This window comes from Aedes albopictus, chromosome 2 (genome assembly GCF_035046485.1).
Source record: "Aedes albopictus strain Foshan chromosome 2, AalbF5, whole genome shotgun sequence".
In the NCBI taxonomy this organism is placed as follows: domain Eukaryota; kingdom Metazoa; phylum Arthropoda; class Insecta; order Diptera; family Culicidae; genus Aedes; species Aedes albopictus.
Genome location: NC_085137.1, coordinates 400,206,609 through 400,268,447, shown reverse-complemented (window position 1 = coordinate 400,268,447; position 61,839 = coordinate 400,206,609). Strand labels below are relative to the sequence as shown.

General features: G+C 43.3%; 6 protein-coding genes across 7 annotated transcripts; 4 read left to right on the top strand and 2 right to left on the bottom strand.

Annotated features, from left to right (window-relative positions):
* The first annotated feature begins 11,321 nt into the window (after positions 1 to 11,321).
* On the top strand, positions 11,322 to 12,921 carry LOC109405156 (SAGA-associated factor 29). Its single transcript, XM_019678176.3, has 2 exons — positions 11,322 to 11,479; positions 11,540 to 12,921. The coding sequence occupies exons 1-2, from the start codon at positions 11,441 to 11,443 to the stop codon at positions 12,371 to 12,373; spliced, it is 873 nt and encodes a 290-aa protein (XP_019533721.1). The 5' UTR covers positions 11,322 to 11,440; the 3' UTR covers positions 12,374 to 12,921.
* A 4,285-nt stretch (positions 12,922 to 17,206) lies between these two features.
* On the bottom strand, positions 17,207 to 30,790 carry LOC109405147 (polyadenylate-binding protein 2). 2 transcript variants are annotated; one of them, XR_009997951.1, is made up of 5 exons: positions 30,629 to 30,789; positions 30,267 to 30,353; positions 29,658 to 30,205; positions 29,299 to 29,486; positions 17,207 to 17,774 (listed from the first exon to the last, which is right to left on the bottom strand). XR_009997951.1 is itself a non-coding variant. In XM_062853291.1 (3 exons), exons 2-3 carry the CDS (start codon positions 30,345 to 30,347, stop codon positions 29,621 to 29,623), a joined length of 666 nt encoding a protein of 221 aa, XP_062709275.1. In that variant the 5' UTR covers positions 30,348 to 30,353; positions 30,629 to 30,790; the 3' UTR covers positions 29,538 to 29,620. The 2 variants fall into 2 exon arrangements, 1 of the variants encoding a protein (XP_062709275.1); XM_062853291.1 differs by lacking the exons at positions 17,207 to 17,774; positions 29,299 to 29,486 and having other exon boundaries at positions 29,538 to 30,205; positions 30,629 to 30,790.
* Positions 30,791 to 33,476: 2,686 nt separating this feature from the next.
* On the top strand, positions 33,477 to 48,934 carry LOC109405140 (RNA polymerase II subunit A C-terminal domain phosphatase). The gene is made up of 7 exons (XM_019678148.3): positions 33,477 to 33,782; positions 33,872 to 34,157; positions 46,334 to 46,578; positions 46,644 to 46,825; positions 46,890 to 47,293; positions 47,361 to 47,727; positions 48,170 to 48,934. The coding sequence occupies exons 1-7, from the start codon at positions 33,562 to 33,564 to the stop codon at positions 48,712 to 48,714; spliced, it is 2,250 nt and encodes a 749-aa protein (XP_019533693.3). The 5' UTR covers positions 33,477 to 33,561; the 3' UTR covers positions 48,715 to 48,934.
* LOC134288885 (uncharacterized) lies at positions 38,245 to 39,390 on the top strand. Its single transcript, XM_062854804.1, has 2 exons — positions 38,245 to 39,028; positions 39,113 to 39,390. Exons 1-2 carry the CDS (start codon positions 38,416 to 38,418, stop codon positions 39,388 to 39,390), a joined length of 891 nt encoding a protein of 296 aa, XP_062710788.1. The 5' UTR covers positions 38,245 to 38,415.
* LOC109405141 (small ribosomal subunit protein uS17m) lies at positions 48,863 to 49,627 on the bottom strand. The gene is made up of 2 exons (XM_019678149.3): positions 49,414 to 49,627; positions 48,863 to 49,335 (listed from the first exon to the last, which is right to left on the bottom strand). Exons 1-2 carry the CDS (start codon positions 49,519 to 49,521, stop codon positions 48,976 to 48,978), a joined length of 468 nt encoding a protein of 155 aa, XP_019533694.1. The 5' UTR covers positions 49,522 to 49,627; the 3' UTR covers positions 48,863 to 48,975.
* Positions 49,628 to 51,928: 2,301 nt separating this feature from the next.
* LOC109405167 (E3 ubiquitin-protein ligase TRAIP) lies at positions 51,929 to 53,533 on the top strand. The gene is made up of 2 exons (XM_019678187.3): positions 51,929 to 52,159; positions 52,275 to 53,533. The coding sequence occupies exons 1-2, from the start codon at positions 52,047 to 52,049 to the stop codon at positions 53,413 to 53,415; spliced, it is 1,254 nt and encodes a 417-aa protein (XP_019533732.3). The 5' UTR covers positions 51,929 to 52,046; the 3' UTR covers positions 53,416 to 53,533.
* The last annotated feature ends 8,306 nt before the right edge of the window (positions 53,534 to 61,839 follow it).

Sequence of the window (61,839 nt, the reverse complement as noted above, 5' to 3'; positions counted from 1 at the left end):
GTTTCGCATCTAGTGCGCTGTGTTGCTGACAACAATGTCGCGCTTATTTTAGATTCTCAGCAAACTGCGTTCGAAACGCGCAGCCTCAGACCGCGCCAGACCGCGCACGTATGATTTGTACACGGTGTGCACCTTGGCTAAAACTGTTTTGCAGCCGCCGGGTGGATCTGTCAGCCGCCGTGTACAAATCAAACGGGCGCAATCTTATGGCGGCTGACTCAGATCAGCAGGATCTGAGTGATTAAGCTAGGATGCACAATAGATAGTAGAGTAGAGTAGAGTTTACTCTACTATCTATAGGAAGGATGCGCACTACTTTTGACATGAGTCAAAAACGTCAAGAGTCGGTTGATTGTGCGACGTCCGGTTTGGTGGCGGCCCGACAATCCAGCTTTTTACGCTGGCTATAAAACTGCGAGGGGTGATTCGAATTTGACAATTCTTGCCGACAGATTTTATAGTTTGGTCTTAGTAGGCGGGAATTTTAGTTTGTTTATCAGACTGTCAAAAATTTTCACTGCGTTTGCTTGGGGGCTAATAATTCTTCGTTACTAAAATTTGCTTCATTTACTCATTCATTTTGTTTTATTAATTGTCCTTTCTATTATTGTAGAGAGTAGCTAAGACGTCTGTCTTCGGTAGTGGTTAAAAAGGAACTAATTTATTTAACAAATGTCATCTATATCTATAAATATCAAGGCTTGCTATGATTGACTTCAACACTCCTCCTCAAGCCGCAGAGATTCCCATCATCCTACGGCTATCCTCGAATTTCGTCCGCTGAAGTGGTTTGGTTAGGCCGTCGGCGATTTGATCCTCCGTTCCAACGTACGTCAGTTTCACAACGCCACGGCCGAGAGCGTCCTTGATGAAGTGATGGCGTATGTCGATGTGCTTGGTGCGCGGATTATATCCACCGTTCTTCGCAATTGCAATGCAGCTTTGGTTGTCGCACCGGATCTCGATCGCTTTGCCACCACCGTTGAATAGGGCCGATAGTCCACGCCACCATGATGCCTCTTGTACGGCAGCTGACACAGACATATACTCCGCCTCACACGTAGATAGTGCCACCGTGGGTTGCTTCTTGCACATCCACGAGATTGCACCGCCTTGTGCCATGAAGATGTTACCGCTGGTTGACTTTCTCTCATCCGGGTCGGATCCCCAATCGGCGTCGCAGTAGCCGACAATGCTGGAGTCCGCATCTTTCCTATATTCCAGTTTGAAACCGGAAGTACCGCGTAGGTAACGCAGAACGTGTTTCACCGCGTTCCAGTGCTTGAGTCCAGGATTGTTGTTGAACCGGCTGAGAGTGTTAACCGCGAACAGAATATCCGGCCGAGTGCTCTGCGCCAAATACATGAGACACCCAACAGCTTCTTGATAGGGGACGCCACTCATCGCTGCCGATTCATCGTCGTCCTTCGGGCTCACATCTCTCGTCAGTTTCTCGCTGCAATTCATCGGCACCTTCACTGGTTTGCACCGATCCATGTTGAACCGCTTCAGTATCGACTCGACGTAGGCCTCCTGATCCAATGTGATGGAGTCCTTGCTTCGACCAATCCGGATCCCAAGGCAATGTTGCGCTTGTCCCAGATCTTTCATCCGAAAGCAACTAGATAATTGATGCTTCAATTTGTTCTTCCAGGCTTCGTCGTTGCTGAAGATCATCAGGTCGTCGACATATATCGCAACCAGGGTTGCCATTATGCCAGATTTATCTGGCACTGCCAGATTTTCAGGTGGCAAAAAGACAAAAAGAGAAACCATCGATTTTGCCAGATTTTTTATTTCAAGCCGGATCATTGATCAATGAAATTCCTCCTTGATGTTTTGAAAATGTATCTTTTTGATCTAGCAATTTTTAGACAACTGAAAATTCTGCGTCTTTCATCCAAATATGTTCGTTGAAAACTCGTTAACTTTCTTACACATTCAAATCGATTTCCTTACTGGTTTTTCTGATGAATGAGATTTAGTAATTATGTTAGTCCAAATTACATTTGCATTTTCGATACATTTATGGAAAGATGTGTTACACAGCTTGTATACCATTTGATTAGTGTATAGTTGTTTTGATGGAAATTGTGAATAATTCTTGATTGACTTCGTTGAGTCGGTGAAGAGGGGAAAAGACTATGAATTTTTGTTTTGCGAATTGAACTCAGAAATAGCCCAGTTAGCAAAGTTCTTTCTCAATGACTGCACATTGAACACAACACTAACATTGAAGATAATTTTAATAAACTACTGATAATGATTTTTATCATACTTTATATGAAATTGTTTTTAAAAGGCATTCAAATCTAATAAAACAAATACTATTGAAAAACGAAACTGTTTTGTTATTCAAATTATGAAAATTCAGTTAAAAATTGATCAGAGTTGAGGATTTTCAAAGCTATGTGTAGTGCCAGATTTTGCCAGATTTTAAACTACGGACTTGCCAGATAAGTTCAAAAATATAGTGGCAACCCTGATCGCAACGAACATCATTTTGCCTCCTCTGATGCCGACGTACACGCACGGGTCGAATTGTGATGGTACCAGGCCGAAACGTCGCAGAGCCGCATCCAGTTTGTGGTTCCAAACTCGGCTCGACTGCTTCAAGCCGTACAATGCCTTGTTTAGCTTGCACACCATCGTCTTCCGTTTTCCGTCTACGAAGCAGGGGGGCTGCTCCATGTAAATCTCTTCGTCGAGATCCCCTTGCAGAAAGGCCGTTACTGCATCCATCTGGTCTATCGCGAGGTCGTGCTTCACAGCGAGGGCGAAAAGGTATCGCAGCGAACTGTATCGCACAACGGGAGCGTACGTTTCATCGTAATCTACCCCCTTTCGCTGGGAATAGCCTTTTATGACCAAACGTGCCTTGTGTCGTTGAGGGTTTCCGGCCGCATCACACTTCGTCTTGTACACCCATTTGCACTTGATCGCTTTCCGGCCCTTCGGGAGCGGGGTGAGGGTCCAGGTGTTGTTGTCCACCAGCGCGTCGAACTCCTCCTGCATGGCACGTTTCCATGCGTCGCTATCGTCCCGGGCCAGCGCTTCTTGGTGCGAAGCGGGGTCGTCTCCTGATCCGCCATCCATGCCAGATGCCATCGCCACAAGACCATCATCATCGTTTGGTCTGCCGGTGCTGTCGTCATCGGGGAACCCATGAAAGTCGCTCGAATCATCGTCGGAGGTTGGCTGTGGAAGTGTTAAACCGGGTAGGCCAGTGGTATCAACAAGAAAATGTTTGTACTTGCCTGGCAGGACGTGCTCCCGTTCGCTGCGCCTCAACACCTTTGACCGAGGTGGTTCTGAAGATTGTCGCGAAGGGAGCACAAGGTCAGTTAGCGTTGAGGTGCTTGTATCACATTCTTGGCTTGAAACGCATTCGTCGTAGTCGTCATCTGATTCCGCTTCATCTTCAATTACTGGATGTTCTGGTCGCGCCACAGGTTCCTCCGGAACGGGGGTCACAAACGGCTCACCGAAATCCTCTTGGGGAGTTGAAATGAAAGAACAACCGTCTCGGTTGATGGTCTAACAATAACTGATAATTTATTTCTAAATGATTACATACTGATGTCATGGCATGCTTAGCATCGCACTTGCTTATGTGCCTACTTCAACACTCCTCCTCAAGGACGATGTTCTGCAGGCCAACTTCTTCTCTTATCTTCCGCAGTTTGAGCCGAGCTAGAGGCTTCGTCAGCACGTCAGCTAACATATCCTCCGTCGGACAATACTTCACTCTGACGATTCCAGATGCGGCCAAATCCCGAACGAAATTGTATCTGGTGTCGATGTGCTTCGTCCGTCTCGTCCCTCCTTCAGCGTTCAGCATAGAGATACAACTCTGGTTGTCCTCCTGAATCGTCACTGGGTGCCGGATGTCCTCGCCAAGTCCTCGCATCAGCTTCAGCAGCCAGAGTAGCTCCTTGCTTGCTTCGGCGAGTGCGACATACTCCGCTTCGGTGGACGACAAAGTTACGCACTCCTGCTTTCGAGCTGTCCAGCTAATTGTTCCATTGCCGAGTTTGAACAAGAAACCGGAATTCGACTTCCGGTCGATGCGATCACCAGCCCAATCGGCGTCAGCGTAGCCCTCAAGATGACCAGCTCCTCCTAGCTGCAGCTTCAGTCCAGCGGTTCCCTTCAAGTACCGCAACGCTCGCTTCGCTTCCGTCCAGTCGCTCTCCGTTGGCTTGCTGACCTTACGCCCGAGGATGGACGCCGTGATAGCCAGATCCGGCCGTGTGCATACGGCGACGTAGAGTAAAGCGCCCACTAGACTCTGGTATTTGTCGGTGGTGGCCATTACCTTCTCCTCCTTTTGCTCTGCGGTGACGTAGCCAGGATCCATCGGAATCTGTGACGGTTTTGCTTGCTCCATCTCGAATCTAGCCAAAACCTTCGCTATGTAGCTTTCTTGACTAAGCAGGAATCCTCCGTCCTCTTGTCGCTCGACATGGATACCGAGGTACTGCTTCACATTACCCAGACAAGTAATCTTGAATCTTCTTTCCAGGTGCTTCCGTACTCGCTGGTACTCGGTGTCGTCTTCGGTGGCGATCAACATGTCATCTACGTACAGTAAGATGAACGACGACTTGTCGGCCTTCACGAAAAGGCAGCTGTCAGCTTCCGTAGCTTCGTACCCCAGCTCCTTCAAGACATCGGTGATGGTCCGGTTCCAGACCCTTCCGGCTTGCTTCAGGCCATACAAGCTCCTCCTCAAATGGCACACATCTTTTTGATTCCCGGATTCATATCCGGGCGGCTGCCGCATGTAGATGGTCTCCGAAAGCTTGCCGTGCAAATATGCCGTCTCGATATCGACATGCTTCACTTGCATCTTCCGACGAGCTGCAATCGACAAGAGTGCCCGGAAAGTGGTGTGCTTGGCAACCGGCGCGTAGACCTCGTCGTAGTCGGTACCAAATTTTTGGCTGCATCCCTTCGCGACGAGTCGAGCCTTGTGCCTCGCCACATTCCCATGCTCGTCGAACTTCTTCTGGAAAACCCACCGACAGCCTATCGGTTTCCGGTTCGGGGTTAAACGTACGATGTCCCAGGTGGAGTTTTCTTGCTGAGCTGCATACTCTTCATCCATCGCGGCCTTCCAGTGGTTCCACTCTGGGCTCGCCAGCGCTTCTGCTAGCGATTGTGGTTCCCACGTTTGCTGACTCACCAGGCTGCTGGTTTCACGGAATCGAAATGGTGGAACTCCCTTGTTCATTCGGCTTGACACACGTATCGGCGTGCTCGTTGACGATGGTCCTCTCGGTGCGTTGAGGGGACGTTCAACGGCATCGATATTCTCGGTGAGAGTAGTGTCTTCGTGCGACTCGACGGACGTGTCGTTCTCATCTTCCTCCTCTTCCGGATCTGACCGACCCGACGCAAATTCTTCTTCATCGTCCGCTGGCTCACCGAGAACGTCCCCTGCAACGATAGGAAATGAATTAGCTTTTACATTGTCGGTCGAAGGAAAGTGGTACTCGATGATACTTCCATTGCCTTCTTCTTGTTTTTGGGTACTGCTCGTTGGCATGAACCGAGCATCACGGCTACTAATGACGCACCCGGTACGCCTATCCAGGAATCGGTACGCCTTCTGCTGAGGCGAATACCCAACGAAAGTCATCTTCTGTGCTGCTGCATCCAGCTTCGTTCGGTTCTGCTTCGGAATCCACACGAACGCGTCAGCTCCAAATGGCTGCACGTGGCTCAGGTCCGGCTTTTCTCCCCACCACGCTTCGTATGGTGTGACCTCCAGTGACCTAGTCGGTAGTCGATTTTGGAGGTAACTCGCCGTGTTCACGGCCTCTGCCCAGTACTTCGTCGGTAGTCCTGCATCCTGAAGCATGCACCGCGCCATTTCGTTCAACGTGCGGTTTTTGCGTTCTGCTACTCCGTTCTGCTGCGGGGTGTGTGGTGCAGTGAACTGCTGCCTGATACCTTCTTGCTTGAAGAACTTCTCCAGGGACCTATTCTTGAACTCACCACCATTATCGGAGCGAATGATCTTCGGCGGTTTGCCGAACGTCGTCTTCACCTCCATTACGAAATCCCTCAGCTTCTCCTCAGCGTCAGATTTCTCTCGCAGAAAGTACACGGTTGTGTACCGGGAATAGTCGTCGATCACTGTGAGGTAGTACCGACATCCTCCTGGGGTAACGTTTTTCATCGGACCGCACACGTCTGCATGGATCAGGTCCAACGGCTGTTGTGACTGCTTCTTGGCCTTCTTCGGAAACGGGAGCCGAGCAAACTTCGCTTCTTGACAGCACTCGCACACGGATCGAATGCCGCAGTCCTCGAGGAGCACGCCGGTCGCTAGCTTCTTCTTGAAAAGCTCCTGAACGGCATCGTTGTCCCGGTGGCTGAGCTTCCTGTGCCACACGTGCTGGCAGTTTGGCGTGTGCGCTGTGTCGTTGACTTTCATGGCGTTGTGAGGGTTCTTGATGCAGTACAACCCACCGGTCGGAACCGCCACGGCTGCCACCTGCTCACCCTTCATAATGCGGCAATTGTCGGTGTCGAAAATCACTTTTCCGCCCTTCGCAACGAGTTTGCGCACGGAGATCAAATTCGATTCCAACTTTGGCACGAACAATGTGTCTGAAAGGGTGATGGAACGTTTGTTACCTTGCAGATCGCAGCAATCCAATTCGCACGTCCCTTTGCCATTCGCAGCTGTCATCGTCCCGTCAGCCAGAGTGACTTTTTCGTGGGTGGTTTCATCCAGGTCCAGAAACGAATCCCGCTCGGCGCACATGTGTGATGTCGCCCCCGAATCGACGATCCAGCTTCCGGTTTTTCCAGTCCCCTTCACGGTGAAAGCGCAGCTGCCATTCGTCTCACGAACCGCCTTCGCTTTGGATGGATTCTTCCGGTTTCTCTGGTCGCCCTTGGTGTCCGATTCTTGGTCACTGACTTGCTTCCGGCACTCCCTCTGCTTGTGTCCAGGCTTTTTGCAGTAGTGGCAAACGATGACCTTCTTTCCGGATCCAGCCTTCAGAACGGATTCGCCGAAACTTCCCTGCTTTGTCACTTCGTCGATCAGCTTGGTTTTTACGAGGTCCAGTGTCAGCTCGTCGTCCGCCCGACTCTCCAACGCGGTCGTCAGAGTGTTGAAAGTGTTCGGGAGACTACTCAGCACCAGCGCAACCTGCAGCTTTTCGTCCAGTTTCAGCCCTGCCACGGAGAGGCGCTCGAAAACTTCCTTCATTTCATGCACGTGCTTCTCCATGTCCTCGCCTTCGCAGTACCGTTTTGCGATCAAACTCCGGAGATACGATACCTTCGATGTTAGTGTCGGCTTCTCGAAATGGTCCTTCAGCCTGTCCCATGCTTCGCGTGCCGTTTTCGTCTGTTTGATGAGGCCATGCTGGTTGCTCTCCATCAAAAGACCGATTGTGGCTCGTGCACGCTGGTCTCCGGCATCCCAGGCTTCAACGGCAGCAGCATTCACCGGAACGTTTTCCGTCGCAGCTACTTCTTCCGGCCGTGGCTTGGTGACGAACTTCCAGAGGTCCTCCCGGATCAGCAGCAGCTCGGTGCTGAACTTCCAGCTGCTGTAATTCGATCCATTTAGCTTCGGAACTTGAACTTTCTCCATTTCGGCTTCGGCTTGAGAAAAATTTTCACTTGTTGATTGGTTGCTACGGCAACGGATGCCCAAGCGCAGGGCCCACAACCTCTTGGGGAGTTGAAATGAAAGAACAACCGTCTCGGTTGATGGTCTAACAATAACTGATAATTTATTTCTAAATGATTACATACTGATGTCATGGCATGCTTAGCATCGCACTTGCTTATGTGCCTACTTCAACAAATCCAGTTGCACGAACGTCGTAGGCCTCCTGCGTGGTTCCGCCGGAGATATCGCATCAGATGGAACGCCTTCATCCAGAAACACGACTTCTCGACTCACGATGGTTGACTTCCTCTTCGGATCGTATAACCGATATCCTTTGGTTTCTTCATCGAAGCCCGTCAATATGCATTCATGGGATTTGGGATCCCACTTGCGCCGCTTCTGTTTTGGAATTTGAACCATCGCTTTCGTTCCAAACACGCGCAGGTGTGAAAGGTGTGGTTTCCTTCCACTCCACGCTTCCTCTGGAGTCATATTATGCCCACGAGTAGGAGAACGGTTGATGAGATAAACCGCGGTGGATACGGCCTCTGCCCAGAAGCCTTTCGATAGGTTGCCTTCGAACAGCAAACATCGTGCCATCTCCACGATGGTCCGGTTGGCACGCTCCGCCAGACCGTTTTGCTGTGGCGTATATTCGTTGGTCGTTTCGTGTCGGATGCCTTCCTTCTGTAAGTAACCTTGAAAACTTTTGTTGAGGTATTCCTTACCGTTGTCAGTCCGGATCGCCTTGAGTTTCTTGCCGCTTTGACGCTCCGCCATCGCGTGGAATCTCTTGAACACTGCGAACACTTCATCTTCTGATTTCGTTTTCAGGAAGTACACGAACATGCGTCTGGTCTTGTCGTCGATGAACGTGATGTAGAACCGATTGCCCCCAATCGAGTTCGTCTCCATCGGACCGCTGATGTCGGAATGAACCAGCTGCAGGACGTCCGCCGCACGCGAACCGTTCTTCGGAAATGGTAATTTCGATTGCTTTCCCATCGGGCAGATTCGGCAATCCGCACCCGCTTGATTGATGAGTGTGATGCCGGTCGCCAGACCACCAGCAAGCTTCTTCAAATTTCCGGCCCCGAGATGCCCCATCCGTTTGTGCCAGAGCTCGAAACTTCCAGCGGCAGCGCTACATGACATGGCCTTTTGTCTGCTACTCACCGCCTGGTCCAGCTTGAATTGATTGTTGGAGTGGCTCGCAGTTGCCACCAACTCGCCGTTCGGATTATGCACTTCGCAGCCGTCGTTGTCAAACTTGACCGAGTACCCCTTCTGCACGATTCTACTCACCGAGAGAAGATTTGACGTCAATCCGGGAATCAGTTGCACGTCACTGACCGTAACGCCGTCTAGATCGCCTCTGCATTTCGGCTGGAGATTTGCCGAACCGCAGGCAACGATGTCCATCGTACCACCATTCGCTGCAACAACCTTACCGTTGGCGTTTTCGAGGTTCTCCAGGAGCTGCTCGTTGCTCGTCATGTGCGCATATGCCGCCGAGTCGAAAATCCAGTCGTTCGTGTCCCCCTTGCCAAACGTGGAAAGCACCGTGCAAAACGTCTCACCTTTCCTGGAATCCTTGCAGTCCCTTGCGATGTGTCCATGCTGACCACATTTTCTGCATTTCGGGCCCTTGGATGCAGTAGGCTGGTTTTTCGGTTTGAAATTTTCCTTCCGTTTGTTGGTAGCGAAGGCTTGGCTGTTTTTTCGGTTGCTTAGCAACGGTTGCTCTTGGAGCAGCTTGGTTTTCACGAAGTCTCCTGTTATGGCAACGCCGGAATTTTCCAACGCCATGATCATGGGTCGATATTCGTCCGGGAGACCAGCCAGGAGGATCATTCCGACCCACAGATCCGGTAACTTGAATCCGATGCCGTTCAGTTGATTCGCCGTCGAAATTACCTGGTTCACGTACTCGTCCATCGAGCCGCACGATTCCAGATCCGACTTGATGAGCTTGTGGAGCAAGCCGATTTGCCGGGACAGTCCTTTATCTTCAAACGCCGTTTCCAATTTATCCCACGCGGCGCGGGCCGATTCCGCGTCTTCGATGTGGACGTAGATTGACGGGTCCAGAAGCAGGATCAGCTTCAACCGGGCTTGCAGGTCCTTCCGCTCTTCTACCGCTTCGAATGTTCCGTCGTCGTTCTGCTTGGGCTTCACGGCATCCCAGAGTCCTTCCAGCTGAAGAAAAGTTTTCGCTGCGAACTTCCATGACGACCAGTTTTGGCGTCCTGCCAGTCGTTCGATGGGCGGGAGGCTTGAAGATCCGCCGAAGCTTGATTGACTTCGAGAACTTTCCATCTTCCAGAACTAAACTTTTTTCAGCGACAGGCCCATAACCTGTAGAGAGTAGCTAAGACGTCTGTCTTCGGTAGTGGTTAAAAAGGAACTAATTTATTTAACAAATGTCATCTATATCTATAAATATCAAGGCTTGCTATGATTGACTTCAACAATTATTTATTTTAGAATACCCGAGGACTGTAACTCCATGATACCCGTGAGATAATTACTGGCTCAAATTACAAAATTACATGCAATGCGTATCATGCTCCGTTTGAATGAGGTGCACTTACTTTCAAAACCTTTATGTGAAGAAAAAGTGCAGAACAAATTATTCGTTTTTAAATTCTTAATGTTTATAATCTATGTGCTAAAATATTGGCTAAAATCTTCAGTAAAGAAGGTATCGCAAATGTAATCATCATTCACAAATGCATACATTTGTTCTTAATTCGTATTTCCATCTTTGGGGGGCAGGAATATTATGCAATGACTCAACATACAGGAACACGAATTGAGTAATTTCTGGGCGAATTTTGACCACATTGTTTTAAGCTATTTGCATGTACGAGACCCGACCGGACTCAACGAACACCATGTTTCAATCATACAATCGATATCTGAAACCAAATCAGATTACCATGTAACAGGTAATAGAAAATCGCTCACATTTGGCCTCATCAAGGGTCTTAGATATGGTAGACCGTCATTATGTTTTCAGTTCATAAGGGGCAAGAAATCGTAAAAAGCGTAAACCAGGTGCAGCTTGGTGCAGTTACGAAATTCTTGACCTCAGGTCGCGCAGTGATTTGGGATGGTTATGCAATTTGGGGTAGAATTTCACACATTTGACATTTAATCCCTTAGTTTCCTACTTCCAGCTATCATTTTCTGTCCATTTTCGACCTAAAATAGTGAGAAAATTAGAATTTAAAAAATAAAACTGATTTGTGTTTTTCAAACGCAAGTGAAAATTGTTGACGTCTGTTTCGTACATGTTCTGAATCACTATAGGCTTGCTCTGATTGAACCATAATGCTATAGGGCACTGCATGAAATTATCTCCTTCTCTTTCACTCTTACAGAAATTTTGTAAACAACAAGGCCACGAAACGTCAAAATCCCATACAAAATCAAAACAGTGCAGTGCCCTATTTATAGTGTCGACAAGAAACGTCACAAGGGGGTGATTCAAAATTTATGGCAGGCTAGCGTAAAAAGCTGGATACCTTTTCAAAAATTATTCTCCAACAAACTTTTTGTTCCGTGTGGGCCGGCCGGCCGTGTGGCCAGCCGAGAAGCCACGACATCAATGTGTATAACAGTTACAATCTGACAGCAGCTGCTGATGCGATGCAAAAGTGCATCTCAAACGAATTTTGATTGGTAGATGCATTACTTTGTTTACCGACGCAGTTTGCTGCTCGATAGACCAGAAATTATTCTTGCAAACAATTTGTTATATTTTTAACCATAAACCGAATAAAATCGTTAAAGATGCCCTTAACTGCGGAGCAGGCAATGCTCCAAGTACAGGTAAGTGATCTACCCCAACCCGTTCAATTTCTCGTACGCTAATAATCATCTTAAACACAGGAGCGTCTCCGTTCCCTCAAATCTCTGATCGCCGAAGTCGAGGCGGAACGCAAGCGAAATGAGCCAAACATCGTCAACACAATTCGATTGGCCAAGATGTCCAACGATGAGAAATCTCCTGCGGTAAATCATAAACTGAAGGCATTGTACAAGACTGGTCTTCAGGATGCAATCCAAGAGGAAAATTTGATTCGCCAAGCGTTGGCTAAGATTCAGGATATCCGAAACATTCGGAACGAACGCCGGATCCAAGCGAGGAATGCTGGCAATAAGGAAACTATTCGCCGAGGTGCGCTGATGAAGATGTTACAAATATCGGCGCAAACCTTACCACTGTTTGTCAGTAAGCCTGGAGAAAAGATTCCTCCATTGTGTGGATGCATTCCAGCCGATAATAGTTACGTTGCTAAGCCAGGGGATATGGTGGCCGCCTTGGTGAAAGGGTTGGAAGACGAGGAGAACTGGATCTTGGCTGAGGTTGTTCAATACCTTTCCTCAGCGAACAAGTATGAGGTCGACGATATTGACGAGGAGCAGAAAGATCGACACATTCTGAGCAAGCGTCGGATAGTACCACTTCCGCTGATGAGGGCTAATCCGGAAACCGACGGTCAGGCACTGTTCTCCAAAGGTACCACCGTTATGGCGCTGTACCCGCAGACCACTTGCTTCTATAAGGCGGTCATAAATGCATTGCCTCAAACGGCCAACGAAGAGTACGAAGTGCTGTTCGAGGATCCGACCTACGCCGATGGGTATTCTCCACCGCTTTACGTTGCCCAACGGTACGTCATTGCGATCAAGCAGAACAAGAAGGTTGGTGCCAACTCCTGACAGTCGTCTCAACAGACGGCGGCGACCACAGCAGCGGCAACAAATTCTTCGGGATCATTGACCGGCACGGCTCTGGGAAGTGCCACTAGCAACAATGCCATTTCAACAACGTCGGGGGGAACCACCTTCTCACTAACATCTGGTAGTTTCATGCAATCGAAAGAAGACAACTTGATGGATGCATTCATGCTGGAGGATCAGTTTTAAATACGAACGACAGGTCGGAAACGTGATGCTCGGTTGCACCACTTTACAAATTTGTTTTAACATGGATTGGTTGAAAGTTGTTTAGCCCCATATCTTCACCTCCGCTTAGACATTGAACTAGGTTTAACTATCTGGGTAGAGCAGGTTTACGAGTTAGGTGAGAGTGAGGGAACCACTACCAGAATATGCTTCTTATATCTTATATACAATGATTCAATACAAGGCAATTGCCGATTATTATAGAGTTAGAATAATACGATTACATACATCATATCATTGTAACCCACGTCTTTCTTCATAACATAATTTTGAAAGGTTCAATAAAATATGTGCTATCAATAGCATGTGTACCTAGTGTGTACTTTGAAAAACAAATTCGCTGACTTTTCCCTGACTTTACCTTTCAAGCTAAATCCCTTGGGAATGCGGATGCCGTGGTCATATGAAGAAGGATTGTCGCCATCGGGAAGCAAATTGAGCGAATAAGGATAGAGAGCATGCATTAAGTAAGTCACGGGAAATTTATAATCCTCTCACCCTCGTACGGGTTTTTCTAATACCGTAAAATGGCGTATCTTTGATAATGCGGGTAACTTTGATAGTGCGACAGGCATGGTATAGTTTACCTTATAACTATGATTCCTTTAACCAGTTAAGAAAAAGACAAACGTAGATCAAAACTATACATGTGAAAGTGCATCCTAAGCGAATTTTCATTAAACCGAGTTTATATTTAACTTTTTGGGCTAAAAATAAAAATTGATGATGTTTCTGTCATTTGTCAAACAATTCAAAAAATCTGCTGTACAGCTCTGTTTCAACTATTTTTTCAATGAATGGCCTCTTATTCTCGGTAGATTCATCATAGTAGATTCCAAATCTGGCCATAAAACTCTTAACGAAGTGAGTTTTTACAAACTGGACTCAATTTTGTAAATTGGGACATAAATCTCCATATACCAATAAACGCCTAAAAGTATGCAATACCATTGTATTTACATGTAGATAAATCTGTGTTATTCAAAAATTGATAATAGAACATTGAAAAAATACCAAAAAAAAAGAAAACCCACCATGAATAGCATGCAATCATACAGGGGATGGCCAAAATGTTTGGTATAGGCAACTTTTTTTCTCTCGCAAAAAAGTTCAACATGCTATAACTTTTTATAGAGTGCATCAAAAAATCTCAAATTTTGACTGTTTGTCAACCTATTATATGTGCATCATTGGTGCAAATTTGGGCTCGATTGATAAATCTTTCGCAAAGTTAGAACTGTTCGAGTAAAACACTATTTTTCAGACAACTCATTTTTGAGCTGTCATATCTCGGAAACCAGTGAACCAGTGATTGACGGAACGCTGCGACGTCAAAGTGCAATCGCCTACACTGATTACCGCTTGCTGCTCCGACTTCCGGTTGTTCACACCCACCACGTCAGTCACCAAGTTCAATTTCCTGGACCTCCACAACCTTGATCGAGTGAGTAGTAGTCAACTCCACTTCTTCGATCGACTCACCGTAGACTTCGAGCGTAACGTCGTCAGCAAAGCCGACAATCTCCACTCCCACCGGGAACTCTAAACTCAACACCTTGTCGTATATGACATTCCATAACACGGGACCCAGAATGGAACCTTGCGGGACTCCCGAGGTTATGTGAAAGCACTTCCAACACACCTCTGTTTCGTAAACTAGTACTCGATTCTGGAAGTAACTACCGAAAATGTTGTACAGGTATCCGGATATCCCCAGACGCATGAGCACATCGGCAGCAATAGCCGACCAACTGGCGCTATTAAACGCATTCCATTCCTTTTCGAGCACCTTCCACGCCGTGTCGATCAAGCATATTGGTCTACGGGTCTCCGGGTGGTTTCCGCGCCTTTGGCAATAGAACCAGGCTCTGCCTCTTCCATATTTCTGGGAAAACTCCCTCGCTCAGGCATTTTTGCATAGCAGACCTGAACCTCTAGGGCAGGGATGGCAAAAATACTTTTTTCTCTTTTCCATTCATCGATACTGGCAGTAAAATAAAAACAAAACGGCAGCACCGATACCATCAGGGTGCGGCCAGAGTGGACGCGTCACGCGGTGCGACACGATTTTGGCGCGATTTCCAACGCGACTTGATAGCCACAATGAACGCGATGCAAGGCGTCTGTACGTGAAGCACATTGAAAAAAAAATCTATTTAGTCTTTTCATATGAATATTTTTATGTTCGTTTTCGTTGGATATCCTTAAAAATCACATACACTGAGAAAACTGATCTTCAGAAGGTCATAAGTTTCTCTTATGAAATTACGATAAGAGAAAGTTTTGATTTTTGAAACCATTTAATAAGACATCATCATTTCATAAGACATCTTATGAAATATTTTTGCGCAATTTAAAAAGCCTCGCAATCTGGAATCGAACCAGGGACGTCGAGATTGGAGAACGCGTGCTTTACTCACGCGCCCATCGACGTTTCGAAAGATGGGGTGGTTGGAACCAAATAAAGTTAGTTTTTTTGGGGAAGAACTTTTAATAAAATATTTTATGATTTTCAAAAGAGCCTTCTTATGAGATTTTTCATAAGAACGGTATAATGAATTTCTTAAGAAATTTTTACCTCAATATAGAGCTCAAATGGAATTTATGTGATTTATTTATTATTTTCATGTACTTGATTAAATTCATGCGATTTTCATAGAAAATGTTATTTGAAATCTCAGCTATCTGATCGATTTTCAAGAGATATGTGATTTATTTATAGAACTCTGAATTTCGATCAGATTTTTGAATTTATTCAAAACGCGTGCATTTGTTCTCACGAGCAGTGAAGAAAATTGTCAGACAAAAGAGGCACAAAACAAGCAACAAAGAAGACGCGGCGATTACTCTTTATCCCAACTGGTAACAGATAGTGACATGATCTCGAAAATTGTTGTTGCAGACAAAACGGAGCCTAAATTTGTTGAGTACTCTCAACTTGTGACTTACTCTAGTTACTCTATTTTCAGAAGGAAAAGAAAAATTCCTTTGCGAGCATAACACCGGCACTAGCTGACGACCTATCTTTCAACAACTGCATAGTTTCAAATGCGTTCCCCGGAAAAAAATATTACAAGTGAGCAAGAACAAGTTACGTTATCGTTAATAGTTGACTTCTTGAGACATGTTGCATTTGATGTTCTGGGTGCAATGTTAAACTGGGATTTCAAGACGTTTATCCTTTATGCAATGAGCATTATGGTTCAGCTGACCATGGATAATTGACAGAGGTGAAGAAAGCGTTTCGACTTTTTTGAAATAAGTACCGAGAAGTGAATCAAAATTCAACCATCGCGCAACAATAATGACAATGTCGCAACCTGTATTTGTTGCGACAATACACCCAATGCGACATAAGTTTGTCCCAACTTGAAAATAATAGGAATAACATCGTACACCACGAGTTTAGAGATTTTCAAGCCTTGCATTGTGATTTTCGAACGGTAACTTTGAGTCGGTAAACACTGCTACTCTGCTGAAGATCTATCATCAAACAGTTTAGACTTTGGGTTACGAATAATTGATTAATCACGAGTTGAAAAGTACACAACAAATTCAGCTCCCGTTTTGTCTGCAACAACATTTTTCGAGATCATGTCATTATCTGTTACCAGTAGGGATAAAGAGTAATCGTCACGCCTTGTTTGTTGCTTGTTTTGTGCCTCTTTTGTCTGACAATTGTCTTCACTGGGCCGTACCCTTATGGAAAATTGAGAAATTTATTTTTAATCGAAATCATTTTGATTAAAAATAAATTTCTCAATTTTCCATAAGGGTACGGCCAGAGTGGACGCGTCACGCGACGCGACGCGGTTTTCCAATACGATTTGACAGCTCCTCAAGGGGTTGGTCATTCAGCACACTTCATTTGTGCCGTGATTTTTGAGCGTGTGCCAATATGTGCCTAAACTGTGCCGGTTGTTTTTCAGTGTGTGCCGAACGTGCCGGAGGTGTGCCGAATGTGCCCAGTGGAATATTTTCTTAGAATGTTTTTGCGCTAATTATAATCCTGTCTATTTTTGGCGAATGTTATTGGTCTAGTCGGTGTTTACAGACAAAATTCCACCCAGAACACTTGTCTAGAATCTGTATGAAGGGATTTTTTGCAATCGTAAGTATAATGACAGTTTAATTCCATACCGCAAAGTTGGATTTCTATGTTGTGCCCATGTGTGCCGAGATGTGCCGGGCACAATGTGCCGAGTGACCAACCCCTTGCAGCTCCTAATTATTGATTGTTATTCCTTTGCGTGCAAATTTCCGCGTCGCGCTGCGTGACGCGTCCACTCTGGCCGGCACCTAAGGCAGCTTCCATTTATTACGTAACGCTATAATCGACCATTTTTTACCCCCCCCCCCCCCCCCTCCGCCCTCCGTAACGCTTTTTTGTATGAAAATCCCCAAAATGTTGGTATGAACCGTAACGCTCGGCCATACTCCCTCCTCCCCATAGAGCGTTACGTAATTTGCGAACGGCATCTAATGGTCAGTGATACATCTCTACGAGAGAACAGACTAACACTTTTATTTCCCTTACGATTTATACTTTAATACTTAAATCTTCTCGTGATTATTGTTTTTTTTATCTTTTCATATTCTGTTGTCATCTCGATTTTTTTTTTCTTTTGCTGTGTTGCTCCTTGATTTCATCAATTTCATTGTGTGGGCTCCAGGTCCTCTTTTCTCCGGTTGTATCTTTTCAAACATTTTTTTTTCGAAACTTTTGTCTTATTTTCTCATTGCCTTGGGTATTTTTTTGTTTGTTGGTGGCGGATTTCAACTCATCTTTTGCCATCTTTTTTGCGTCTTTTATTTTTGCCATCTTTTGGTGTTCTGCCATCTTTTTTATATTTTTTCATCATTCCGCATCTTTTTGTGTTGGCTTTTTTGAGTTACTCCAATGGATTTTTTTATGTGGCATCTCATTTCCTTTTCTTTTTATTGTTTTGAACGAATTCAAAAAACATTATTTCCGAGATTGGTCACACTGTGACAATGGCTTATGGTGGAAAAAATCCAGTCGTTCTGGCAAAGGAACGAAACTTTATAGCAGTGCAATGTGTCCTTATTTGAAGGTTTTTTATTGTTAGAGAAAATTCGAAGACAAATAATGTTTTTTGAAAAGATTTTCGTAACCAAATATAATAATAATAATCTGTAAAATATTAGACAACATTATGTTTTTATTGTGTTACAAAATTAATCTGGGAAACGTGAAAATAAAAGCCGGTAGATGAACAATGAATTTGTTAGTGATGTTATACACATGAGTGAAAGCTTGTTAGTAACAACAATGATAATGTCGTTTGCTCAATTGTGGCATCGATTGTACGACAATTATTCACGCAAAACCATTTACAGAAAACAATTCATGTTTCCAATGGTATCAAAATATCCGCATATTTTGAATCTAGGGTCTTGTACCATTTGGGCAGGTGTACCTAATTTGGGCACTTGCCGCTATAACTAAGTCAATTTCAAACGGATTGATATGAGTTTTTGTATATACACCGTGTCCAATAAGTTCTCATACAAAATATAAATTTAGAAAATATTATTTTATTTCACATCTGTGATTCATATTTTCAAAGCGAATGCATGTATTGGAGGGCTACATAATACTGATTAAATAAAGCATATGATTTATAATAACGTTATTTTCTATTTGTTTTATAAGCCTAGCAGTACACTTACGTTTTCTGAAATACGTTTGCTCCGGCACGCAAGAAAAATGTTCGAAAAGTTTTTCATTCTACGATAGCTCCATAGCGTCCATAGAGTTAAATTTTGAGTATTTGTCTCAAGTATTGTACCAAATGGATAAACAAAGGATAAAACAATACAATTTTAGTGATGAAATGATAAGAAAGTTGCAAGAAAGCTGATCTTGAGCTGATTTTCTTCAAAATGACCGTTATATTATAGATAAACATCATAAAGCGTAAATTTTGGTCAAAATTTACCACAATAGGGATACAAGTACGTTTTAGAAGTGAGAATGTTGTGACAGGGTGGCCACTCTGAGCGGCAAATAAAATTCCCGAGTTTTTCCCGGTTTTCCCGATAGCTTTTTGAAATTTTTCCCGATTCTAAAATAGAATGATTTACAGTGAAAATTAAACGTAACTTACTAAGAAAAATTTAAGAGAATTAATATTGAATATTTTCAAATCCTTGGGTTTTACATAGTATTCATATGAACTTGAAAATAAGTTTACAACTGATTTACTTAATATTTAGCTAAGTCATGTGTTGATTGTCTCGTATCCAATGATGGGCATTGAAGCTACGACATCTTCATTAAAGATTCTTAAATTTAAATTTTAAGATGACCAACTAGTACAAATTATGCAGTTGTTTAAGCAAATAAAAATAAAAAGGATAACCCTGAGGGAGGGGGGGGGGGTGGTGTCGCAATTCTCAGAGAATACACTATGATTATAGGATTTACGAATCTAATAATAAGTGGATTTCTTAGTAATAGTCCAAAAAAAATCTTGGTAAGTTCGTTTGGGAAACTAATAGGGAATAACAGAATGCCCAGAAAAAAAAATATTCTGGATGGACTTCTGGCGGAATATCTGGAAAGATTTATCGTGAAAGAATTTTGGAAACGATTTTTAGGGAAATCTTCCGTGTAGTATTTGTGATGGTCATTTTTAAGATAATTTGATAAAAAACCAGTGGCGAACTTTAAGGTAGCATAAATGGCTACTACAGAAAGTCAGGCAGGTTACTTAGGCTGAAATGGTTAATTCTAGGAGAAATTTGAGAGATCAAAGAAATCTTAGATTTTGTCCGATAAACGTCTAGCTTTCAGTTATTTCATCAGCGATTGCAATATGAAGTTCTCAGAGATTTAATTTTTGATCACATTTCCAGATATGTCAAGAATTTCTCTAGGAATTCCTGAAAGATTTGTTTTTGAGAAATTATTTCCCCCAAAATTTAGAGGCAGATTCATTATTTGGGATTTTTTATTTCCATAAATCATACAACTATATTGCTCCAGATGCTTTTGAATACTCACTGAAACTCCCGCGAGAATTTCAATTGGTAGTTGAACTAGAAACTACGAATATTCCAAATTCTGGAGAATTTGCTGAACCAAGAGTTTTAGCAGGCACTTATGCTAAAGCTTCGCCAAAAAGGGATTTTTCCGATAACTTACTCCGGCTTTCTCCGAACATTCAGTTCAACAGATGAGTACATCAAAGCACTTCATGGAAAACAACAGAAATCTTTCAAACAAAATATTAGAAATACTTTTATGAACTACACTAGGCGTGCTTTGAGGAATTCCATCAGATATTAAAAATCCCTTTAAATATTCTTTCAAATGTTTTTCACTAACTATTTTTAAATTGTAAGAATGTTTTCACCAGAATTACTCATCTAGGTCTTCATAATTTTCATTTGAATTTCTTCTTGCAATTCATTCATTCATTCAAAATTTTATCAGCATCCTATCCAAATTCTCTCGATGACTTTTCGCTCAAAGGACAAAGGCTATATCAAGTATTCTCCTAGAGATTGTACAAGCATATTTTTTTTTAGAAAGAAGTTATAATTTTTGTTTTGTTTTATAAAACTTTTATAGGACGCATGATGTTTTCTGGAACATGTACATCCTGAAATGCACAAGTGTCATATGAATCTATAAATTTTTGTATGTGTCTCAACCAGTATTTCCACCAGAATGTTCCTTAGACTATCTTTAAAATTGTTCAAATTGTGATGTTAGGTAACATCACTATGATTAACTTTACTTGTCATGAATCGACGATAAGATATTAATTTCCAAGAATGGTTTTTATGCCAGTTCACCCACTATGTTATTATAAGTTCAACAGTTGTTAACTGCATTTCCCACAAATTCCCGTACTTATGATTCTGAAGACTGTACAAAATTTAAAATTTTGGAAATTCCCGGTGACTAGCAACAATTCCCGAGGTTTTCCCGACTTTTTCCCGGTGGTTTCGAATTCCCGAGCTTTTCCCGGTTTTCCCGAAATTCCCGACTGGGTGGCCACCCTGTTGTGAATCAACAAGATAAGATACAGCCATGCTTCTTTAACACAACAAATCTCATTAAAACAGGTAAACGGACATTTTTGTTTGATCCCTGTTTTATTTTGTACAAAATAGAATGGCTTCGTACTCCACCAATACAGTCTTATATTTTTTTCTCTTCTGGCCATAGTTACTACTAGCAATGGTGAAGACAGGAACCTAATTTGTTTCAACTTTGAACCATTACTCGTTGAAATGTGACGCAATACCAAAGAAATGGCATGCGTGCCAGCTGAAATAGACTTACGACACACATAAGCGATCAGCAGAGAAGGATAAAGAACAGTTAATTCCAAAACATATGCTGCATTTGATTGTTAGTTGGCCTTTCAATAAATAAATTTACTTTGAAAATCCTAATTACAGATGTGAAATGAATTCAATTTGAATTTGTATGAGAACTTATTGGACTCGGTGTAGTTAGGTACGTACATTATCTAACTCTATACAAAAACTCAAATCAATCGGTTTGAAATTGACTTAGTTATAACGGCAAGTGCCCAAAATAGGTACACCTGCCCAAATGGTACAAAACCCTATATACAAAACTGAACATGTTTTTTTTTAACAATGAAAAGTTCGTATGGGAACGATTTGTTAAATCACCTTTCAGCGAATTTCTCACTGGGTGAGCTATTAAGCAGTCGGGCAGCCAGGGACAGCATGCTCCTCAGAGTATGTGCAAGAATGAGCGGTTTCAATATGAAAATGAGTTGCACTGTGCTCATTTTCTGTGCGAAATGCCATCCCTGCGAACAGCTTCGACAGCAAACAGAGGAATTGAAAAAAAAAACCTTTCAACTGATCGTAAATCAGAAAAAAGTTCTTTAAAAAAACATGCATCATTAACCACTAGGCTAGGTACGTAAACTCAATTTTGACAATAATAGAACCCCGCTCCCCCCTCGTAGACTTTTTCGAAATTTTAGACAAAGTTTTCAAAACTTATACTGCTCCTACTCGCATATCAGTCCCATTTGACCTTTCATCACTTTTGAGTTGACGTTATGAATAGCCATAATTTTCAATGTACTTCTAAGAACCATAATAAAAATTGTGGATTTTTACTGATACTGAATGTACCCGCATATCAGTCCCACCGTGAATGTGTGTACCCTGTAACACATAATGAAACAATTTTATAGTAATCAAAATTTTTTAAGTTATGTATTGAGATGCAAAGCAATCTGTGTAAGTTTCGAGATGATCGAAATATTTTTCGAATTTAGGCAATTTTTCAAAGTTTCATATGGAAACGGATTTTCAAACTTCAAATGCTGTTTTCTCAATTCCTACTTTTTACAAATGGGACTAATATGCGAGTGGGGGCAGTTGCATAATAAAGCCACATACTGCCATGCAGGGCTGATGCATAATGCAAACTTTTTTCCACGGAATACTAGCTAGTGATTGTGGGCATGTGAGGAAAAATGGCTCTAAAGGAGTGGTTATTATCCTAAATGACAATATTTGACCCTGCGCAAATTTTGGTGTTTACACAGTACTTCAATATCACCAAACCAGCTACACTCACACAAGGAAGCAATGGGATATCTGTCGGGGACTAACAGACATCTTCAGTGTATGAGTGTTAGTGATCTTCTATTTTTAGACGACAATGACGCCTGCTACGTCAGAATGCTGGTGAATGTGGGGAAGTCGAAGGAAGTGGTTTGTAACCACAGCAGAATAATTCATGCGGATGTCGGAGTGTTGGAAGGATATTGCTGGTAGAGGGTTCACACATCGGTACGTGGATGCTAGGCGTCAGGTGATAGAAATAGATAGACACTATAGATTCCATAGACTCGCGGAAGCGAAGACAACTGTAGTCAAACGAACTGTCAGTTCGTGTAGCCAAACGAGCATGACGTCACGATTTCAATAGCGACAACGGATTGCGTGGCGTCATATTCGGTCGGTACACTCTAAATTCACGATAAAACACACTAAAATCGTATTGCTCAACCATGTCTCCGCGAGTCTATGGAATAGGCCGTCCCTTATTTTGCGAAAATTGGAAATGTTATAAGTTCGTTAGTGGAAAATGATCGTTTTAGCTAAAAAATGATCGTATCAAAATTTGAAGTCCGTATCTCAAGGCTAAGTGGTCCCTCAAGGGGCCTAAAGTTGTCAAAAATGTATGGGGCCAAAAAAACATGAAATTTTTTTCGACAAAAAAATACGCTTATCTACTAAAACCGATGATTTTAGGATCCTAAAGGGCCAAAAATGTGCTTAGAATTGCAATATCTCTACTCGTTTTTGAGTTATTGAACACAATAAGATAGGTTTCCTTCGGAATCTAAAAAAAAATGGTCAAAAATCCTGATTTTTCGGTCGTTTTTTGTCAATATCTTGGAAACGAGTAGAGATATCGCAAATCTAAGCACATTTTTGGCCCTCTAGGGTCCTAAAATCACCGGTTTTAGTGGAATAGCGTATTTTTTTTTTGTCGAAAAAAAAAAATCATGTTTTTTTGGTCCCATACAATTTATTTTTGACAACTTTAGGCCCCTTGAGGGACCACTTAGCCTTGAGATACGGACTTCAAATTTTGACATGATATTTTTTTAGCTAAAACGATCATTTTCCACTAACGAAGTTATAACATTTCTAATTTTTGCAAAATAAGGGACGGCCTACTATGGAATCTATAGTGTCTATAATAGAAATGTGTGTTTATTACTCTGAAGAGAATTCACGGAACGGTTCGCTTGGTTGCATAACTCGTAGGCGTTATGTTATCTGATAGATCTAGGACAGAATAAGACAGCTAGTCTGCCAAAAAGAGACCAATTTGAATCTCAATAGTCTTGGCAACGCTGAAAAACACAGAGTGTCTACTCATTAAACAAAATAAAACTCCCACCAATTTTCCACGTTCTTCCAGCGGAAATTTGGAATGTTTATACCTAATTGAAAATTTGTCTTATATTTTATAATATTTATATACTTTTAAAAAAATATACAGAAATATCCTCAAAAGTTAGGTAATTTTTTTCAAGGGAAATTTTACGAGAAATTTTACCAAATTGTTGAAATCTTCCGAGAACTATTTGCGAAACTCCTTCGAAAATAGAACAACGGTTAAAGATATCTAGATTTTTCCTAGAGTTTTTTAGGTCAATTGGGTTGTTTAGTGAATAAAATATTGCTATTTTCTATAGCCTAATCGAAAGAGCTATTTTTTTTTAAATATAACGTGATTTAACTGGATTACAATATCTTTGTTTTGATGGTTAAATTAATAAAACAGTTTTAATTTTCGTGGATAGAATGACAGTTCAATCGATAAAATGACAGTTCGACCCGAACAAAAATTTTTCCCCATACAAACTTTAAATGGATTTTAAAAATAGTTCCCGAACTCCAAAAATTATGAAATTTTGGATTTCGACTATTTTTTGGGCGGAGAATCTGATTATGAAATAATCTCGATACCCCTAAAGAACCCAATTGCAAGACATTGGTTTAACTTTTCCGCCTATTTTTTTTTTATAAATGACATCCAAACACTAAAAAAAAGGAGAAAACATTCAATAGTCCAATCAATATCACAGACCATATGAGCATGAGCATAGATGACCGCACAATTCGTAGTTGCTACTCCGTGATTGACCAGAGCAATCGAAATTGCACAAGGAACCAATGAATAGGGCTTGGGACTAGCTTACTATTCTCAATGTACACAGTTCGAGAGCTCTCAACTTTAATAAGGTCAATAACGGCGCCGGCCACGTCCTTACGGTCATCGAGGATGGAAGGGAATGTTAGTAAGCCAAACGTTGTTAAAAAGACCGCGAATCGCTGCATCTCCACGTTTGTCTCAGGAAGGAATTTTTTGTTAGTAGGGTAAGGTACATTGTCAGTCCGGGAGTCACCTATGGTTGGTGATATTATTTGACAATGGATCAATATACACAAACCGCCGTTAACAACCGATCACTTTTCGACGCAAAAACTAACCAAAAAGAAAATTCTATCGCGCGTCTCCACTCCACTAGGGAGCAGAAACCTTTAGTCTATTCCACACAGAAATACACTGAACGCGACTCACTTGTCGGCGCCCGGATTTTTTCTCGACCGGCGAACCCGAAGTAACATTTTTCACTCTTTTGTGTAAATGCAAAAAATGAAAGAAAATATTTATTATCAACTAAAAGTGTATTGGAAACTAGCGCCGAAGGGAAGCGAAAAATTCGGAACCGACTCGAACCACGGCGCGCGCACACTCGTCCCGTCGTCGGAGCCCCGCAGAGAGAAGAGGAAAAAAAATCGCAAAAATCTAGCAAAGCGAGCGCGCGAAACTTTGCTGCTGCCGAACTACCGCACACTACTCAATATCACAGACCATATGACCGTTAAAGTTTTGAAACTGAAGTTGGATGTCTTGTTACAAAAATAAATGAAATTAATAGTTACGAAGGATTAACATATTACGAAACATAGATAAACCTTACAAACGCACAAATAAGATACATTTACTTCCAGAACTTCTTCCTGTTTACCGAGATGTCCTAATTTTTCTCAGGATTTCTTCCAAAGTTCTTCTCGAGATTTCTTCTACTCTACACTGAACGACGGCTTGCAATTACGTGAATGAAATACGACCCACAGCTCTGTGAGAAGGCATTGGTTGCAAAAGCAGTTACGCCCTTTTGAAATGTTGATGCCGAATTATGCGTAGAACGGCAGTGCTGCGGTCTGTGCGACCACAAGAGGTATTCCTGAATAGAACTCTGATCTGTTCAGATTCAAAATATCTTCGGATAAACCGATCTTTTGTATAGCTACAAATCTCTAGCTTCCGTCTCGACCCTATTCCGTCTAGACCCGATTTAGTAGGCACTAGCTCTGCTTACTTCAAATCTTCAGGAGCAAATGGGGTTTTGTCCTATGTTTCTCCAAAGGGATTTAAGTATTTCAAACATGTTTTGAACTCTTGTAGTTTTCTATTGAGTATTTTCATCGCGTGAAATTACTCCATAGTTTTATCCCGAAAGGGTGCCTGCGTTGTATACCTCGTTCTTTCCGAAATGATTGAAACGCATTGTCGATTATCACATCTGTGATGTTCGTCTGGCTAACATGCCTATTCATGTGAACTCACATGCCTCTCAATGTGGGATGTCCACAGTGGCTCTTTTTACACAAAGTTGTATAAGAAAACACTCGCTCAAACGTAGTTTTTGCTTGGGTGATTTCTAGAATATTTAGGATGCTTTCGATGACGTGCCTTTCAATGTCGAATTGAAAGTCGCATGACGTCACATGCTTCCTCCAATAAGCTATAGGCTCTCTTTACGCTTACCGTCGTGTGGGGCTTCTTTATACACTTTTTCATGGTTTTTCAACTTTATGACTTTAAAACTCCCAGAGTAATGAATGATTTTCCACATTTTTTACACACAATAATCGTGAATTCGTGAGTATGTATGTAGGATGTATGCAAAATTTGAACTAAATCCATCAATAAAGAAAAAAGTTGTTCATACACCAATCGGACACATCTCATATAGAACCGGATGGGGGCTACTTTGGACATTTTTAACTATAACACAACTGCATTAAAAATTTCAGGGTTATTTAGAAAACTTTACCTCGTTAATAAATAAATAATAATAATTTAGAAAACTACTTTGTACCATTACTGAAGTACCTATACTAAACATGATTTCAATAAATATATGCGTTTTTTAATAGTTCTGTGCTACCTTTGGTATTATCAGCAGCGTGATATTATGATATAGGCAGCCTTAAAAAGGGGCCATCAAACCATTACCTATTTAGGTGAAACATTCATTTATAATGTATAACAATACAAATAATCGATGTTATATCCTACGTTGATACATATTGAACGAATTGATCAACCATTTGAAATTTATAAACTGTAGAAACAATGCTTACAGAGCAAATCAGTAACTAATTTTGAAAACGACGTATAATCAGTGGTGTTGCATTGATTGTCGTTTTCAAAATTGGTTACTGAAATGTTGATATGTACGTTATTACGATTTTTGAGTTACCGCTCGTAACCGTCTGCTTGTTTGATTCGCTGAGTCTATTTGTGCTGAATATAGTGTTTATTCACTTCTAAAAATTGTTTCTGTACCGTTAAGTGATATAAACTGATCATTATTATCTTCGTGTTATATCGTCAAAAAGATCTAGTGCTCTAATTGAGTTAAAAAACGACAGCAAAATTAGAATCTTCAGAATCTGCAATCGCCATTCCACACTTTTGTGACTGTGAGTACTTGGATTCACCGTAATGCAGTGTAACAAATGCGCGCTCGCCATCGACCGTAAGATCGAACGATACACTGTCTGCGAGGAAAAATGTGCGAAACGATATCACGCTGAATGTGTTGGCTTGGCTGAGGAAACCGTTCGTGCTTTGTTCGCCAAAAACATTCTTTGGATGTGTGATGCGTCTTGGCAGACTATTGCAGTTCTCGTGATGCAACCACCGATTCCACCGCCGAGGATGTAGAAACCGTTGAATTGATTAACTGCTGCGCTCATAAATCAACATGTGAAGCCGAAATCGAGGAGCTGAAAACGAAAGTGAGCGATATTGTTGATGTTCTCACTACGATGATATCTCAACGCACAGAACAGGAAACGTATAGGCAGCAGCATTCTACGCCCGTTTCTCCTGCTGCATACAATAGCCAGCTACTCAATGGAACTCGATATACGAGCGAATGTGGATCTATTGGCAACACCACATCTTTAACGCAAACCGATATTGGCGATACGTTCTCTTTTTAACCAACGTTGATTGTAGAACTAGAAATGAAGATATTACTAGGCTTGTATGTGATAGCTTGAATATTGACGATTACTGTAAAGTTAAGGTGAGGAAGCTTGGTTCTAAGCAGATAGAATTTGAAAGAGATTATATTTCTTTTAACGACGCGTAGTGCGTCATCAGCATCATTGAAATCTCACTCGAAATTTCAAAGTGATAAAACTCAGTTACCAAAGCGCAAATTTGGATGAAAATGTATCATCCCATATGCTCACTCATGGTGAGTGTGATGATACTTTTTCTACTGCGTGACTGTAGAATTGCCCGTTTTTTATCACTTCAAAAACGCGAGGCAAACAATCATTGAAAATTAAAAAGTCAATGATTCCTATGAAAATTCTGTGATGCACCAAGTCACCTTAAAATTATGTTGGACAAAAAATGGAAATCGTTAGCATTGCAGCCTTCTACGTGGCCTTAAATTTAAAGAATTTGAAAATCGCCACGTTGTTTGGAAACCAAACCAATCGTGAAGAAATCGGTAATTTTGTGTTTGATTGTTGTTAGCTGTTTCATTACTTTTGTTGAAATCGGTATCTTTGTTGTGTTAGCTAATATATATAGTCAATTCTCGGATACTTTTTCAAAACGACGTATAATACATGCAAATCCTATGTTGATACGTCGTTTTAAATAAGTATCCGAGAATTGTTTTACTCAAACTTGTAAATATTATATGAAAGATTGATTGTCATAGCCTAATCTATCAATGTTTGTGTTAACGTAGTTGTATAGTATTAAGAACACATTTTAATAAGGCCAAGAATTGGTCAGTTAAAATTACAAATGAATAAATAAATAAATAAATAAATAAATAAATATACTTTTTTGGTTTATTCGATGTTTTTTCGCCTCCTGACAAGCAATAAAGGCCCTGTTTAAAGAACAATTTCAACTAAATGAAGGGGAAAATATTGCGTCATAATAGTCCCAAAGACATCAAACATATTTGAACCATATTTTGAATTCAAAAAATCCATATTCAAAAGTGTGCAAAGTAGCCCCGCATTTCTAAATTAGCCCCACACGACGGTATGCGTTTTACGGTGTCCTTTTCAGGGCACTGATTAAACTATTTGTTGTATGGGCTATGAGCTCTCGTTGCGCTTATGCGTTCATTCCCTCTTCTAGAGCACCCCTTCCTATTTCATCACCTTTCCCTTCCCTAATCCCATTCTCCCTCAGGTAAATGATGAAATAGGCTTATATGTATGGCGATGGCACCAATGTCCCAAATGGAGGATAACGTGCCTCTGGAGCCGGCCTTCTGATAAATAAATACCCAGCTTTGTTAATAATCCCAACTACCTATGTATCAAAAAATAAAGTTATTATCGAACAGAAGAAAAAAAAAACATTGTAGGTGGCGACATAGTTTCTTTTGCCTTTTTTTTAACCCTCCTAGGATGTTAGGATCGGCGCACCACGATGGCGTAGTGCACACTCGGCGTGCCTGTCTGGGTCACATCTTACTAGGGTTAACCCTTAATTTCTAGCTACATTACATCTACTACTTTTACGTGCAAACTGCACTAGTAAATATACTATCACTACTACTCAAATATAGAATATGTGAAAAATATAGATTTTCGATAAAATGGGCTTTGTGTAGAGATAAACAGATGATAGATTTGAAGAGGGTGCATTTCGACCTGCGCAAGTAACAGGAAATATTGCATTCCCGAAGGCGCGGCTCATCAGTTGCAGGTAGAAGACGATGAACTGTTTTGCACTTTGCAAGGAAAGCTACTTGGAGGAAAATGCCAAAGGAATACTGTGTACTTACCCTAGATGCCACTGGTGCTTTCCAGTGTCCTGTCTCGTTTCTCTTATCCTACGAGGGGATGCCTAAAAACTAAACGTGTTGTGAGTCGGATTTGCGTGTGTGTTACAGCGAATATCGGGGGCCGCATTGGGACTTAGCGTTTCCCCTAATACGGTGCGTAATAGGTGGCTCTTCCTCGATATCCACGACTGCGTCGTCGTTTGCGACGGTTGGTGGTGACGTGAAGCACATTTGAACAATTGAAATGGAAAACGAAAAACAGGAAAACAATTTATTTTTCCAACATGATATGGCTAGGTATTAAGTAATATTTTTTTTTCTACTATTCAGTGTATCTTGCGTTCTGATAAGGTACGTACGCAGGTCTTCGTGATCCTCGGTGTCCTCCGTAGCAGCATGCCCTCGAAATGCGCGCTCCCCGCCCACGGACGGAGGAGCCCCGAGGGAACCGATTGGTAGTGCACATTCCCGGCCGGTTCGTTCGTTTCGGATTGACTTTGATTTGCCGCCCTCGGAAGAGAGTTTCATTCATGGCCAGCGCCGTTTCGACAAATTCCTTCGAGCCAAACTCTATGTAGGCGAAACCCTTCGGATGTCCGTCCGCCTTATTGCACAGAATGGTTACCCTATTGATGGTGCCACAGCCATGGAAATGGGCTTCTAGCTCTTCCGCTGTCGCTCCGTAATCGACATTACCGACGTAAATGGAACGATTATCAATTTCGGCTTTTTCTTCTGCCGTCAGAATCGGGGTGACGCCGGTGGGCGACCCAAGCGTCATTTGTTTGGTAACTTCCGTTTGAAGTTGCTTCAACTTCTCCGCTTCTTCCTCCATTTCTTTCACACGAGCCTTGATTGCCTCCAGTTCCGGATCAATTTGCATATCAGCACCTTTCAGATAGTCCTCCTGTCAAAACCAAATTGAATTATTATTACCAATAACACTAATCTAAACCATTGTAACTCACCTCAAGAATCAGCTCGGAGTCATCATCATTCGATCCCAGCGCTCCCAGGTTGGAGTCGTTCAAGAGATTTTCATCGGCCATTGTTTCCTGTTCGCCGTGTAAGTTCAACCAAAACAAAATTCAAAACAACGTTCGTTAGCGCACGATTGATGATTGTTTTTCATTTCACCCGACCGGTGTCCATCATCGCCGTAATGATCATCAACACCTAGCGGCGCATCGCGTTCATGACGATGACGATTGCTGCCGCTTGCTCACGGACACCGAAAAAGCAATGGCGACGACCGGAGGAAAAATCGTCGAGCGTCGGGTGACGATTTTAAAATGCATTTTTACAGCGTAAAAACAAATCTTGCACTTACCTTTTAACAAATTACGAAATACTGAGCACAAAGCAGTTGTTTTACACTAAATTGCAGCCGAACCGGCAATAATTGACGGGAAATAATCCGAATTCAAAATTCACACCGACCACGAAAGCAGCTTCTCACTCGGCAGACTTTTTGCAAACTTCATCGGTTCGTTCGTCGACTTTCGCTCGTGAGTACCTGGGCGAAGTAACGGCCGTTCCCAGCGTAACGCATCCGGGGTTACGATAGGATCGGTGCTTCAACTTGAAAACTTTTTTAACAAAATTGTTACTATATATTTTCGTTACTATATTATCGTCGCACCACCAAATCGAAGTCGTCGCTAGAAGCACATGCGAAGTTGGAGCTGCGAAGTAAATTTGAATCTATTTTTTCTGTTGCGCATCATTAAGCTAATTAAGAGCAACAATATGCACTAATCCAAATTGAGTTGCGACATTTCTAAGTAGGTTAAAAATCAATTTTCGCACGTTCGGTCACTTTGTATTTTGACCAAAAGCATAATATTATGCTTTTGGTCAAAATACAAAGTGACCGAACGTGCGAAAATTGATTTTTAACCTACTTAGAAATGTCGCAACTCAATTTGGATTAGTGCATATTGTTGCTCTTAATTAGCTTAATGATGCGCAACAGAAAAAATAGATTCAAATTTACTTCGCAGCTCCAACTTCGCATGTGCTTCTAGCGACGACTTCGATTTGGTGGTGCGACGATAATATTTTTTAGCCTAATCGGAAGAGCTCATTTTTCTGAGTATAAAGGTGATTTTATTGCGTTCCAATTTCTTTGTTTTGGTGGTTAAATAAACAAAACAGTTTCAATATCCGTGGATAGAATGACAGCTCAATCGATAAAGTGACAGTTCGCCCCGAACAAAAAAATTTCCCCATACAAACTTTAAATGCATTTTAGCGGGCACCAAAAACGATGAACTTTTGAATTTCGACTAATATTCGATTATGCAATAATCTGGATACTCCTAAAGAACCAATTGCAAAATTTAACAAGTTTTTGCAATTAAAAAGCAATCATGTGTCAAATTCGTGCTGTAAGTCATGCTTTCAGTGCATTTCGATGTGAAGAGTCAAAGTGCAATTAGCGAATGGCATTCGTATTGCTGCAAAGTCAAGTGCAAAGTAAACATTTTGCAACGAGCGAATGGCCGCTGTATTCGCCATGACAAAGTTAAGCGAAGACGGCTAATAACAAGACAGACATCTACCATCTTGCTCCATATACCTTGGAAGCTACAAGCACACTAGCGCCACAAACGACTTCAGGGAACAACATCATGAATGAGTGTGCATGCGATGCTACCATTTCCGTGTATGTATTTGCATGTACACGCACACAATGATGTTTTAATGTTCCTGTGAATCGTTGAGGGCGTTTCAACCATGTCGCCTGCAACAAGGTGGGAGCCGAGGTGGGAGCTGGCTGTCTTGTTATTAGCAGGGGTAGAAGATCCTACCCTTTACGCCTACCCAAACATGCCCACCTGCGCGCCATCTACTGTTGATTCTAATTTGTAAACATCTTTTGTTTAATGGTTTTATAAATATCAACAGTAGCACAAACATCAGTGTTTTTCTCTCGATTTTGATGCTTATGATCAGTGTTTTCGGTAATTACCGACATTTCTTGAGTCATAATGTTAAATTATCCTCACATTGGAGAACAATAATCGTTCAGGGAGTTTTCAATTTTCAGTCGATTTTCGCACTTCAAACAAAACAACAACAAAAACAAACGAGAGTAGAGGCTAATATTTCATAATGGTGAAAACAAAATACTGATTTTGTCGGAATGAAATTTTTCAATCTAATATGCTGAATATAACATTCTTTATGTTTGAATCACATACTGACTTGCTTTTAGCATGATAAAACGGTATTAAAATCAGTTTTGCAATCGAAAATTGAACTTTTCTTGTTTGGCAGTTACGTCTTTTTACTGGTTCTAAAACATGATAGAGGGTAGGCGCAATTTGTTCCCAGTTGACAGTCAGCTTCTACCCCTGGTTATTAGCCGTCTTCGGTATTAGGCAAATATTTGCACAACAATGTTTTGCAATATTTGGCCAATAAATATTATGCTTTTGGTCAAAATACAAAGTGACCGAACGTGCGAAAATTGATATTGTTGCTCTTAATTAGCTTATTATGCCTCTCAAGAAAAATCAGAATATGGCGATTATCTGCCTCTGGCTTCTAATATAAGCGCGACAGTCACTAATCATAACAGCGCCACCAGATTTAAAAGTATATAATTCCATTATATGAGGTTTGACAGCAAGAACACTCATTCCACTGAGCCACTCTTGCCGTTCGTCACAAATACATTCAAAAACATCTGTCACTTCGCGAAACCCACGTGCTTTTGTTTTTGGCGGGAACACTTTTTCTTTTGTTTTGCCTTGCGACTGTCATGCGGCGGTATGCCTTGCGAGCGTACGACCGCCGCAGGACTCTAATAAAAGATAAGCGCGACAATAATGATGCGCAACAGAAAAAATAGATTCAAATTTACTTCGCAGCTCCAACTTCGCATGTGCTTCTAGCGACGACTTCGATTTGGTGGTGCGACGATAATAAACGCATGACTGCAAGCCGCCTTTTCAGTGCATAGTCCTTTTTACGAGCCGATTTTATGAATGAATTTTGACAGGAGGTAGCGTCCAATAACCCGTGAAAATCAATATCATCTTCGTAAAATGGCTCATTCTCTTGACTGCTTTTCTTACCAGAAGCTTGAGTTATTTTAAACAAGCGTGGCCATCAAAAATGTAACGTAGCATAATGTGTGTTACATTCGCGTTGCGCGCATTCGTTCGTTGCGTCAAAACAGAACCGTCCGTCATCGCGAGCAAAAGAGAAACCGCAGCCGCGAGTGGCTGACGATCGAAAAAGTGAGACACAAAAATGGCCGAGGAAAACCAAAACATCATCTGCGCTCCGGCGGATAGTGCCATCAAAATCCACAAATGGAAGGTCCGCGAGGGCTACCCCGTGACCAGCGGTAACATTATCCTGTTTTACGAGCTGCCCGGTGGCCCGGAAAAGGACGTGAAGCGCCTGAAAGCAACCAAAGCGGGCGTCGTAAAAAAGCGCCTCGCCAAGGAAGGCGAAATTGTTGATAAAGGGTAAGTGCGCCAGCGAGTGGCAGCTGTTATTTTTATTATGTTTGCACGCAAGCGATGATAGGAGGATAACAAATTTTGTTTTTGTTCAGGAAACCTTTACTGGCGCTGGACCAATGCAGTCACACCACGGTTATCAAGGATATGTGCGCTGATTGCGGTGCGGATTTGCGTCAAGATGATCAGGCAGGCGGATCGGAAGCTTCCGTTCCCATGATCCACTCAGTGCCGGAGCTGAAAGTAACGGAAACGCTGGCGAAGAAGTTGGGCCAAGCCGATACGGAACGATTGCTGAAGGACAAGAAGCTGGTGCTGTTGGTCGATTTGGATCAAACGTTAATTCACACCACCAACGATAATGTTCCCAACAATTTAAAGGTAAGTTCAGCAGCTGGAATCCGGCTTTAGCTTTATGACAGGTGTTTTAAGCTGTTCGTGCGCTAGCAAAACCGTTGAGATGTGTTATTGAGGAATGCAAATTCATCTGGACAAATTATGAAATTTCATGAAAATCCAAGATTATTGTCGACAGAGTATTCGTTGAAAAGTACCTATCTTGATACATACCTTGTTGTCTACAAAGTAACTTTATTCCAACACCGAGCGTATAGTTGAGCACCATCTCCGTCGGTCATGGGGGCTGCGAATAGGGCCTCTCACGGATTGCGTAACCAGCTCAGCTCCAGTAACTTGCAAACGCAACGAAATTCGCTCTTTATCCCTTTCGTGAAGTACCAGTACAATTGTGATGTTGAGCATTAACAATTTTTGATTTTTTTTTTGTTATCACAGATCTGCCTCTGCATCTACCCGCTATAATGTTCTTAGTCTTGGTAGATCAAGCCTATTCTCGTTGTCTCTTCAGAGGAGCATAAGCTTTTCCAATGCCGTACGATCGATGCCGATGAGATCAATATCGTCTGCAAAATCTAGGAGCATGTGCGACCGTGTGCGGCCGTGTGATGATAGTTCCATTCCGCCAGACCTCCTAATCGTTCCTTCGAGTGCAATGTTGAACAGCAAATTTGAAAGTGAGCATCACCCAGCTTCAATCTATCCAAGGTCACAAATAAAGTAGACACTTCGTCTGCGATTCGAATACTTGATTTCGTTTCATCCAGCGTTGCGCGTATCAGCCTAATAAGTTTCGTCGGAAAACCATGTTCTGGCATTACTGCTAAAGCTCATTTCTTTTCACTGAATAGGACTGAACGCTACTTTGAAATCAATTCAAATTCAAAACAGTAATCCCTCCGTAATTGCCACACTCTAGTCTGTACAGATCTGTACCCTTTCTTGTAGATTGGGCATATGAGGCCATCCAACCTAATAAGAAATTCTTTATCAGCCCAAATCTTTACAATAATCTGGTTGATTGATTGATGTAGCTGCTCGCTTTCGTGCTTAAGAAGTTCGACCGGGATCTCGTCCTTCCCAGCAGCCTTGCTGTTTTTCAGCTTCTTACGGGCCTTTTTAACCTCTTCCAATGTTGGTGGTTTCACTGCTTGACCGTTATTTATTATGGTAATCCTGTCCCTGGGTGCTCCTTCACTGCTACCATTCAACAAGATTTAATCTTCGAAATACTCCTTCCACCTGGCCTCCACCATTGTTTTGTCTGTCAGCTAATTTCCTTCTCGGTTAGTGCACATTGCAGGCATTGGAGCAGTCTTGTGACAGTTGCATTAAACCTCCGCATATCGTTCCTGTTCATACTTTTCTGCGCTTTAGCAATCATACTCTCTTCATGCTGTAGTTTTTTTTACTGTGGTTAATTCGTTTCTCTGCTGCTCTTGCCACCCTGTATCGCTCGCTGTTGGCCGGATACCGGCCACTAGCACTTTTCGTTCGTCACTCGTTGGCACCATTACATTGACGTCGCTGAGCGGTACCTATCACTTCTTGCGCTGTTGCTGTCACTGCGCCATGGATAGACCTCCATAAACTGTTGACATCTACAGGTACTTTGTAGCAATCCCTTCGGCTGACAAGCGGTGGATATTGAAGTCGTGACGCTAGAATCGCGCCCGGATTTTCGCGACTACAAGATAATAATCCGAGTCAATGTTCGGGCCTCTGTAGGAGCTCACATCTATGACGTCCGAAAAATGTCGTCCGTCGACCAGCTCGTGATCTATCTGGGAGCAAGTTTCACGACTCGGGTATCACCAGATGTTTTGCTTACTTGCTGAAAAGTTGCTTACAATTGCTCAATCATGACAATATTACGGGAATTTGAAGAATTCTACCGTAACCATCCGGGTCGGTTTGCAACAGTGTCTTCTTGGATGCCACCTCATCCGGGCACGTCTGGTAAACTGCTTCAGAAGGATTATGTTCTTTCCAATCCAAGGCCTAGTTCACAGGTTTCAGTGCTATTCAGCAACCGCCTAGTAACCCATACGAAACCGTAGGCCGAAAAACAGTTTTGTGTAGCAGAATTTTGATGTTGGAGTCTGTGCTATGTATTATGCTAGTAGGCTATGGTTATATGACAGAATAATAAATCAGATTACTGCAGACATTCAAAGAGTACGGAAGTCTATATGATTACGAGGTATCACATCTGGCGGACGAGGATAAATTCTTTCGAATCAGGTCACCACGAATAAAGCCGAACGAAACGCAAATTTGGAATTTTTTCTGGAGAATTTGAAATAAATTGAACAAATTGAAACAGAAACATTTTATTTGATCAGGTATTTGCTTTCGGTTGTGAAATATTAAGTAGAATACTGCTCCGGCAGGACACACTGCTTCTGCAGGACACACTGCTTCGGCAGGACAAACTAGGGTAAATGATGATGGTTGGACCAACTTGCGGCATTTTGATACGTAGTCAACATGTAGGTCAAGAATTTCTTATGGTTGAATTATACTAATATACTATATTTATAGTTGGCAGAAAGCTCTACTCTTCTAGTTTACGAAAAGACCATCGAATATCTAAATTACTCAAGAAATAATTAATTAATTCGTTTTTATTGAGCATCGAATTTTGATGTTGGTTGGACCTACGCTAATTTTGGTTGGACCAAAGAAATGATCATGGTTGGACCATCATGTCGGAATACCCGAATGTCGCAATAAAGAATTGCGAAAATAATATTCAGCAGGAAACCAATTTGTGGCCATTTCATGGCCGGTCGTGAACAAGCTGACTGTACGCAAACGGATGAAGAAAGCCTAGAAACCCTGACCGTTCGGGGAAACTGATGAGGAAACCCAAGCCCGATGATACGCTGTAGCCACCAATAAAGGTTCTAAGGAATATTTGCTTCCTATTCTTGGGGGTTACAGGACGCATACAAGAATATGATTTCGGAGAGGTTTTTTTTTATTAGAGATTTTTAGCACGAGGCTAGTTCATCTCTTACCGGTTCTAATTGATCATATTAATGAACTATACACATTCTTGCATTTATTAAGAATCAGTTTATTAATCATCGTCAACGAATACTATTTACATACAAGTTCGAAGAAAAAATAGGCTTGATGTCCCACTTGACATAGGGTATTCTGGACACACCGCCGCAACCTAGGACGCAGAACTTGGTGGGTTAGCATTCACTACCATTACTGATGTATTCGTGGATCTATTTTGGATTCAGGATGATAATGTTGGCTACCTAGCTTGAGCTGCGAACGTCCGGGATGTTGGTATGCTTTGGGTTTCAGTAGATGGTGCGGTGCTACTGACCTGCCGACCGGTGTCACTTTTCTGGCGCACCTTAGCTGGATCGGCTGGATCTGCTTCATTCTCGCACTGAGGATAGAGCAACGGGCCTTCGAGGTGACCTTTATGTACAGGATAAACTTCAGCTGATCGGAACTACGGGACGTACTGGCGTAGTCCTCTTGGGCAACCGATTCTGGGTAGCGAAGCATCCGAATGCGAGTAGCAGCTCTCCGGAACATTATTTTTTCAACGCGAAATCTCGTGCACTGTCAGTGCGCGCAAAGAAAATAGAACGTAAATAAACTAACATAGACCTAGCAGCCAACATGGTAACCGCTAGGTCCAACCAGAATCATCCGTTGGACCAACCGTGATCATATTAATTTGGCCTAATTTTACTAATTAATTGAATTTTAAATGAAAAATTATGAATTTCAAGTATGTCAACATCAAGTTTATATATTTTCGCAAAAGTATAATGCAAAACACTTTATGAATTTAAACAAAATATCTCTGCTGCAGGTGTAACAAATTGAGTCATTTCGCAGCCCAAGTTGTGCTCTTAGTCAGCCTTCTGAAAATACTCAATTAATTGAATGATTTGGTGATATATTATATAAAGTTAATTTGATTTCAATAAAGAATGAGTTATGTTTCGACAATAGTGAGATTTGGAATCAAGTATTAAAGAAAAAGTTGGTCAAATCTGTATTTCTTTAAATTGGTCCAACCATGATCAGTTTTTCAGTTGGTCCAACCATCATCATTTACCCTACTTCGGTAGGACACTCCGCTGCCACGAGCAGGGAAAGGCGTAAAAGCCAGGAACATGAATAGCGATAATCAGAACGCATTGCAACTGACACCGACACACAAAACCAGAATTGTTTGAAAAATAACAATTTAGTGCTCCATAGCAACCATTTCTATGTGTAATTTTGAATTTTCAGCGTAAGAATGGAAGCTTGGAACATATGCCCGTTTAAGTTCAACCATCTTCCGGAGACACAGACTCGGACAGAATGGTTGCGTTGGAAACGAAACTTCGAAGTAATTGTGGCCGCTAGCGAGGAGAAGAATTCTACCAAAATCAAGAACATTCTTCTTGCCAAAGGAGGTCTAGAACTTCAAGACTTATTCTATTCAATTGATGGAGCTGATGTGGTGGAAGATATTGAAAAAGGAGTTGACCCGTACAAGATAGCCATAGCCAAGTTGGATGGACATTTCGTTCCGAAGCAGCACGATTCTTTTGAGCGGAACGAGTTTTGCCAACTATCACCGCCCACTACTAATGAAGGAAAGCGCGAACCACTGGGGAAATTTTTGATGCGTTGTGCGGACCAAGCGAAGAGGTGTAATTTTGGAAAGACGGAGGCTGAAAGTCGTGAATTGCGGATCATGGACAAGGTAATTTATCATGCTCCGGCCGAATTGAGAGAGAGGTTGTTGCAGAAAGAGAAATTGAATTTGGCACAGCTGACACGCATTGTAAATTCGTTTGAATCGATCAAGACTCAATCAAAAGCGATTGAAAACACAGGATTAGGTGATGCATCAGCGTCCACAGGTTTGATCTAAATTTTGCTTTTTAATTAGATATAACTTAAATAAGAGAGGGAGTTTATTCTATAATATTGTCATTTGTCTACAGTTTCGGATCAGACTACGCGGATCAATAAGCTAAATACTACGGCCAATCGTTATGGTAGCACGTGTTTCCGTTGCGGTCAGCAGAGTCATTATGGAAACGATCGCGAATGCCCAGCGCGTGGAAGGAAATGTGAGAAGTGCCACAAAATAGGACATTATGCTAAAGTATGTCGATCAGGAGCAACATTCAAACGACGTTATGAAGGATCAAATTTTGGCCATCCAGATAAACGAAGGAAATTTGGGAATTGTAGCCGAAGAAAACCTGGAGCAGGCTGAATCTGAAAGTTTTATTTTCAATATTGGCGATGGAGACGAATACCTGTGGACAAAAGTCGGAGGTGTGCTGATACAGGTCCTCATAGATTCGGGAAGTTCAAAGAACATAATTGATGATAAAACTTGGCAATATATGAAGCTGCATGGCGTCAAGAGTTGTATACCGTTCAATGTTCCTAATACAGTCCTGAGAGGATATGGCCCTGAAGCTAAGCCGCTAGAAATCGTTGATGTATTTGAAGCATATGTAGAAGTGGATGCCACGGAAAGAAAACTTGGAACAAATGCAATGTTTTACGTCATCAAGGGCGGACAGCAATCTCTTCTTGGGAAAGAAACAGCCAAATCTCTCGGAGTGTTGAAGATCGGATTACCAAATCAAATCAACTCGCTGTCATCCGTGGAGAAACGATCATTTCCGAAAATGAAAAATGTACAAGTGAGGATTCCAGTAAATCGAAATTTCACGCCGATTGCTCAACAAGTTCGTCGACCTCCGATAGCCCTACTCAGTAAAATTGAAGATAAATTGGATCAACTTTTAACCATGGATATCATTGAGCCAGTATCAGGTCCTGCTGAATGGGTTTCACCACTTGTCATCATCGTAAAGGATAACGGTGATTTGCGTCTATGTGTAGACATGCGCCGTGCAAATCAAGCGATCCAGAGAGAACGCCACATTATGCCAACATTCGAAGATTTTCTGCCCCGGTTCAAATCGGCCCGGTTTTTCACTCGACTAGACATTAAGGATGCATTTCACCAGGTAAACTAGAAATTTAATGAGAAATTGTATGAATTATTATTTTTTATATAGTTTTTAATATTGTTATTCCATATTTTTTTTGCCTTAATTGCATTAGATTGAATTGGAAGAATCATCTAGACATATAACAACATTCATATGTCACAAGGGCCTATTTCGATATAAAAGGTTAATGTTTGGCATATCATGCGCTCCGGAAATGTTCCAAAAGGTTATGGAGCATATTTTGGCAGAATGCGAAAATGTTGTGAATTTTATTGATGATATAATGGTGTTCGGCGCCACTGAAAAGGAACATGATGATGCATTGAGGAAAGTCCTAGCAGTATTAAAAAGTCGGAATGTTCTACTAAATAAGGACAAATGCATTTTCAAAGTCAGGCAGGTTGAGTTTCTTGGACATTCGATGTCATCGGAAGGAGTTCGTCCAATGGTTAGTAAGATTGAAGCATTACAAAGATTTCGAGAACCGAAAACATCAGAAGAGGTCAGAAGTTTTCTCGGTCTAGTAACCTATGTAGGAAAATTCATTCCTGACTTAGCCACAATAACAGAACCACTTCGGCAGTTGATATGTAAAGATAACAAGTTTTGTTGGGAAGTTGAGCATCAGAAAAGTTTTGAGCACCTCAAAAGCCTCATAGCCAATGTGCAGACGTTGTCCTTCTTTGATAATTTATTAAGGACTCGAGTGATAGCGGACGCTTCACCGGTGGCTTTAGGGGCAGTGCTTGTACAATTTGAAGGAAAAACGGATTGTAATCCTCGCATTATCAGCTTTGCAAGTAAAAGTTTAACTGAGACAGAGAAGAGATACTGCCAAACGGAGAAAGAGGCCTTAGCATTGGTATGGGCCGTAGAAAAGTTTTCAATATACCTCATTGGTCGGGAATTTGAGCTAGAAACAGACCACAAGCCACTGGAAATTATATTTTCACCTACCTCTAAGCCCTGCGCCAGGATTGAACGATGGGTGCTGAGGCTTCAATCATTCAAGTTCATTGTAAAATACAGGAAAGGTTCAGGAAACATTGCGGATTCATTATCGCGCCTTGTAACCGAAGATAAATCAGATGAATTTGAAACCGACAATCATTTCTTAGTGCTCGCTGTTCAAGAATCGGCTGCGATTGATGTAAGTGAGATTGAAACTGTATCCAAATGTGACCCTGAGCTCAAAGCAGTGAAGGAATGTTTAGAATCAGGGAATTGGAATAATTCGGCAGCAAAATCATTCGAACCGTTCAGGAACGAGCTTGGCATGATAGAAGATACTATTGTACGCGGAAATAAATTAGTTGTGCCACAAGGACTGCGACCCAGGATGCTACAACTTGCGCATGAAGGTCATCCAGGAGAATCAATCATGAAGAAACGTTTGAGAGACCGAGCTTGGTGGCCAGCAATGGATCGCGAAGCTAAAGATTTTGCAGCTAAGTGTGAAGGATGTCAACTGATAGGACTACCAAGCAAACCACTTCCAATGAATCGAAGAGAACTTCCTACAAAACCATGGATCGATGTCGCTATTGATTTTATGGGACCACTGCCTTCAGGAGAATACTTGCTAGTAATAGTAGACTATTTTAGCAGATATAAGGAGGTTGAAGTAATGGCAAAGATCGGCTCACGCGAAACCGTCAATAGACTCAACAAGATATTCACCCGGTTGGGATACCCTAGAACGATTACCCTGGATAATGCAAAGCAATTTATAGGAAAAGAGTTTGAAGAATACTGCAAAATACATGGTATTCATCTTAATCATTCAGCGCCGTACTGGCCACAAGAAAATGGGCTTGTCGAAAGACAGAATCGGTCACTTTTGAAAAGATTGCAGATTAGTAATGCGTTGAAAAGAGATTGGAAGAAGGATTTGAACGATTATCTCCTGATGTATTACACAACTCCTCATTCAACCACTGGTAAAACACCTACAGAATTGTGCTATGGACGTACGATTAGGTCGAAGATACCATCGATTGACGATATCGAAACTATTCCGGAGTCATCGGATTATCGCGATCAAGACAAATTGAACAAGCAAAAAGGAAAAGAAAGGGAGGATAGAAGAAGAAATGCTCAAGATTCGGACATCTGTTGCGGCGATATTGTTTTAATGCAGAACCTTTTACCATCAAACAAACTGGCGACTACATTTGGTAAAGCAAAATACAAGGTATTGGAACGCAAAGGTCATCGGGCTACTGTAGAGAACCAGGATACTGGAGCAACATATGAACGAAATATTGCACATTTGAAGAAAATCGATATTCCGGTCGCGTCTAGTTGTTCTACGAGAACGGAAACCGGTCAAGAGGTGCTCAGAGGACCCGTAATAGAAGACCCCGAAGTGAGGAGCACTGATGCAGATGAACCGTTATTCCGAGGTTTTGAAGAAAATGAAGATACATTTGCTGGAGTTTGAAAAAGTTAAATAATCAACACTTTAGAATTAAATATTGATTGTATGTAAATAATAAACCATAGTTTCAAGATCGTTTAACTTGGTGAAACTACATTGTAAATTATATGAAAAAGGAGATGTGCTATGTATTATGCTAGTAGGCTATGGTTATATGACAGAATAATAAATCAGATTACTGCAGACATTCAAAGAGTACGGAAGTCTATATGATTACGAGGTATCACAGAGTCCAAGCGAGAGCCCCTTCTGACAAGGGGAAACCAGAAACCACATTCTGAGTTTGTCGACTTTTTGAAGCCAGTTGGTCACATGGCAGTTGAATTTCAGCTTCTGGTCCAGCGTTACACCCAGATAGTCGACATTTGGAGACCACGAAATGTCCACACCATTGCCAGATACAAGGCTCTGAGGTAGAAATCTAGGTCTTCTACGGCGGGTGAAGAAAATAGCTTGGGACTTCGCAGGAATAATCTTAACTCTCCATTTTCTTTGATACTCTTGGATAGAGTGCTGCGCTTCTTGGAGGGAATGATGAAAACTTCTGCGTCGCAATGAGAAGCCAAATACCAGTGTCATCAGCGAAGAAGTAGTATTGTATTCCGTTGACTTTCACTATGTCGGCCGAGAAAATGTTGTACAGACTTGGGCTCAACACAGAACCTTGGAGAACTCCAAACGGGATGGGCTTTCGATCTGAGACACATCCGTTTACAGAGACTTGGAACGTACGGTCCTTGAGAAAGCTGCGTATAATTTTCAGGATCAACGTTGGAAAGTTACCGAGAAGCATTTTGTGCATGATTGCATTGTGCCAAACAGAATCGTATGCTTTTCCTACATCGAGTAGGGTCAAGCCCGATGATTCACCTTGTTGGAAATTAGGCTTTTGAATTTTGAAAAATTTATTGATTTTTTTAATTTTTACGAAAGAGCACCTTTTTCTGACAGAGGCGTCTCGTGACTAGCAGACTGACCTGTTCTACAGATTACTATTTTACTAAATGAAAACACATTAGAGTTATATTATACTATGCTTGCTGTTTTTTTTTTGTTTTAGTACATATTGTGATTTTTAACATAAGCTGATTTTTATCTTCTTGTTTGTTAACCATTTTCTGAAAAATATCTTCCGCATTTTCATCGCAAATAATGATGCGATTCGCATTCAGAGGCGCCTTTGAGCGACTTCCGAAGTTTGGTATCTCACATACTTTTAGAAAAATCAATTTTCGGTGGACGTCATTTTTTAACGTTCTTCACACACCGACGATACTTGTTTTTTTTTTTCAATCATGTCCAACATGCTCTCTTTTCCGCAAATGTACGAAATTTCCACCTCCATAAATTGTTTTAGCTCGTATCATGACCTCGAATTTAAAATTTGGAAACCGTTGCCAACGAGTTAGAGCACATTCGGCACCCCCAGCTTCATCCACGCTGGATGTACCTAATGCATAACAAGCGCGCACGACATTGGGTGTGCCAAAATGTGCTCTAGCTGCGCAAGTTGTTCTCAGCCTACGTAGAACGACAAACCGAGAAGCCACAATCCAAGCTTTCATTCATTTCTGGTTTTGCTACACACATGTAAACTTTCCACTGAAGAAGCTCTTTGCGTTTAGCTGTGTGCCTCTGGTATCCATCGCTTTTTTCTCTGAAGAGTATACCGAGCAGCATGCTAACAATCATTTACACATATTTGAGAACCTGATCGGTAAGCATAGCTGGCAAAGTATTTATTTAAATTGATTTAAATACTGTGCAATGAATGTTCCTTATTCCATTTTTTTAGATATTAGGGGGACTCACTAAACAGATTAAATTGCTGCGTAAGCCATGATATTCTGCTTATTTGAAATGTTTCATGATTTTGCGAATGAAATAATCAAAGATTGCCTTGGTGATCACGACGTTTAATCAGAATAAACTGCAATAAGCAGTTTACGCTGTTACGTGAATCCCCCTATTGTTAAATAATCCTTTAATTTTTAACAACGATCAAGGATGGAAGAAAATCACTTCTAGTGACAAATGATACAGGATACGAACAATCCAAGATTGCCTTTGCTCTTGTAGTAGCATGATGCCGACACCCTCGCCTAGTGCTTGTATCATGGGATCACAGGCAATCAAAGCATATGATGCACGCTTTATCATGGGATCACACGTTATCGGATCATGTTACAAGTCGCGATAAATTGTATTCATTACGATTCAAACCCCTTATCAATGCACTTATGGACCAATAAACAGAATTCATGATTGAAAACAATACATTCATTGGCATATCCTGATATTAGAGCAACAAGAATGCTCAAAAAGTGAATGATTTTCGATAATTATCATTTCGACTTCATGATAACGGTCGCATCATGGCCGCACATGCCTCGCGATTCAATTTTCGCGGAGCGTGGTTTGTTATAATGCTTGACGACAACGTTCTATCGTTGTTGCTATGATCGCGCGATGCGCTTCAACCGCGACACATTCGGGATCTTATCATGATCACTAGATTTCCATCCTTGACAACGATACAACATACATTTTTTAGCATTCTAAAACAGTTAATTTACAACAAGATTTTAAAGACTTTAGTCGATTGCGCTTAGCGTGCGTGTACGCGTGAGAAGCAGGCGGGAAGTGAAAAATGGAAAGAAACGTTGACAACGTTGCTGCTGGTTCTAGACGAGTAGGGAACGTATGAGCGACAGAGTAAAGTGAAATGAATTCGAATGAACACTGCCATTCGGTGGCAAAAAAGGGAGGAAACGGTTGGTTTGGGAACAGCATCCATCGTTCGCATGAATCGGGGAACCGGTGGCATGTAGTTTCGAAGAGTCGAGCAAGAGAGAGCTGCGCAAGGCTGGCTCTCGCATGCTCTTGTTATATGGTTTCTGCCGGTGGATGGCTTGGAGTCGTCTTTCGTTCTTCATAAACCGGGAACGATGTTAGCGCCTTGTGTGCAAGTTGTTATGGGATATGTGCGGTGGGAGTTTTAAATTTAGTTTATTCTTTTGGTATATCTACTTAAAGAATATTTTGCGAGCTTTATTCTCAGCCTATACCCGTTCCAAGAACAGGTCGAACATGTGGACGAGGCGCCTCTGTTTTCTGAGCCACTATGATTTTATTTTCAGAACTTTATTTTGGTACCTAAAATCAATTTCAAAGATGTTTTTTGAAATCACCTTTTGACAGCTGGGCAACTGCTTGAAAGCTCTGCCCAATACAAAATGCGACGAGGGGTGATTCGACAAATCGCTCCCATACAAACTTCAACTTGATTTTTAAATAGGTTCCCGGTCACCAAAATTCATGGAAATTCGGATTTTGGCTCAGTTTGGCATGCAGATTCAGAATATGGAATTATCTCAACTCCGTTAAAGAAGCCAAATGAGTCTCACCTCATTAACCAATTCGAGTTTCAACACACTGTCATGTGTCTCGGCCAACCGGAACTCCAGGTTGTAACAAATAATATGGAACAAGCTCACCAATTAATATCCATGTTTGTGTTCATCGGAGGGTCACCTCTAGAGGTAATAGGCGGCCGCTGCCATAGAATGGCATCATACGACCTAATCAAGCAGTTATCGGGTCGCACCGTTGACATATATTTTTGAAAATTTCTGAACTAAAGTCTGCGATTGGTTATGGTGTTTTGATACGAATAAAAATTTCTTTGCGTATTTTATTTATGACCAGCACTTTTTTACGCGATATCACTTTTTATCTTATTATACTAGGACGTGTACCACTTTCAACTGTATGGCCCCAACTCCCCGTGGTACCACACGAGACTTCGCCCCGGAGCATTGGAGTTCCTTACCAAGATGCATCCCTACTATGAGCTACACATTTGTACGTTCGGGGCACGCAACTATGCCCACATGATTGCCCAGTTTCTGGATCCGGATGGGAAGCTTTTCTCGCACCGTATCCTTTCGCGGGACGAATGCTTCAACGCCACTAGCAAGACGGACAATTTGAGGTGAGTGGATGAGCGGCTAGATTCTGGGGCATTGGACGATGTTTTGTGTTTCTCTACACTTGCAGGGCGCTTTTCCCGTGTGGCGATTCAATGGTTTGCATTATCGATGATCGCGAGGACGTTTGGAATATGGCAGCCAACTTGATTCAGGTGAAGCCTTATCACTTCTTCCAACACACCGGTGATATCAATGCGCCTCCGGGGATGTCCAAACACGAACTGGACGGGAAGGGGGTTGATTTTAAAGGTATTAATGATAATGTTGGTTCTATTGAGCATCAAGTGTGACTCACATCGGTCACTTATTTCAGATCTCATCGGTCAGTTTTCCAAGGACAAGAAAGATAAAGGTAAAAATAACAGTCGACCACCGACGCCAAAGATTGAAACCGACGAGATAAAATCGGAGGAAGTTACTACTGAAGGTGGCAAAGCTGCAACCCCCGCGGAAGAAGCAACAAAGGAAGAAAATACTTCTTCGGAGCCAGTGGAGAAAAGTGAAGAAAATAAGTCTGATAAAAAAGAACAATCAGAGAAACAATCAGCTGAAAAAGAATCCTCAGCTGATGATTCGAACAAGAAAGATAAAAGTGACAAAGATGAAGAAGAAAATCTAATAGAAATTGAGGACCCGGACGATTATCTGCTTTACCTAGAGCATATACTAATGAAAATTCATGAGACGTTCTATGAAGAGTATGAAAAAACGAAGCAGGTAACAGTCGTTCGAGTAAATTCAAAAAACTTTGTCCACCAACGATTCTACCCTTTTCTCATTTCAGATATCCGACTTGAAGCGGCTAATCCCCCAGGTAAAATCCCAAGTACTGGTCGGCTTCAATCTCGTGTTCTCCGGTCTGGTGCCGAACAGTATGAAGCTGGTGGAAAGCAAAGCGTACCAGGTGGCGCGCAGTTTAGGCGCCAAAGTGACGCAAGATTTTACGCCCGAAACGACGCATTTGGTGGCGGTGACGTTCGGCACATCCAAGGTGCACAACGCCCGCAAGAATCCGAAAATCAAAATGGTAACCCCGGAGTGGCTGTGGGCCTGTGCCGAGCGATGGGAGCACGTCGAGGAGCGGCTGTATCCGCTGAAGCAATCGAAACCATCCAAGATGAGACAACCGCCGCCGCACTGTCACAGTCCCGGTGAGTACTGGTCCTTGATTAGGAGTTGTGTTTTTATGAGGCATACAGGATGTTCCACGATATGTTGGGTTGGTCCTACTTCCGGTCTGGTTACGTTGTTGATCCATGGTTGATGGTCAGTATTTGTATAAAGGTGTAATAAAGTGAAATGCGAGGTATGCACTTCAACCGGAATCGCTCAAGTGATGAGTATGTATATCGTTTTCCGCTGTGACCACTTCTCATCCAACAGTAACAAAACCTCCGTCGGTGGAGTTCTTGTAATTCACAATCAATTGAAGTCGATCCCGAATTGCTCATGGTTAAGCATCGGACAAGTATGGGTCGAAATTCGTCTAGTAGATCGTTCACTTTTAAATTACTAATGCAAAGTCTATCTGACAAGAACAGTTCTTAGTAGTTACTAACAACAATTATGTTCCCAAACAATATCAATTTCCAGAACACGCTGTCAACTACGGAGAAAACAAGAACGCTGGCGGTCCTTCGAAGCAGCGTGGCGAAACGCAGCAGGAACCGCCCAAGTTCATTGACACATTGAATCCACTGTTGAGCTTCTCCAACGACGACCTGGACGCCATGAACAATGATTTCGACGAGTTCTTCGAATCGGACGACAGCAGCAGTGACGAGGAACCGGTCGACATTGAAAACCCTCCGATGAACAAAACGTTGCGAAAGCGGAAACGCAAGGAAGAAAAGGAGAACCGTCGCAACATCTTCCAAAAAGACGACGAAGATGAATCCAGTAGGACTCTCATCAAGTATGACGAAACGGAAGATAACGACAACAGCCAGACCAACCTCAGCTCGGATGATGACGAAAGTCCTAGCAGCAAGTTCCGAAGAGGATGTGGTCTGCCCTCGGATTTGGACATGGGTTCCAACAGTGCGGGCAGCGACGACCCAGTGGATGATGTGGACGACGGCGACTGGAACATGATGGGGGCAGCCCTCGAGAGAGAATTTCTCGGTTTAGACGAGTAGGATATGTTCTCGCGTCGCAACGGCGGTAAGTAGATTTTGCTAGTACAAAAAGGAACAGTGACCTCACGTGTGCTCGGTTTATCGATCTGTTTTCCTCCAGCCCCTAAGGCTTTCTTGTTATGTTGCATGTACATATAGAATAACCCAGTTTCTAGTGTTTAAGATAACTCTAAGCTGTATTCCCCCAAATGTACACTGGTAGTTAAAACAAAATGTTCAATGGTACTGTTTTCATTCCCGATGACCTTCGGCCTTGCATCTTCACACCGCGAACGGTTGATCCTTTCCATCTTCGTGATATTTGATGTACGTCTCTCCGTGGGTGAAATCTCGTGTGCCTTCCAGGCGGCCTCTAGGTGGCGCCTTATCGTAGTCGAACGCTTCACTAGATTTGCCGAACAACCGATTTGCGTCCTCAACGTCTTCGCGATACTTTCCTGCTGTAACTTTCTTGCCTGTGATGGGATCCGTCACATCTCCAAGCGGGTACACTATTTCCTCCAGGGTGTGCGTAATCAATCGGGTTAGCTTCTGTGGGAGCTCCTTGATGAGAACAACGTCACCGGTTTTGCACTTCTTCGTCGGGTCATGTACAAAGTAGAACTCGTCCTTTTTGAAATACTGAAAGGGGAAACAAGAAACAACTCCTGGTCAAACATTGATTCATTATGCAACCAAAACACACCGGTGTGAAATTACCATGTTTAGATTGGTGTCCAGTTCCATTCGGCGGATTCGAATTTTGGAAGCGTTTTGTTTAACACAAGGCATCACTTGTCCTAGCAACATAAACGTTCTGCTAGCCATGATAGAAACGCAACTTTTATTCAATAAAACAAAACTTGTTAAAATACTAAAGAAAAGTGACCTGAATCCTCTGAACGCTTTGCTCGGTCTGCTCGTGCAGAATGTAAACAATGTGATTGTTTGACAGCTGAGTAGCCTGCACCAGGGGTGTGTAACAAAATTATTTAAAGTGGAACTCACCGAATGGCTGCGTGCTTGAAATGTGGAAAAAGTGCTGCACCGGTGCATTTGTGGCGGTGCTACATCGCTTTGTGCTACACTTTTCACTGCAAAACCGAACATTTTCGGTGCAGTTGCATTGGTGTGCGTGAATAAAAACCAAAATATTTACAACTTTGCAAACGTTGATTGGTGGACACGGTGTACACCCGCTACACTCTCGAATTTTTTGTCGTTTTCGTTTTTGCGGCGGTGCTACACCGCTTCGTGCTACACTTTTTGCAGAATAAACGAACATTTTCGGTGCAGTTGCATTGGTGTGCGTGTATAAACACCAAAATATTGACAACTTTGCAAACGCTGATTGGTGGACACGGCGTGCCCCTGCTACACTCCCGATTTTTTGAGTGCTACACTATCATGCGCGGTGCAGAAAAAGTGCTGCACCGGTGTACAGTGACGATTCGTTCGTTGAGAGCTCGTTAGATGGGCTGTCTCGATGGTTGAATGTTCACTGGTTGGGGCAAAACCCAACTAAAAAGCACTGTCAATGCCTAAATAAATGTCAAAACGAGTTTGACGTCTGACCGCCGTCGCATCACAGCTCCTGTATACAGAACGTTTGCGCAAGTATGTGAGTGTTCCGTGACGTATATCTCGTCACTTGCGTGTGTCTAGAGCATTTTGATCAGTTGTCAGTTGCCCCAACGAACGAACACGATTCGCTAATCGGGGCGCAGTCGTGACCCAACCAGCGAATCCGGACTGTAGTACGAAAATCAAAAACGAACATTTTCGGTGCAAAAGTGCTACACCGGTGTAGCTCCACCGCAAAAACGAAAACGACATTTGAGTGCTGCACTATCTTGAGCGGTGCAGAAAAAGTGCTACACCGGTGCAGCACGAAAATCAAAAACGAACACTTTCGGTGCAAAAGTGCTGCACCGGTGTAGCTCCACCGCAAAAACGAAAACGACATCAAAAACGGATATTTCGGTGCAAAAGTGCTGCACCGGTGTAGCACCATAGACTAATTTCAAGACCTCGATGTACCAAAGAAAACCATTAAATTTTTTGTGTCCAGTCCGGTACCCAATAAAATAATATTCATTATCGTGTATTTTTTCCGTGTAAATTGCCTTTTGTGTAAATTATATTTAGCGTGTTACACGGATCTGACAGCTCTGACAGTAAGGGACCAAACATAAATTACGTAAGTGGGTACCGAGGATTGTTCACAATCTGCGAACTTGACTGCGGAAAAAATTGCGACCATGACGCCGCTAGTAGCACCACCGCAAAAACGAAAACGACAGAGGATTCTATCGAAAAACAGTTTTGCCGGATCCAGGCGAGGATCCAGGTTAAGAGCTCGCTGAACTGTTAGTTCCAGGGCCCTACATTTTCCATTTCAATTGAAATTTTCAGACGAAGTTTGTAAACAATGTTTTCAATCGTCAATGGAAACAAGGCGCCGTCGTCGTCGCTCAGCCCGACTGTCATCGTCACCGATGAACCGACGGTGCTGCGCCGTCGCAGATGCCACTTTGTTTCGCACTCACAAGCTCACGCACGCTCGTTCGGCATCGAATGAATTTCTCTGTTATAACTCAAATAATGAGTGTAACAACCGGCAAATCTGTGTAATGTTAATGTATGCTATGCATATTCGGCGCCGTCCACAAATTACGTAATGCTCTAGGGGGAGGGGGGGAGTGCGGCCAAGCGTTACGGCCCATACAAAAATTTTAAGATTTTCATACAAAAAGCGTTACGGAGGGGGGAGGGGGGGGGGGGTGTTTGAAAAATGCCGATTTTAGCGTTACGTATTAAATGGACGCTGCCTTCTACTGAAATAGTCTGTTATCCATAAAAAAAATTAAGCAAACATACATTTTAGACAATTTGAAAACTTAATAAAAAGGCCCATTGCCTAACATGCAGTCGGCGAGTCTAGTTTTCGGTGAGCTATTTTCGGCACCCTTTCAAACGCCAGGCACTCATGAGTAACCGATAACCGTGGCTGTCAGCTACCGCCACTCAAGGAGAATACATTTTACTAAGGTGGCGCAGATAAACATTGCAAACCACTGGTTGTCTCTTCCATTCTTCTGGTGTTCTTATGGAACTGAAATAGTGACGTCACTATTTTAGTTGCATAAGAACACCAGAAGAGTGGAAGAGACAACCAGTGGTTTGCAATGTTTATCTGCGCCACCTTAGTAAAATGTATTCTCCTTGACCGCCACTGTCATTCAGTTCACCAAAACAAAACGATCTTCCGTTGCTCGTCATCAAAAAGAGTTTAATTTGTATTTATTTAAATTTTATGATAAAGTTTAGACGAAGAAATAATTTTCTGGGCGATGGCCTTCTCGTGCACTATTTGTACCGATATTTTCGTGTCTTCGGACGATATTCACGTGACGCCTTGTGGCCATGCATTTCACTACGTTTGCATTCTCCAGTGGCTTGAGCGGTAAGTGGGGTGGAAAACAAAGTTCACACCAGTGGTTCTCAATGAATCAATCGCGACTCACCTTTTAAGTTTTGTAACTTTAGTTGCAAAATAATCAACTATTCTGTTGTTCCAGGTCCAAGACATGTCCTGAGTGCCGTAACAAATGCATAGCTAAAAGTTTAATCAAGATATACCTGAAAATCACTACCGTTGCGGATAATCCCGGCGACAATGCGCTGCTGCAGCAGAACTTTGATAATCTAAAACTTACATTACGCGAGAAGGAGGTTAAACTGAAAAACCTAGAAGATGCACAAGAGGCCCACAAGCTGGAGCGGAAAAAGATGAAAAAATTAGTGGCTTCGCTGGAGAATACGATCAAGAGTCAAGATACCCTTACGGTGGGCTTGCGATTCGAGATTGACCAACTTCGTACAGAAAACTCTCTAAATAAGAAACTAAAGGAAGAATTAAAGAAGCTAGAAAATCAGGTCCGGCTCATGAAGACCGTAGGGATGGTGATTGATTCTTCTAGCAAGGAAATTGAAGGGCTACTGGCCAGCAATAACGATCCCCAAACATTGGCCGTGTTGGCCGCCTCGTTGAAGCGAGAACTGCAGGCCAGTGAATTCAAAAGAAACGAGCTGCGGGATCGACTCAAGATGTACCAAAACGATCTGCACAAAGAGCGCGCCAAATGCAGAGCTCTGGAAGACAAACTATCCACGGCGGATAGTGAGATGCATAAACTTCAGCAAGAAGTAAAAGCTTTATCGAGGAGAAAAGCTGACATCGACGAGGACAATTCCGATGCGAGCGTTGTGCTCAACACTCCGGAACAGGAAGCGAAACGGAAGCGTCCGATTGACGATTCGGACATGAACAAGTCCACCCCGATGGCAGAAAAGGTACGAAGGATTGTCGAATCGGACTCACCTTATCTTCCCATTAAATCGGCTGCTTTCGGCTTGCATCCAGTCTTGTTCCGTAAGGGGCTAAGTGCGACTGCTTTGGATAAGAAAAGCTCCGCGGGAACACTCACCAAAACCCGTAGTGATCTAAGTGATAAGTTTTCGATATTTACCAAACCACCAAGCTCCGGCTTTTTTCCCACTGATAGTTTTGGTGGATTACAAAAGAAAGAAAACCTTCCAAGTTCGATAGTTCCGATTGGTACTCGCCGGATCGTAACAATTAAACGAAACCCGACACAGACAGCCGCCTCCAGCTCAAACGTTTCAGATGGTTATTTGTCAATTGATCTGGATAGCTGATCGGTATAGTATGGCAGTAAAAATATTACGACAAACCACGATTAGGTAAACAGTTATTTAAATGTTGTAATCAGTGTTCAAACAGAGCTTACTCCGAATAAAGGAGACAAAAGTTGAAGGCATTGTGTTTTCTTATCATCCGAATCGATCAGTTTATTTTAGTAATAGCAGCAATATGGATGATATTTCGATGGCTTTTAATGATGAAACCGAAAGCCGGTTTTGTAAGGAATCGTCTATATGTATTAATTTTGTTAAATTTCAACAGTTTCCGCTATAAGAAGGGAATCCAAATGATCGAATTTTATATCGACGAAAGCACATACGACCGATTCAAATCGAGCTCCAGAAATGGTTTTAGCCATTTTTCTTATGCGATACATTTCATATAATCTCCATATAAACGGCCGCGGGGCAAGATGGGTCACCTTCAATTTTGAACGTATTTTTGGAGCATTCAAAAGTTATTTATTTTTTATTACAAGACTATCTAATAAATGACTTCAATCAAGCGGAATGAACGCACAAAATTATAACATAAAATTATGATAATTTTTTAGTGAAAACATTGATTTCCAAGTCGCCTTAGGACCACTCAAATCGTAGTTTTTTTTTTATATTCCAAATAAACTTATAAAATGTTTACTAGTAGCTCTTGTTTAATCAGTATGGATATGGAGCATATATGAATGCGGAACAAATCTTATATTTTGACGTTTTTCGTTGAGAAAATGTGAATTACTTGAAAGGTGACTCATCTTGCCCAGCACTTTTTTCACGGCGCAAAATCGATCACTTTTTAAAATTGCTTGTTTAACATCATATTTTGTATTTAATGAACTTTTTATCGACTTTTAGAATAGCTAACTAGTGTACTAAAGAGTAGCGGATAAATACAAACCAATACGATTTGTATTTACAAAGCTATGGTGATCCATCCTTAGGGGACCCATCTTGCCCCGCCCCACCCTAATTCTACTAAATATGTATATCTGGAGCTCGATTTGAATAGGTCGTATGTGCTTTCGTCGATATAAAATTCGATCAGTTTATTTTAGCAATAGTTGAAATATGGATATTTTGGTGGCTTTTAATGATAAAATTGAAAGCCTGTTTTGTAAGGAATCGCTTGTATGTATTAATGTTGATGAATTTCAACAGTTTCTGCCATAAGAAGCGAATCCAACTGATCGAATTTTATATCGACGAAAGCACATACGACCTATTCAAATCGAGCTCCAGATATACATATTGCGTTTGCTGCTGTCACTTTTCTACCCTGTCCATGGTAGAATGAGCACGGTAAAGGCTGGGTATGCTGCGCAATTCAGATCCCATTATGTTCCTCTAGTCTCTGCTCAGCAACTCCTATCCCTACCTCTACGCGGTACCGGCCGGAAACTATGAGCAACCTTAGGGAAGATCGGGTAACCAACCCCGGTGGGAGCTTTGGTCGTAGGCTGACAGGGAAGGGGGGGGGGGGGTTTGCTTCGGCAAACCTGAGCGTCTGTTCTCCAGGAGGAGCGGCTCACAACAGCGTCTGATCCCCATGTTAGGAGCGGCTGATCTACGTCCGAGTGCCATGGAAGGACTCTAAGCTCAACTGTGCACTATGGTCCTCCGGAAAGTAGGGGGCTGGTGTCAGGCCCTACGAGCCAGCCGTAAAAAAAACATTGTAACGGAAAATCAGCAACAGAATAATACGAACCGAGAACAACGGCAACGACCCCAGCGAACAAAAAGCACTTGCGATTGGAAACTCGGTACGTGGAACTGCCGATCTCTCAACTTCATTGAGAGCACCCGCATACTCGCCGATCTACTGAAGGACCGCGGGTTCGGCATCGTAGCGCTGCAGGAGGTGTGTGGGACAGGATCCATGGTGCGAACGTTTAGAGGTAATCAAATCATACCATCTACCAGAACTGCGGCAACACACGCGAGCTGGGAACAGCTTTCATCGTGATGGGTGATATGCAGAGGCGCGTGATCGGTTGGTGGCCGATCGACGAAAGAATGTGCAGGTTGAGGCCGATTCTTCAACTTCAGCATAATAAACGTACACAGCCCACACTCCGGAAGTACTGATGATGACAAGGACGCATTTTACGCGCAGCTCGAACGCGAGTACGACCGCTGCCCAAGCCACGACGTCAAGATCATCATAGGAGATTTGAACGCTCAGGTAGTCAAGAGGAGGAATTCAGACCGACGATTGGTAAGTTCAGCGCCCACCAGCAGACGAACGAAAACGGCCTACGACTCATTGATTTCGCCGCCTCCAAAAATATGGCCATACGTAGCACCTTTTTCCAACACAGCCTCCCTTATCGTTACACCTGGAGATCACCACAGCAGACGGAATCTCAAATCGACCACGTTCTGATTGACGGACGGCACTTCTCCGACATTATCGACGTTAGGACCTATCGTGGCGCCAACATCGACTCCGACCACTATCTGGTGATGGTCAAACTGCGCCCAAAACTCTCCGTCATCAACAATGTACGATACCGGCGACCGCCACGGTACAACCTAGAGCGACTGAAGCAACCGGATGTCGCCTCAGCATACGCGCAGAATCTCGAGGCCGCATTGCCAGACGAGGGCGAGCTCGATGAGGCCCCTCTAGAGGACTGCTGGAGTACAGTAAAAGCAGCCATCAACGACGCAGCCGAGAGCACCATCGAGTACGTGGAACGGAATCGACGGAACGAATGGTTCGACGAAGAGTGCAGAACGGTTTTGGAGGAGAAGAACGCAGCGAGGGCGGTAATGCTGCAGCAAGGGACTCGACAGAACGTGGAACGTTACAAACAGAAGCGGAAACAGCAGACCCGCCTCTTTCGAGAGAAAAAGCGCCGCCTGGAAGAAGCGGAGTGTGAAGAAATGGAACTGCTGTGCCGTTCCCAAGAAACACGGAAGTTCTATCAGAAGCTCAACGCATCCCGCAACGGCTTCGTGCCACGAGCCGAAATATGCAGGGATAAAGACGGAGGCCTCTTGACGGACGGACGTGAGGTGATCGAAAAGTGGAAGCAGCACTTCGATCAGCACCTGAACGGCGTGGAGAACGTAGGCACGGGAGCCCACGGCAACGGAAGAAACGACGACGCCAGTGCAGCGGAGGACGGAAATGAACCAACTCCCACGCTGAGGGAAGTTAAGGATGCCATTCACCAGCTCAAAACCAACAAAGCAGCTGGTAAGGATGGTATCGCAGCTGAACTCATCAAGATGGGCCCAGAAAAGTTGGCCACCTGTCTGCATCGGCTGATAGTCAGGATCTGGGAAACCGAACAGCTACCGGAGGAGTGGAAGGAAGGGGTAATCTGCCCCATTCACAAGAAAGGCGACCATTTGGAATGTGAGAACTTCAGGGCGATCACTATTTTGAATGCTGCCTACAAAGTGCTATCCCAGATCATCTTCCGTCGTCTGTCACCTAAAACAAATGAGTTCGTGGGAAGTTATCAAGCCGGCTTCATCGACGGCCGGTCGACAACGGATCAGATCTTTACCGTACGGCAAATCCTCCAGAAATGCCGTGAATACCAGGACCCAACGTATAACCTGTTCATCGACTTCAAAGCGGCATACGACAGTAGCGACCGCGCAGAGCTATGGAGAATCATGGACAAACGGCTTTCCTGGGAAGCTGACTAGACTGATTAAAGCAACGATGGACGGTGTGCAAAACTGCGTAATGGTTTCGGGTGAACTATCCAGCTCATTCGAATCTCGCCGGGGACTGCGACAAGGTGACGGACTCTCATGTCTACTCTTCAACATCGCTCTGGAAGGTGTGATGCGACGAGCCGGGCTCAACAGCCGGGGAACGATTTTCACAAAATCCGGTCAATTTGTGTGCTTTGCGGACGACATGGACATTATAGCTAGAACATTTGGAAAGGTGGCAGAATTGTACACCCGCCTGAAACGCGAAGCAGCAAAGGTCGGACTGGTGGTGAATGCCTCAAAAACAAAGTACATGTGCAACTGACAATGTACCAGGGTGGGATTGAACCCATGACTATCCGCTTATGAAGCGAACATGTGACCCCTACGCCACGGGCCCCGGCAATGTTCAAGTGTTAAACACGTGTATTGTAGCCCTCATCATGGTTCGATTCTCGGTCGATTTTTTCAACAATGGTTAAAACTTTTCACGCATCCCATTTTCAGCAAATCCAATCTAAAATCCAACGGAGAAGTTTTTGGGCATCCTAAGGATTTTGGATTTTCCGGAGCGTTTCAAGGCTATTCCAGGGGTTTTTCGAAACCTTCTGAAACGCCTTCAAACATCTTGAATCTCTATGGATAGTTCACCCGAAACCCTATAACGCAGTTGCGCACATCGTCCATCGTTGCTTTATTGATGAGTCTGGCTGATCAGCTTCCCATGATAGCCATTTTCACCTGTGGTGGTGCAGTGGGCTGAATTGAAAGATTCGCATCCTGGGCGATTTCCCGCCAACGCCTTGATGACCTGTACTTACTTGATACTTGATGGGCTACAACTCGTAGTGGTGAGTCTACGCCGAATGAAGCATTCGCCTCCATTGGTCTCGGTCCTGGGCCAATCGCTTCAAGTCATCCTGTATTGGAGATTCGGCTGCAAGGAAGATACTTTTCCGGGAGAAAATGAATTGAACACGTGTGGTCCAGTAAATGGTTGAACTACTAATGAAAATTCTTTATTACAGCTCTATGTGCTACAGCTATGGTTGCTATGGTAAATACATAGCAACGGCATGATGTTGCCAAATTCAAATTAGCACCGATTGCTTCGATGCTTTAACACTCCTCCTCAACATCATGTGGTAGAATCCCTATGGCTTCTCGCAACTGCTTCAGCTTCACCGCTCCCAAAGGCTTGGTAAGGAGATCCGCTTCCATCTGCTCCGTGGGACAATACCGAATGGAGACGATACCAGCTGCTACCAAATCCTTAACGAAACAGTACTTGGTGTCGATGTGTTTCGACTTTCGAGACGTCCTGTCCGCCGCGGTTAGTGCAATGCAGCTCTGGTTGTCTTCATTGACCACTATGGGCAACGCTAGACGGATGCCCAAATCACCCAACAGTCGTCGCAGCCACTGCAATTCCTGTAGGCATTCCGCCATCGCGATGTACTCGGCTTCAGTGCTCGATAGGGACACGCATGTTTGCTTCCTGCTTCCCCAGCCGATGAGTCCTCCGCCGAACTTGAAAATATAGCCAGTGTTGGACTTCCTATCGTCGACTTCACCAGCCCAGTCCGCATCGACGAAGCACTCCACTTGGAGGTTGCTATCAGCACCCAGGCGCAGCTCGTAGTTCGCTGTACCTTTGAGGTAACGTAACACCCGCTTAGCTTCGTTCCAATCCGCTGTTGTTGGTTTCGTGACGCGCCGCCCGAGAATAGAGGTCGAGATCGCAATATCCGGGCGCGTGTTGACAGCGATGTACAACAAAGCACCGATCAGACTTTGGTACTGTTGCCCATCTGCCAACGAGTCACTATCCTCCTCCTTTTGTTGTACAAATCCACTGGCCATCGGAACACGAGATGCTTTGCAGTTCTCCATGTTGAACCGCGACAAAATCTTCTGCACGTACGACTTCTGACTCAACGTGAATCGGTCCTCATCTCGTCGAACGTTGATCCCCAGGAAGAATGTCAAATCCCCCAGCTCTGCTATCTTGAAGGACTTGCTCAGAGACTCCGCCAGCTTCCGATATTCCTGCTTCGTTCTGCACACCACAACGATATCGTCCACGTAGATCAAAATGTACGTGCACACGCCGTCCACGATTCGCAAGTAGAGACACGGGTCAGTCGATGACTGATGAAACCCCATGCCTTTCAATGCTGCATCAATCCGCTGGTTCCATACCCGCGCAGCCTGCTTGAGCCCGTAGAGACTCCGCTTCAAGCGGCACACGGTAGACGGATCACCATTCGAGTACCCCGGAGGCTGCTTCATGAAAATCTCCTCCTGCAGCACGCCATACAGGTACGCGGTCTTGATGTCGATGTGCTTGACGATCATCCGCTGCTTGCTTGCAATTGTTAGCACGGTACGGAACGTGATTTGCTTCACCACCGGTGCGAACACCTGATCGTAATCCGTTCCGTACTTTTGGGAAAAACCCTGTGCGACCAACCTGGCCTTGTATCGCACGGTCTTCCCAGTTTCGTCCAGTTTACACTTGTACACCCACTTACATCCAATCACGTTGCGTTGTTGGGGTGCTTTAGTGAGGGTCCACGTGTCGTTATCACGAAGAGATGCCATCTCCTCGTCCATGGCAGCTTTCCACTTCTCGCTTTCCGGGCTCGCAATCGCTTCTCGATACGTACCTGGTTCTGCGCACTCGCTCACGGCCAGCCCAATCGTGCCGTCGTATCTCGCTGGTGGAACGCCAAAGTTCGTCCTCTGTGAACGCCGCAGATTATCCCGAGCAACTGGAATGACAGCTTGCTCCTCCTGCCTTGGTACTGCTTCGATGAAACCGTCATCGTCGTCGTCTTCGAATCCGAAAAATTCTTCCTCGTCTTGGGAATCGTCGTGGGGAACTTGCTCGCCAGTTTGTCCACAATCGTACAATCGAACTGCAACCTGTTCATCGTCGTTGTAGCACTCACCTGGTAGGTCACGAATGGTGCCATCTTTCACGCTTTTACCTTTTTCGTCGAGCTCCAGGAATCGCACGTCACGGCTGATGACTACCTGGCCTGTAGAAGTGTTCAGCAAACGGTAGGCTTTGCTGTCGGAAGCGTATCCAACGAAGGTCATTTTGGTTGCCTTCTCTTCAAACTTCTTCCTCTTCTGTGGCGGGATCCACACGTAGGCGCTGCAACCGAATACCTTCAGGTGCTGCAAATCCGGTTTCACACCGAACCAGATCTCGTACGGAGTCGATCCGATCGCTGATGATGGCAACCGATTCTGGATGTACGCCGCTGTGTTCACAGCCTCTGCCCAAAAACGACGAGGTAAGCCAGCATCCAACAGCATACACAGTCCCATTTCGTTTAACGTTCTGTTTCTCCTTTCAGCCACGCCGTTTTGCTGTGGAGCGTACCCAGCGGTGAATTCAGCCTTGATTCCTTCCTCGGCGTAGAACTTGCGCAAAGCTTTGCTGGTGTACTCGCCACCCCGGTCGGAACGGATGACCTTCGGCTTCCTCCCGAATTGCGTTTCGGTGAACCTCACATACTCACGGATTTTGTCGGCGACCTCGGACTTCTCCTTCAGAAAATAGACGACCGTTTAGCGGCTGTGATCATCAATCATCGTCATATAATATCGGCACCCGCCCGGTGATGTTGTCATAGGACCGCATACATCGCTGTGCACGACATCCAGCACCGCGTTCGACTTCTTCTCGGCTGCCTGTGGAAACGCCGGCCGAGCCATCTTCCCTTCAACGCAGCACTCACAGGTCTTCAGGATGCCACAGGGCTTGATCTTCATTCCGGTAGCTAAAGTCCGCCGCTCAATATCGCCAATCACATCCGGATCTCGGTGGCCGAGCCTTCGATGCCACGTGTGCAGACAATCGCCGTTGTGCTGCTTATCACTCACTTGCAACGATTTTTCAGCCACGTTCAGTCGGTACAATCCACTGGTGCGATCCGCCGTCGCAATCACCGACCCGTTGTACACCAATCGACACTGGTCCGCATCGAATTCCGCACGTACACCTTTCTCCGCGAGCTTCGGTACGGAAATCAAATTGCCTTCAAGTCCCGGGGCAAAAATCACACCGGTCAACGTAATCGACACTTTTTCATTACGACCGTCCACGCACTCGATTTCACAGTCACCGACACCTGCCGTATGCAGCACTTTACCGTCGGCGGTCGACATCATCGGACGCACAGTTTCATCGAGACGCGTAAAAGAACTGCGATTTTTCGCTAAATGGGACGTCGCGCCCGAATCGATCACCCACGCACTCGAATCTTGCATATCGGACCGCACCATAAACGTGAACGACTTTGCGTCGTTTTCGCGCACTGTTTTGGCCTTGGCCTTTTCTCGCTTCTGATCCATCTTGCCGCTGCTCTCCGCCAAAAACGCCTTGCAATTTCGCTTCCGATGTCCGGGCTTGCCGCAGTGATAGCACACCACGCTTTTCTGCGATGCACTTGCTCCGCCGGTGCGCAGCACATGTTCGTCGGATCCGGACCGTTTCCGGAGCTTATCCGCTTCGTCCAGCAGCTTCACCTTGTAATTCTGGTTCGTGATCTGACGGAGGAGGGTCACCCGTTGCCCCAACGTGGTCCTCTCGTGATGTTCCTTCAGAGCCGCCCACGTGTCTTTCGCCGTCGTCTTGTCACGAATCAACCCGTACTGGCTCTCATCCACCATCAAGTGAATCGTGGCCAGCGTCCTCTCGTCGCTTTCCGTCCAAGCGTCCGTCAACGGTAC

What these genes read in the sequence shown, in the direction of transcription:
- LOC109405156 (XM_019678176.3), top strand. Translation starts at nt 11,441, where the DNA reads ATGCCCTTAACTGCGGAGCAGGCAATGCTCCAAGTACAG. An exon ending in AGGCAATGCTCCAAGTACAG is followed by an intron (nt 11,480 to 11,539) that starts GTAAGTGATCTA and finishes TCTTAAACACAG; the next exon opens with GAGCGTCTCCGTTCCCTCAA.
- LOC109405147 (XM_062853291.1), bottom strand. Translation starts at nt 30,347, where the DNA reads ATGGCCGATGAAAATCTCTTGAACGACTCCAACCTGGGAGCGCTGGGA. An exon ending in ACTCCGAGCTGATTCTTGAG is followed by an intron (nt 30,206 to 30,266) that starts GTGAGTTACAAT and finishes TGGTTTTGACAG; the next exon opens with GAGGACTATCTGAAAGGTGC.
- LOC109405140 (XM_019678148.3), top strand. Translation starts at nt 33,562, where the DNA reads ATGGCCGAGGAAAACCAAAACATCATCTGCGCTCCGGCGGATAGTGCC. An exon ending in AGCAAGACGGACAATTTGAG is followed by an intron (nt 46,579 to 46,643) that starts GTGAGTGGATGA and finishes CTACACTTGCAG; the next exon opens with GGCGCTTTTCCCGTGTGGCG. An exon ending in AGTATGAAAAAACGAAGCAG is followed by an intron (nt 47,294 to 47,360) that starts GTAACAGTCGTT and finishes TTCTCATTTCAG; the next exon opens with ATATCCGACTTGAAGCGGCT.
- LOC134288885 (XM_062854804.1), top strand. Translation starts at nt 38,416, where the DNA reads ATGGAAGCTTGGAACATATGCCCGTTTAAGTTCAACCATCTTCCGGAG. An exon ending in TGATGCATCAGCGTCCACAG is followed by an intron (nt 39,029 to 39,112) that starts GTTTGATCTAAA and finishes ATTTGTCTACAG; the next exon opens with TTTCGGATCAGACTACGCGG.
- LOC109405141 (XM_019678149.3), bottom strand. Translation starts at nt 49,521, where the DNA reads ATGGCTAGCAGAACGTTTATGTTGCTAGGACAAGTGATGCCTTGTGTT. An exon ending in TGGACACCAATCTAAACATG is followed by an intron (nt 49,336 to 49,413) that starts GTAATTTCACAC and finishes TTCCCCTTTCAG; the next exon opens with TATTTCAAAAAGGACGAGTT.
- LOC109405167 (XM_019678187.3), top strand. Translation starts at nt 52,047, where the DNA reads ATGGCCTTCTCGTGCACTATTTGTACCGATATTTTCGTGTCTTCGGAC. An exon ending in ATTCTCCAGTGGCTTGAGCG is followed by an intron (nt 52,160 to 52,274) that starts GTAAGTGGGGTG and finishes CTGTTGTTCCAG; the next exon opens with GTCCAAGACATGTCCTGAGT.